At 41.0% G+C, this 62,644-nt stretch overlaps 5 protein-coding genes and 1 pseudogene across 8 annotated transcripts; 3 read left to right on the top strand and 3 right to left on the bottom strand.

Annotated features, from left to right (window-relative positions):
* The first annotated feature begins 3,135 nt into the window (after nt 1–3,135).
* dennd4a (DENN/MADD domain containing 4A) lies at nt 3,136–28,211 on the top strand. 2 transcript variants are annotated; one of them, XM_034085031.1, is made up of 30 exons: nt 3,136–3,328; nt 7,571–7,902; nt 8,101–8,347; nt 8,445–8,514; nt 8,662–8,831; nt 9,661–9,899; nt 10,008–10,074; nt 10,210–10,268; nt 10,367–10,511; nt 11,116–11,291; nt 11,664–11,764; nt 14,303–14,521; nt 14,975–15,120; nt 15,578–15,598; nt 17,128–17,261; nt 17,547–17,679; nt 18,030–18,236; nt 18,323–18,451; nt 18,556–18,700; nt 20,306–20,428; nt 21,365–21,475; nt 22,101–22,963; nt 23,045–23,261; nt 23,842–23,933; nt 24,027–24,202; nt 24,418–24,781; nt 25,283–25,400; nt 25,643–25,805; nt 25,892–25,956; nt 26,441–28,211. In XM_034085031.1, the coding sequence occupies exons 2-30, from the start codon at nt 7,592–7,594 to the stop codon at nt 26,575–26,577; spliced, it is 5,148 nt and encodes a 1,715-aa protein (XP_033940922.1). In that variant the 5' UTR covers nt 3,136–3,328; nt 7,571–7,591; the 3' UTR covers nt 26,578–28,211. The 2 variants fall into 2 exon arrangements, with proteins under 2 accessions (XP_033940922.1, XP_033940923.1); XM_034085032.1 differs by lacking the exon at nt 15,578–15,598.
* A 491-nt stretch (nt 28,212–28,702) lies between these two features.
* LOC117448487 (sodium/potassium/calcium exchanger 1-like) lies at nt 28,703–34,070 on the bottom strand. Its single transcript, XM_034085799.1, has 9 exons — nt 33,057–34,070; nt 32,247–32,306; nt 31,853–31,961; nt 30,804–30,884; nt 30,387–30,469; nt 29,924–30,196; nt 29,743–29,832; nt 29,106–29,272; nt 28,703–28,986 (listed from the first exon to the last, which is right to left on the bottom strand). The coding sequence occupies exons 1-9, from the start codon at nt 34,068–34,070 to the stop codon at nt 28,737–28,739; spliced, it is 2,127 nt and encodes a 708-aa protein (XP_033941690.1). The 3' UTR covers nt 28,703–28,736.
* A 1,579-nt stretch (nt 34,071–35,649) lies between these two features.
* Nucleotides 35,650–38,023, bottom strand: LOC117448486 (sodium/potassium/calcium exchanger 2-like; annotated as a pseudogene).
* Nucleotides 38,024–39,068: 1,045 nt separating this feature from the next.
* Nucleotides 39,069–44,104, top strand: ints14 (integrator complex subunit 14). Its single transcript, XM_034084585.2, has 12 exons — nt 39,069–39,140; nt 39,445–39,726; nt 39,877–39,984; nt 40,112–40,267; nt 40,758–40,876; nt 40,976–41,118; nt 41,203–41,295; nt 41,681–41,825; nt 41,952–42,085; nt 42,421–42,539; nt 43,102–43,167; nt 43,253–44,104. Exons 2-12 carry the CDS (start codon nt 39,505–39,507, stop codon nt 43,484–43,486), a joined length of 1,539 nt encoding a protein of 512 aa, XP_033940476.1. The 5' UTR covers nt 39,069–39,140; nt 39,445–39,504; the 3' UTR covers nt 43,487–44,104.
* Nucleotides 43,773–48,125, bottom strand: hacd3 (3-hydroxyacyl-CoA dehydratase 3). The gene is made up of 11 exons (XM_034084586.1): nt 47,943–48,125; nt 47,280–47,322; nt 47,118–47,191; nt 46,852–47,016; nt 46,219–46,267; nt 45,988–46,098; nt 45,742–45,869; nt 45,523–45,635; nt 44,736–44,842; nt 44,527–44,658; nt 43,773–44,422 (listed from the first exon to the last, which is right to left on the bottom strand). The coding sequence occupies exons 1-11, from the start codon at nt 48,018–48,020 to the stop codon at nt 44,346–44,348; spliced, it is 1,077 nt and encodes a 358-aa protein (XP_033940477.1). The 5' UTR covers nt 48,021–48,125; the 3' UTR covers nt 43,773–44,345.
* Nucleotides 48,126–48,210: 85 nt separating this feature from the next.
* Nucleotides 48,211–59,055, top strand: ppcdc (phosphopantothenoylcysteine decarboxylase). 3 transcript variants are annotated; one of them, XM_034084587.2, is made up of 5 exons: nt 48,211–48,446; nt 49,712–49,807; nt 50,255–50,383; nt 50,486–50,654; nt 58,239–59,055. In XM_034084587.2, the coding sequence occupies exons 1-5, from the start codon at nt 48,303–48,305 to the stop codon at nt 58,331–58,333; spliced, it is 633 nt and encodes a 210-aa protein (XP_033940478.1). In that variant the 5' UTR covers nt 48,211–48,302; the 3' UTR covers nt 58,334–59,055. The 3 variants fall into 3 exon arrangements, with proteins under 3 accessions (XP_033940478.1, XP_033940479.1, XP_033940480.1); XM_034084588.2 differs by lacking the exon at nt 49,712–49,807; XM_034084589.2 differs by lacking the exons at nt 49,712–49,807; nt 50,255–50,383.
* Nucleotides 59,056–62,644: the final 3,589 nt, after the last annotated feature.

Genomic DNA, 62,644 nt, shown 5'->3' with positions numbered 1-62,644 from the left:
GTTCATAGGACCCATTTGAGTCTGGTGTCTAAGTTGACTGGTCTACTCGTTTATTGTATTCCTTGTACTTATATTTGTGTTTTATGTTTAAGATTTCAGGACATGGAGAGTGGTTTCTTAGCCTGCTTGTTATGTGTTTCTTAACAGAGAGAGAGAGAAATAGAGAGAGGTTAACATGCCATTTTAGTTTTATGTATTCATGTATTTGTTTCTGTTCAAGAACCCAACTAGCGTTGTTGTAGTTATCCCATGTATACATTTTTGGTTGGTAGACCTCGGTGAGCTGGTCATTTCAAAAGTAGCCCACCGGCCCAAAAAGTGTGGGCACCCCTGGTGTAGACGTTCACCCTGAAGTCGTATCGCTGTTTTAACTGGTTCTGCATCTGCTAATTCCATGTTTTGGCCAGATTGTACTGTTAGGGCTGTACAAGGGCGTGGAATCAAATACACGATGCAGAGACAAACAAAGTATCAAAATAAAGTGTTTAAATGTAGACAGGTCATAACACACTGAATAAAGCAACAACACAAAAACTACTACACTAATCTAACTCTATGGACGATAAATCTATGGACAATGACAAAAGGATCTTACGCTGGAAGGCTTGGAACACACAAGACAATCTGGCAACGAGACAGGGGAAGACGACTAGACAGACAACACCAGGGGCCTATGCTACGAAACTGGTTCAACCTAACCTGGATATGTTTGAGTTAGCCGGTTGGCCTAATCCAAAACATACGCGCTCTCGCTAAACTGTACTACGACGCTGGTTATCAAGTGGATCGCTCAAACCAGCCGTGTCCTATCTAGTTAGGTGCGCGTTCACATGAAAGGGGTGGTATTCGGAGCATTCGACCAATCACAAACATGGAGAAGCGCACTGACAGCGCAGCGTCATACTTCCTGAATGAAAAGTGAACTTTAATACTAGTCAAAAATGAAGAAGTTAAACTTTAAACATCCATGACTTAAACACTTTATCCAGGATCAAAGCCTCAGAGCTGCACCTGCAAGGTGAATACAGCTGGCAAAAGAAAAAGTGTTTGAATGCGTACATTAACAGGTTTATGATATCACTGCCCCGTCTAAAACACGATCTGACTTCAATTACATTTGTCTCGAGTGTTTCGTCAACTTATGTGTTGCTTAAAATAATACTTCTGCATACAGTATGTGACACAGTGAGTGTTGCACGGCCAGATACGGCTCAGCTGACTCAGATAAGGAGAGATATGATACATTATGAAGTGATATGCCGCGGACTGTACTTAATGTACTCTGATCCGGTTACTTATGTTGTGGCCGATATTTAAGTAAGCTTTCTTAACGCTAATGTTATAATAGTCAGATTACTCTAAAGATGGAGGTGATATTCTATTCATGTTCACGTTCACACAGTCGGTGATTTTTGCCGGCCGTCTTTCCTGCGACGGCAGTTTTTCTGTATTTCCTTTCTCCTGTAATATGACTTGATCGCTTTAAACTCCGCACACTGAGCTCTGATTGGTCAGCAGGCGGTGCTTTCACTGAGTTGAGCTCTTAGCCTGCAACCTAACCTGGTCCCGACCAGGTTAGCTGCTTAGCATATATTACCATGGAGATCTAGCCTGCTAAAAAGAGAACCAGCTTCGGATGACCGGAAAGCCGGAGTTTTCCCTGAATTTAGCCGGCTAAGCGAAAATCCTGCTTCGCAGTATACCCCCCAGGTGAAGACAATTAGACAATCACAACCGTGGGAAAACAGACAAGGCAGGAAACGTACTTTAGACACATGAGGGTAGACAAGACTATCAAAATAAAACAGGAACCTATCTAAACACATAACATGAAACCTAAACTAGGGAACAATCTTAGCAGAGCCGTCTACGCACAACACTGCTGAAGAGCTATAGGCAATCTGCTTGAAGTATTCAGGTTTTTCATTCAAAAAAACATTAGATTCATATTTTTCCTTTTTCTTATTCAACAAAATCTTCTCAACTGAAAAGAGGCAACCAGTGCACAGTGTGATAGTAACATTAGATGTATTTAATCTTATATCCTGTTTTTTCATCCAAGCAATCTTTTACTTTCAAATGTACGTGACTCCCATGACAACAAACCTACAATGTCAAAACCCTGTTGGTTTGATTATCATAAAGATAATTACAACATCAAATATTACACAGCAAGACCTGCAATCGTCCTGTACACAAATATGGACAAGCGTACATTTCAACAGAACTGTATGTCTTGGGGATCACCACAGAAGGGCAGTAGAGGGCAATTCAATAGCCACATCAGGCACTCTCACTCCTCTGCATCAGTTCAGCCCGTCCAAAAATGAGATAGTGTGTCTGCTGACTGCAGTTACTGTCAGAAAAAGTTTAAGCATTTCTTCAAAGTTAACAAATAAAATTGTTTGTGTTTTTTTTATTTTCTGCACTTCTCACATGTTTAATAGATAGATGGAGATTAACCTGTTCACCTATTTCAGTAATGTTGAGTTCATTTCACTGTGATTCAGTCAAATGCCAGAAAACAGATAAAAAGCCAGGTAGATAACTCAGTAATCTTTTATGCAAACAACCCCAAAATGTGCGAATTCCAGTTTCTCAGGTGTAGGGATCTGATGTTTTATTTTTTGGGTGGAATTAAATTAAATATCTTTACATCAGCTGGAAAATAAAATAAATGACATACAAAACAATTACATTTAATTGACAGTTAATCAAATGAAGATAATATTCTTCCTTTGCTTTTTTATTTTTTTAAATAACATGCTATTTCTTGTGTTTGGGCAACAATGTCTAGAGGATGAGTTATATATTAATACAATAACCATAATCATATCAATAATAATAACAACAATAATGTGAAATAAACAACAGAAATAATCACAGTCCTAATAATAAAAATGATAGTCTTTGGTAACCATAATGATAATAATGAGGCTTTTAAGAGAACACTATAAATGTGTTTTCCTATTCCTCTTGTACGCATTCGTGCTGCTCATTATAAACTATTTTACATAAAACATTTCCTCACATCTCAGACGTTTGTTTTACTTTTGTCACAGCTGTCAGCTTTGTCATCAGTGACGTCAGTGGAGGTTGTAATCAGTCACGTGACCCGCGCAGGTCTGGATAAAGCGCAGCTCGGGACTACACAGGCTGTTCGCATTCATCCAGTCCTCTGTACATTTCATTTTTTGTAACGATAAAACATGAAGACAGTGATACAAATAGTCAAAGCAACCACTGAAGATTGATATTTCCTACAACAGAAACCTGGGGTTTGTTTCTGCGCAGGCTCATATTCGACTGATCATCTTTTAACCGCGATGTGAGTAGATTCTTCTTTTACTAAGAATAAAAACAAACGACGCCCGCACGCTTATGAAGGTATTTTTCACGATTGTGTCTTATATACTGTCATCTTGTTTGTGATTGTGTCTGTTAGCGGTTCAAACGAGGTCTTTGATTGATTATTTTCGTGTTGGAAGATTGACAACTGACCGACACAGTTAACATATTATATTATTGTGTCGTCTAGCAATAATACTATAATGCTTTATAATGAGCATTGCAGGCTTAATGTTATTTATTAGATGTAGTGTGCGTCAATTAATCACAAAGAAGTAATGGATGCTCTTTTTATTGCATTCTGTGTAGATGCTCCATAAGATGGCTTCTTGTGATGTGGACAGAGGAGAAACCCCCTCAGTAGTATTGTGGCCGCTTCAGTCAGTTGTGTTTTTTTAAAGGCACATTTGCTGGATTTGTGGTAGACCAGATATAAGCATTGCATAAAATGCAACGTTGCAAGCTTTTAATGCAGGGTTCTTTTGCATGTTTTCTAGCACCACATTGTGATATTTTCTCCTCCATCGTTCTGCTCTATTTATCCTGGGCGTGTGTGGTTTCCTCTTTGAGCAGCCAGGGTCTCCCCTGTCAAACATAAGGAATGCAAATGGCTGATGAGGGGTTTTCTTTATGGCTAAGAGGGAACAGATGCTGAGTGAAATGTGGTGGTGGTTCCCTCTCCAGATCAAATTGCCCCTCCTGCTGTTAGCACAACCCTTTAATCCCCGCAGAGCCTGAGTGTCCAGCAGCCTGCCTCTGTCCCTGGGGTCATCATTACAACAACAACAACAACAACAACAACAACAACAACAACACTGTGATGCTCAGTGCAGAAGCCAAAGGCCTTGATTTCACATCACAACATTGCATGCAGTGTAAAGAGAGGCTAAATCTAAATCTAAAAGATACATTTCAAAATCCTGCATGGCTATTTAGGGCAAAATGTAGAACAAATAAACCTTCATGTATGAAATATTCAAAGGTGTGGAAGTGGATGACAAAATTGAAACTTCTCCCATTGCTTATAGAATTTCATTTCATTCAAGAAAGCATTTTGAAATATTGTATCACTCTTTAATTTTTGAATAAATAACATATATTGTCAAATAACAGTTTTGTCAAAACTGACAGTTCTTTACAAACTGGTTTTGCGAACCAAAATAAACCATAATATTTCTGATTTTAGTCGAGTCCCTAATGTTTCCCTAGATCCTACGGTTTTATTTATATCCATCAATGGTACAACCAAGAGGTAGCAATATTTTTAAATGAAGCCCTTGGAATACATACAGACATGTAATGTTTTCAGAAAATCAAAGTGCTTGGCTCCTTCAGGGTGAAATTAAATGTTGGGAACATTATGGCTCAAGTGGTACAAAATATCATCAATCTGTCATAATCGCAAAACATCCTGATGGAGGTGACTCATAAAAACATTAGTGGAATGGAGAAGTTGGCCTGGTAGCTGCCAAGAAGAGGAAATCCGCCGGGTCCTTATTTGTGCTGCTTTCAAAGCAAACAAAAAACGGTTGTGAATGAAAAGATTGCAGTTTGTGGGGAGGCCTTGAGTGACTCACTTCCAGTCATGGACTAACATGGAATTTTCTACAATAATTGAGCAGGAAGAGAGTTTAAAATTATGTAGAAAAATGAAATATTGAGTGTTTGAGTCAGGTTTATTAATAGGCTTTTTTCACTGAAGCAGGTCTCAAAGGATTAAAGAAGACACATTTGTTTTAATCTAGCCTGATGGACTGAACAGTCGAAGGGATATAATACCGTGTACAAACAACACAATGACAGTTATAGGCTAACTTTCTATTGTAGTGCAGCCTGCAGAGCAATATGAAGCGCAGATACTAATGGACAACAGTTAACTCGATATAAATACAGACAGAAACTATTATTATAGTTGTTCAATTTTAGGTGTATATTTCGAACAGAATCATGGTGGTAGCGACCCGGTCTGTTAGACAACTTGCATGTTCCCGGCTCGTTTCAGCACTAGAGGGGAAACATTTTCACAATTTTAGTTCAGTTTTGATGTTGTTGCTATGACAAGGATTAGATATCATTTTGGGCATGCGAGTCCTGAGGGGGAGGAATAGATGCAGAGGATGTACTGTCGTCGTAGTTGGAGCTAGAGATTACATCTATATTTAATCCTGAACCTTCCAAGTATTAAACGACACATCCAGCATGCCATCGCTTTTATATTTAGCAGCATATGTGATACCTACGGAGAGGAGGTATTATAGACTGGCATAAGTAATGTGTCACTTAAAAGGAGGGAGCTACGGAAAAGGGAAATGTTTTCTTTGAGGTTGTTGGCAGTGAAAATATGCCAGTTGATTTTCATACTTTATCAAAACTGTTGTGTTTAACAGCATTTGCATCATGACTGAAAGCTTTTACAGTGACGATAGAAAGTTTGTGAATCTTTGAGTGACCTGAATAATACAAATCCTCAAAATGATACTTGCCAACTACATACATTCATCTATTTGGAATACTGATCCACATATATGAAGTCTGTGACGTGGTATATTTTCTTCACATCATCTGCTGTCAAAACGCTTCAATAGTAATTCGATATAATAGGAATTGACAGCATTTGTCTTCTTTTATAGCCACACCAAAATGGAACATTTAAAAAAAGGTGTCTTTTAATATTACTCTTCTCAGTAAAATTGCTTTAGTGCCACTTGTTTGTAAGTGCTAGAAAAAAGTTTAACTTTTAACTGGAGCAACATGAAAAAGTTATAAAAGAATACCTTTTTTAAATGAGCATCAATGGTATCACATCCTAAGTGTAAACATTCACAGAACTTTCAGTTTTTCAGAAACTAACATAGAAACTAAATTATAATTATAACAATAAAAAAAAGAGTGAATATGAGTAAAACTAGTTGTTTTATCCATAAGTGCAACTATATATTTCTATAAATATAGCATTTTCTGCAGTTTTGCTGAGTCATCAGTTATATCCCCAGGGCTCAACACTGCAGAGCACAAAATAACTCATCTGAACAGCTGTCAGCCAGTTAATCAGGGAAAACACTCGTAAACAAAACACTGCAACTTAATGGGCAACCTTATGATGATAATTCATGATTATGAAAGACAACTCTCTGATGTACTGAGCAAATGAGCAGGCTTATGAAACATGAAAATATGTCTCCAAATGTAGCAACTGGTTTCTGAATAGTGTTATGGTTCCTGGTAGGCTCAGATATGTGCATGCTACTATAGATTATCTTCCTTTTTTTCCATGTTTTCATGTTGGCATTGAGTTTTACGCCGTAAGCCTGTAAGCAGTGCTTAGCTTCCTGCTCCATCAATCGTCCAGTCAGGGAACAGCACACACATCCATTAGCTTTAAAGCCAAAGTCCTAAGTGGTTGAGATATGGTCACAGCTTCTCGTGTGCCAGGAGTCCTCGCAGTGACACATCCAGCGCACAGGAGGGGAATAACTTTATGCTAACTCCTTCACATCCCAGTGGGGCAATAACAGGCAGCTGTTTATCAGTGTGCTGGTGAGTGTGGAGCCCCTGCGGAGGGAGATAAAGCAGGCTCTTCAGCAAAAGCACAATAAGCCAGCACAGAGCAGAGAGCGCTTCCAGGCTTTGTGAGGAAGCTAGAATAACAAGCTGACTCACAGGCACTTCTTCTACTCCTTTCTTTTTCCCGACATTGTTGAGCGCAGAATATATGTCGTCTGATTATTACCTTGCTGAGAGCTCAGAACAACCTTTCGTTGCACTTCGATGCACCCCCTCTTCATTTACCAATGTTCAATTGTTCTGGTACTTTTCCCTTCTGCACACTTTTTTTTCCCTTTCTACACAGGCATGTGTTTTATTTTACATAATCAGTCATGGCATATAGCGAGGTCAGTGGTCTTAAGCCCACCCATATTTCTTTTTGAAATATGGTGTTTTTGCAGACAGGAATGCCCACTAAATGCTTCCAGATGCTCTCATTATACTGATGTTTCTTTAATATAGTATGCAATTGTTAAAGCGTATGTCTATTGTACATGCTGCATGGAATCTCGGTCTGTGTGTTGATTCAGGGAGACAATTAATACAGTATGCTCAGAGAGGTACTTTCCTGATGGTGAATGCATATTTTCTCTTTTGTTTTTAAGAAAGACCACAGCTAGCAGTATCATTCAAATGCATAACGGAAGCCCCCTCCTCACTGCCCTTCTCTTTTCAGCCCACAGTGTGGGAATGGTAAATGATGGAGGATAAGGGGCCTCGTGTAGCCGACTACTTTGTGGTTGCCGGTTTCACCGACTCATCCAAGCCTCTGGAGGACGAGCTCCACTTTGATGATGCCTATCCCAAGTCTGTGAAACCAAACGCCCCCATCACCGACGTAGCTGTGGTGATCCGCTCCCTGGGTGAAGAGGTGCCCCCGGGTTTCACCTGTGTTGAAAGCACCCCCTCAGGCCTCTCTGCAGAGCTCAATGCAGCCAGCCTCAGGGGCCCTCAGATATTCCTGTGCTTCAAACGAGGCAGAGATAAGCCCCCACTGACAGATCTTGGGTAAGTAGTAATCCTCAGTCACTGACCCTTTACTCAGCAAGCACCACTAATCGCTTCTTTGCCTTGGGTCACTTTAATCTGCTTTAAACACATCCTCTAGTTTGACATCTCTTCCATGAATACATTATCAGAGCACTCCACTGATATTTCTTTAAGATGTCTTGTTTCAAACTTACCCAACACGTCTTTCGGTTTCAGGATTCTTTATGAGTGGAAAGAGAAACTGAAACCTGGATGTCACATCGTCCAGACCACGCCCTCAGGTCGCCCCGCCAACATCAGCAGCTCCTCGTCACAGCGCATCTACATCACCTACCGCCGTGCAGCCAAGAGCCAGCCTCACACCTCACTGGCCGTCACTGATGTCTGCATCATCATCCCCGGCAAGGGGGAGACGCCCCCCCACACCTTCTGCAAGGTGGACAAGAACCTCAACAGCAGCATGGTTGGTTAACACACTGAAAACACAATAACATCTCCAGTGTGTCTTTATGAATAATGCAGGTTTTGATTGATCTGTAATGTCTTCTCTCCTATTCCAGTGGGGATCCTCAGTCTACCTTTGTTACAAGAAGTCTCTGGCTAAAGCGAACACAATCGCATACAAAGCAGGTAAAGATGTGTGCAGAATTTGTATTATGAGCTAAGTGCTTAAGAATTCTCAACGAGGGCATTTCATTCATGTATTCTGCCTGTAAATGAAAATACAATGGAGTTATGACAACTGTTTCATACAGTATTTTGTGTATTGGTGTCCAGGTCTGCTGTGTAGGTACCCTGAAGAGGACTATGAGTCCTTCCCACTGCCCGAGTCCGTGCCTATGTTCTGCCTGCCCATGGGGGCAATGGTCGAGTGTTGGCCAGCACACACCAAACACTCCCTGCCTGTTTTTTCCACATTTGTACTGACGGGTGCCTCTGGAGAAAAGGTAAAACAACCTCCTTACATTTGTGTTACCAATAATAATGTTCCTTTTCAGAATGACATATTTAGTTTTGCCTTTGCAAAACACACAAAAACATTCATACTGATTTTGACAAGGATCCACCACTCTGTTCAGAGACATGCGATTTTTATTTACATCATCATTCATTAATTAGATTTCTGCTTTTCAAAAACTAAATTGTCCCTTAATTGCATCATTTCAGCCAGCCTCTCCAACTTCCTCCCTGTGCGTTATAATCCCTCATGGATTAGTTTGTTGATGAACTGCAGTACTTTTTCGTAGAAAATCAGACAATTGTAATGAACTTCAGGCCTTGACTGGAATCAAAAATGGTCTACGGGTTGTGTTTCGAATACTAAAAGGCTGAAGTCTGTGAAAGCAATGCAGCATAAAATATTTTTTGCAGTTCATCTTTTGAATAATGGATAGCTCATGCACCACTTGGGCTGTCACATACGTTTTAAACGCTGACTGCCTCAGTGCTCACTGTTGTTCCCTGCAACCTCTAGTTTGCAGACGAGTCCCCTGATACTTTACGCCTGAAATCTTCTGTTTATTTATTTGGGAGGAACAACTTCCAAGGACGGATAAGAAAATGTAGCTGATTTATTATGATGAAAACTCTCTTGTGAAGCAGCCACAACAGCTTACCTGAATAAGTTATTTCAATGGACCTGTGACTGCTGTGGCTTGTTAATTTGTGAAGTTTGCATCAGGATGTTAGCAAGTCTTTTTGATCTGTGTTCTTGTGCTTGTTCTGGATACTTGTTATTCAGATGATCAGATTACATTGTGATCTTTTTGCTTGCAGGTGTACGGAGCGGCCATCCAGTTCTATGAGCCTTTCTCAGAGGAGGATCTGTCTGAGCGTCAGCGTTCGCAGCTCGGCATGGCAAGCTCTGATCTGGGGTCTGATGGGAGCCGGAGTGTTTACAGCAACAAGAGCATCTGTCTGCTCTCCCACTGGCCTTTCTTCCAGTCCTTCAGGAGCTTTCTCACTTTCCTCTACAGATACTCCATCTCTGGCCCACATGCCCTGCCTATTGAAAAGTAAGATTTGTTTTCATTCTCTTTGTTGATGTCTGTCAGTCCCTCTGCGTTCAAATGTCTTTGTCTTGCCCTTATTGCTTAGTTGAGTAATTTTTATTTTACTTGCAGGCACATCTCTCACTTCATGCAAAATGTGCCATTCCCCTCGATTCAGAGACCACGCATCCTCGTGCAGGTGAGCTCAAAATGTGAAATTGTCCTCAAATCTGAATGCTTGCATCATTTTGTTTGACTAAAATGTATTTAATCCCGCTGTAGTTGTGAGCTTAATCCCTTCCCGCTCTAACACTCTCCTGTGTGTCTTCCACAGCTGTCTCCACATGACAGTCTGATGCTGAGCCAACCTGTGTCCTCTCCACTGCCTCTCAGGTAAAGAAACATCACTAACATACCACATTATTACATCAACACATTCTATATCTGATGAATTTTTAATTTAAAACCATTTGTTTGATTTGTGTTTTTAGTGGTGGGAGTCTGTCCACATTACTGCTGAATCTGGGCCCGAAGAATGCAGCCACTCTGCTGGTGCTGGCCGTCACCGAGCACAAGATCCTGGTTCACTCCCTGCGCCCAGCTGTGCTCACAAGTGTTACAGAGGCCCTCGTGTCTGTAAGTCATTTCAAATCCAATCAAACTTTATTAGTATTGCACTTTTCATACACAAAGCTAACTCAAAGTGCTTCACAAACCAACCACAATTTATACAAAATTACTATCTCCCACTTCCTAGGTATAACCAGAGTAACACATAGCTTTTTGATTTAAAAATCACTTAATACAAACGCAGGACTGAAAAAATCAGGAACAAAATAATAATAGAAAACCCCAAAAATGTAATATAAATAATAAAAAGGAATAAAATAAGAATAATATATCAATCAAATACAATTCAGCGAAAAAACGAATTAAAAAGCTGGGTCTTGAGTTTGTCTTTGTTTTCACTTTGGGTCTGATGAAAAGGCCAGTACCAGAACACCTGAGGCTTCTTGAGGGCTCATAGGTCAAATCCGATAAAAAGCTATGCCCAAGACCATTAAGAGCTTTAAAACCAATAAAAAAAAAATGGTATTGATGCTGTAGCTCACAGGGAGCCATCACAGAGACTTTCAATGTATTATTTAAAGAAATCAGAAAGATTGATGAGGATCTCACAAAATCTCTTGTGTCTCGTGTATGAATCGATCATATTGTACATTTTGATAATCCTTTTCAGATGATCTTCCCCTTCCACTGGCCGTGCCCGTACATCCCTCTGTGCCCGCTGGCTCTGGCCGGTGTGCTAAGTTGTCCTTGCCCTTTCATTGTGGGTGTGGACTCTCGATACTTTGACCTTTATGTGCCCCCATCTGACATCAGCTGCGTGGATCTGGACACAAACACAATCTCCCAGTAAGTCCCCTCTACTGTAACTTCAACCTCTCTGTGATATATGTCCACCTTTAACTTTAAAACATCCAGCCAAAAATAATCTACCCATGGTTTAGGTTTTTATATGTCTGATGTTGAAAGGTCTTCCCAAGGTTATCTGTAACTGTCAGTGAGAGTGTCTTATGTAATGATATGAGCTGGAATGTGAAATGTTCTTTATACACAAAAGCACATTTGGGTTAATGCTGGTCTCCCACATCAATTTAAAAAGCTGTTTGCAAAAGATTACATTTTCAGTGCTGATGTCATTTAATCCGTCTCCCTCCTTATATCTTTTTACAATGTTTCTTGACTGTCCTCCCCTTTAATGAAAACCATATGCTGTGCTTTCAGAAAAGAAGACAAGAAGGCTTTAACGTGGAAAATCTTGCCCAGGAGAGCCTGTAAACATCTTCTGAATACCCTGAATAAGATCTATCAGCAGCTCACTGAGGGTGAGTCCAGTCTGATGCTGATGTGGCCTTTTATATTTGGATTGATGAATAATTGATCTTGAGTCTGTTGATCTAGCCTTTACAGACCATTTTACAGGAAACTCATTGGATGCTTACACTGCTATATGAAACCACAATGTTTAGTGCATCCCAGGAGATATAAAGTGTAATTTAGTCTTCATCTGCTCCTGCTCCACCTGCCTGATCGAGATGTACTTAGATTAGTCATTTACTGCAATTCCCAGAAATGCTTTCACCCCTATACTCAAATTTCAGCATATCAAGTGGCTAAATGTATTGGGGTCTATAAAAACAGAAATATCAGCCTCTTCCCTACAATGTATTTTCTCCTTTGTGATGGTTAAACATTGTTAAAATGAATTACCAGCCTAGGAAGAAGCTCTTTGATTGCAGCCTATTAACATTTATCTCTGATGTTTCCTGCTTTCGCACCGTGGTTTAGCTGAACTGAACAAATTATGAAAATTATCATACATCACGATACGTATAAAAAAAAATTAATTGCTTGCTAAAAGCTGTGTTGCTCTCTGGCATTGTTGTTCCACAATTTTGGTTCAGAGTGAATAATGTTTACAGACTCTTGGTCCCCAGAGGATGAATACTACTGACTTTTTAATAGATTGCCATGACATTTGGTACAGTCATTCAATACAGACTGTAATCTTTTGTGATCTCTAACCTATCTTCCAGTTCCATCATCTAAAATTGTATTTGTTTTTGCAAATACCTGCAAAGTGAATTGCATTGTCTCTGGCTGCAGTAGGGTGCTTTTTATGCTGATTATAGCTTCCTTTAGCACCACCAAATCTTCATTGTCTTCATTTATCACCTGAAATACATATCTTTTCGAGAATGATTGGCACAAAATAGAGTACAGCTTTTAGAATTAATTCCGATCTTTCTCTCGAGTCATCATGTTACAAGAAGTCTTTCAGTTTCTTGACAATCGTTTATCCGATCAACTTCACACTTCAGTGGGTGCATTTGAGACGACCCAAGGAAGTACAGTGTCGAGTGTGAAAGTGTCTCGAGCGGTTTCGAGAGAAAGAAGCAATCGGCCAAATGGGCACAGCACTCCTTATATTATATTTATTCGTTTGTCCAGTTCTTGGTCTTTAGGTAAATACCTGAAAAACTAATGACTTTACCCTTGCTCAGCTGTACTTCATTAGTAATATTGTCCTGCTTACACATTCAAATACAACGCTGAACATGATAAACAATAAACATGCTAAATCAAATCAAGTTTTATTTATATAGCACATTTATAAACGATTTTTGGTCGAGCCAAAGTGCTGTACATATAATAAAAATAGCCTACAGTAGAGACACTTTACAGCAAATACAACAGCACAGATTGTTCAGAATATCAGTATGAGAAAAACGACACCCTCTATCCTTAGACCCTCTCCCAGGACGGACAGACGTGCAATAGATGCCGTGTGTAAATCGAAGAGATAATACATTTTACAGCATATAGACCGAGTGTTAGGAAATGCATGTGTCTGTAATAAGAAGATGAATCCACGAGGATGTCATCAGGGAAGCAGCATGACGAGACCCAAGGCAGGACCGCAGAGACAGGTTCAGCCACGACCCGAAGTCCACGACTTAATCCAGAACTCAGGATAGAGGATCCAAGACACAGGACTACAGCAAGAGGATCAGCCTCGACTCTGAATCCCGGCGTAGATATAGATACAAAACAAGAAAAAAGATTTGGCTGGGTTAATCGGAACAAGAGAATACACAGACACAGACAGAGAGGGGAAAGGTCATTGGATAAAAGTTATTCTTGATAACCCTCTAGAAAGATCTCATGAACTTCCCCACTCAATCTATCAAGACCCGAGCAGTTCTATTAGATATAGGATAAGAAACAGAGATAGGGAGCACAACAACCTATCTCTTCGTCAGATGCACTCCCCCGCTCATCTAAGCGACTCTGTACCCCGTTACCCTTTACAAGGCCATAGACCAGCAGAGGGAAAATGGAGGGTGGGTAAGGGTAAGGATTTTTAAGAATAAACCGCAAGGGTCTAATGCGAAAAAAGATGAAATATAAGGTACTATATTTTAAGTAATCCTATCTACTATTCCTATATTTGAATAATGTATAAACTATTTTAAAAATACTTTATGAAATCCTATGTTATATTATAAATATTAAAATAAAGAACTAAATGAATAAATAAATAAATGAATAAATAGATAATTAAACAAAAGCCAAACATCATCAAGTTAGCATTGTAACAAATTACCTTGGCTTAGTTTATGCTGGTTGTCAGCATTATTTTTCACTATGACAAATGCATTTTAGAAGGTAAAATAAATAACTGTCATTTTGGCAAACTTATGTGAGTTATGTGCTCGTTTAAAAAAATAACACCCAACCTTTTTGATAACAACAATAACTTCTTAATATTTTGTGCTTCATTTTGATGGTTTTAAATTAGCATATTTGTTGTTGTTCATGTGCTCATGCGTTCTACATAATGTGTTGTCGTGTGCCCTCAGGCGGTCAGCTGAACCGTGAGGATGTGCATATGGAGCACACAGTGACTGACAGTGAGCTCAACGGGGGGAAGAGCCTCCACACTCTGGAGCTGGAGATCCAGGAGGCCTTCCTGCGTTTCATGGCGGCCATCCTGCGAGGCTACCGCTCCTGCCTGCTGCCCATCACACAAGCCCCCTCTGAAAAGACCACCGATGCCAGTTCCCTCTTCGACATACAAGGTACACTTCAGTTTTAACTGCAATACCTTACCTTATTCAATCACAAAAACACGCTGACAAGCTATTTTTGTCATGCCTATACGTGATTCAGGGCTGAAGCAGGACAGGGGGTTAAGGTCTGAGTGCTCCTTCATCTAAGTTTGGCCTAAATCACAGCTGAAATTGCTCTAGCGATTTAGCCGAAGCCTCAGTGGAAATTAGGCTTGGATGACAAACCGGGGAAACGGCCATGATTAGCAGCACAATGTCCCCTCACATCTGTGTGCTCTTATGCAAGCGGAGCAGCCGAGAACAAATTGTTTCATATCACAGTATTCATTTCCTGTAAATGTTGGTTAAGCCTGCATGTTGACCCCGCTAACGTTCCAAACCGGCTTGATGACTAAATGTACAATAATTTGTAATCTTATATCAATGCCCACATGTCATGACATAATGTCTTTTGTGCCACAGGTTTTCTCAAGAGCAGAGACCGCTCCCACCAAAGGTTTTACTCCCTCGTGACAAAGACTCAAATGTTCAGCCGTTTCATAGAGGAGTGCTCTTTCGTCAGTGATAAAGACGCCAGCCTGGCCTTCTTTGATGAGTGTGTTGATAAGGTGAGGAGCAAATCTTTACTATGGATTTGTTTGTGTCAGAGACAATTCATCAAAACAAGTAGGAACAAATTCCTCAATAACTATATATCGTCTGGCCTCCACCTGGTCCCATAGGAGACACAGCTGAGGCATTCAGAGGCAAGATTAATCACTTGCTGTCCTCTCAATTAGGATGTCTTAATTAAGGTCTTGGTTTAATTTTAAGGCCTTAATAAGTAAATAACAGGAACTAATCGAAATAAACAAATACATTTAAATTGTAATAAGCATATCCCTTGAGCCTGGTCTGAACATCAATGCTGAGCTTTTCTAATCTATAGTATCCTCAGCTACTTCAAGTTATTTTGTGTTTTCTTTTCTGCAATTTCTACTACTGCCCTCCTCTTCTTCTTTTCTGATGTTCTGCCTTTTGTCTTTTCTGCTGCTCTGTTTGTCATCATGGCCTATTGCCTGGTAGCTATACACCACTGGAGGCAAGGTAAGAGCTTGTCTTGAAGCTTTTATGTTTGTGAAATTCATTCTTTTTTCAAACAGTTTTCCCTTTTTAGCTGTAAGTGTTTTCCTTTGTTCTTGGCGCGTGACTCAGCCCAGAGTATTTTGTCTCTCTGTACTGAATAAACCAAAGTGAGGGGAAGGGAGTGGAGCTAAAAGTGCAGGAGACATCTTGGATGTGAGGATGTGCATTAGCTGTCAGTGTGTGTCAGCTATCTGCATTATTGAACTAGGTGCCATAATGAAGCACAGAGAGGTCATGCCGAACTGTTCAAGACTCTGATGTTAGGCTGACACAGTGGAATTAATCATTTGTGCTCGCCTTTCACTGAGATGACTATGCACTTAGAGTCTCTCTAAATTATAAGACAGAAGAATGACAGAGAAAGACGGAGGCGATTATCCTTAGCTGTCAAAATGTTTTTTTTGAAGAAATCCCAGAGGATGTTGTCCCGCTAATTGTTAGTGAGAGGGTTATTCATTTGAGGATTTGACAGCTTTGAACACAACCTGCCCACACATGTGTTGTAACACATACAAAAAGACAAAACATTGCACTATCCTCCAAAAAACATCTCTGTTCTTACAAACTTGTGCAATCAGGAAGTCGCGATTACATCCTGCACACAGTCCTGTTAAAGTGGTCATTGCGGTTGTTATTGAGAAGTGGAAGCATTGATTCATTCAGTGTCAATGCTGCTGAGGTTGACAAAGAGTGTGTGATTGAGAAAGACCTCTTGGGTGTAAGAGGAAGGGCACAGCAGAATCGAAGCGAGGGTCAAAGAGAGTTAGCTGACAGAATCATCCACTTGACTGAGTGGAACAAATCCTGTAACGCAGTAGCACTGGGTATTCAGCAGCTGACAAAATATTAACGTTTTTGTGACGCTCGTGTCCAAGATAAGCTGGTAATAGATTCCGATAAGCCGAGTTCGTGCACATCAGCATAGCAGGCTTTTTATGATCTCCCATAAAGCTTTCTGTCAAGATTTTCTCCTAAAAGAGAATGTGGCTATACCTTGTAATGCAACACAAAGGAGTGCTACTGTTGTCTTTTTGCTAAGTCAGACAGGAAGGCAAAGGTTTCTACATTTGTCTCCATATTATAGTAGATCTCTCAGTTCTGAGCTGAAGAAAATGTGGCAGTTTAATATGAAGCACTGCTGACAAAGTGGTACAATTGAATTGTTTCATGTCCCTAGAGAAACATGGCATTCATTTTGTCCAGGTCACTGCAGCCTGGATTCATTCAATCTTTTGGGAAACATATTATCAACCCCCAGACTTGGCAGTGCCCTTTAGATAAATGGAAATGGGGCACGAGCCATATTTCTGATGTAGATGGACTCATTACTGACATCTGTTTGTCCTCAGTGACCCTCACAACTGATCTGATCAGAGGGCCCAGACAGTATCAGATGCCCAAAAGCCCCCAGGCTGCATTGTGTTTCATGGAAAGCTGAGAAGACAAAACAGAGGGGAAAATTACAAATATGTTTTTCTCTCGAAACCCAGATGGACAGTGAGCGACCAGAGGAAACCAGACTGATGGAGCTAGATGAATCCCATCGTAGCGAGCACACGGTGTACGTCAACCCTCCGGAGCTGCCCCCACTACCACAGGGAGAGGAGCATCCTCTGTGCTATAGGTACCACAGATAAATCTCTTAAGATGGGCTGTTTCTTTTGTCTGACACGCACTTCTCATCGACCCTGGGTGCATACCGTAAAATGTCTCTGTTGTTGCAGAATTTGTTACTGCTTAAGGGATTTGTGATTATTTTGAGCCTCACTTTAGGATAGATATGTCAGTGTTCAAGCTCACAGGGTGTCAGACAAACTATTGTGCTTGTCACTCGGTTTGCCACTGTTCATGTTGGATTGTTCTCTATTTCAGTTTATGTGCCAATGAGTGATTTTATGTCTTTCTGCAGCTACTCTGGATTCCCTGTGCTGAACGCTGAGCTACTGGAGCCGCTGGACGGACCAAATCCTCCTTCAGCCGGCATGACCTCACGTCACAGCAGCCCAGCCAGCCCCACGGCCATCTTCAGGCGCTCTAAGCAGGTCAGCCATTAGAGTAGTGAGAGATTTAAAATAGATTCTGTCTTAGAGGTGAAGAAGGTTTTATTGATCTATAAACATAATTTCTAAAGACTAAAATGCTCCCTGTTTTCCCTGTCTTTTATTTTTTTGATATTTTAAAACACAACGTACCTTTTTATTGTTCAATCTGATACTTATTTGAGAGTATTTCTTTCTTTTTTTTAACGTTTGTTATTTTAAGATTTTAGCTCATTTTACTGCTGCATTCATTCTCCACAATCATGGCGACAAGAATCGTTAATGCAAAATGCCAATGGGGTTGCTAGAGGATGATAAATGATCCCGACATGTGATGTTTTTTTCTTTCTCAGGAGATCAAATCAGCTCAAAGGATGGCCAAAACCTATTCCTCAATGCCTCAGATGTGGTCCAAGTGTCTGCTGCGCCACTGCTATGGCCTCTGGTTCATCTGCCTCCCAGGCTTTGTTGACACCTGTCACTCAAAGGTGCGGGCTCTGCGTACAGCTTACGATGTGCTGAGGAAAATGCAGGACAAGAAGTTGCAGGCTCCAGATGAGGTGAGAAACTGTTTAAGACATCACACAACTATATACACATTAAGCATTGTATATGAAGTTTAATATCCTGGTGTCTTCTGTCCAAGGTGTGTTACCGTGTGCTACTGCAGCTGTGTGGGCAGCACAGCCAGCCAGTCCTCGCTGTCAAGGTGTTGTTTGAGATGAAGAAATCTGGAGTTCAACCCAACGCCATCACCTATGGGTACTACAACAAGGTGGGTGTATCTACTGTACATCCACATAAGGATGAAATACACCAACTGATCTGACTCTTAAGTCAGACAGATTCGTTTAAATAAAAACAAATTTTTTTTTCTAGGCGGTGTTGGAGAGCACATGGCCCTCCACCACCAGAGGAGGATACTTTCTGTGGGGAAAGCTGAGGAACGTGGTCCTAGGTGTGCTCCAGTTCAAGCGAGTGGGGAAAAAACAACAGACGCCGCACAGAGATCTTCAGCTTTCAGGTAGGAAAATGTATGACATGACACTGGGATGCATTAAATATATATATAAATATATATATATATATATATACACCCACAGTACTGATATCTGATATGTGGTACCCCCTTTCTTACGATTTATTCAGATAATTAAATGTTCCATTTTTAAGCAATTCTTTAACAAACATCTGTCGAATTATGCTCCATGCAGTCATTACTTAAAGGTGGGGTAGGTACGTTTGAGAAACCGGCTCGAGATATACTTTTTGTTATATTCCATGGAATGCTCTTAACATCCTGATAGCAATGAATACATTAAATGCTTTGACAAAAAATCCATAAAAAAATGTCATCTGTGGAAGCCGTGGTACTGTAAAAAGCACGACCAATCATTTTAGCCGGCCCGGCTAAAGTAACTGGATGACCTACCTGCCTGTCAGCCTTCCATCTGTGCACAAACTTATCTCGTGCCCTCATTGGTCATGTGCGCGTTCGTGTGTGTTGGAGGAGGGGCTCTGTAAGGAAGTGGCAGATTGTTTCCGGCTGTGTATTTTCAAATTCTAGCGCACTCAAGCTGGTTTCTCCAAAATTACCTACCCCACCTTTAAGTTATTAAAAACACACGGTTAGATATGAACTTTGATTTATTCATTTAAAATGTGCCAGTCATATATAAGTAAGATTAGAAATAATAAGAACACTCTTTTGTAAACAAATTAATCAATCACATACTGTATGGTATGTTATCAACCATAGCATGTTTCAGGCCTATTGCCCAATATGATAACATACATAATATATCATAAACTCCCACACTGACTGCCTTAAAACACCAAAACACACCAGTAGTCATTGGTCTACCTAAGACTTATCAGGTTTTAACTTTGTTTAAGATTACAAGTTCATGAATAATTACTTTCCAACTAGTACTGAAAGTATAGAATCTTTCTCACAAGATGTTTTTAATTATTAGAAATGAGTATGATCCGAGCAGTCGTTTCTTCTTTTCTGGTCTAATAAGAAGGTTTTTTCCACCTCCAGCACATACCATTCCCAGCCCCTGTTTTCTTTAATGACACTCATTAAACAGAGTGAAGAAGTTTTCCTCCCCAGCAGACACAGCACACAGGTCCATCTTTATTCTGGTCCCTAATTCCCAGTCCTACTCTCATTACCATAATGAATGATGTTGAAGGGGCTCTGATGAAAGCATCATGCTTTAAGCACATACTGCAACCTTGTTGTTTTTGTTCTTGAGAGTTCATTTGGAATTAATTCCCTTTTACATAGAGGATTGTATACAACGTTTAGAGTAGCATGGTCTTTTAGTTATTTCAAAAATAATTCTTTAGTGATTTTACAATTAGTGAACTGAAAATGTGCAGTATGTGATTTGTTCAACCTCCATTTGGCTCTCCTTTGAGTTGGGATATCTCCTTTGTAGTTCAATCCCAATTACAGCTATGTGGAATTCAAAGCACCTGTGTATCTTTGCATTTGGTGATAACGATTGCAGCACCATTCAGTGATTGTTTACACACAGCTCTTTACCAGCTGGGCTCAGGTCTCATAATCCTGTTGGTACGTCATGTGTTTTAATCATCCTTTTCTGTTATCTCCTTGCAGACGGCAGTGATCTTGACACAGTCAGTCATGGCAGTTTGGACAGTGCTAATGACTCTGCAGAGCGCACATCCATTGACACGGACTTCACTAAAATGGACTCCAGTGATGATGGATTTAGTACAGGTAAGAAACCAGAGTTTGCTTCCCTCGTTTTGAACTTTATCACTCTCATCTGTTAATTGTGTGACCATTGCTACTCGTGTCTCAGCTTCACTCTGGAAAAATATAATTTGATTGAATTCACCACCTTAGAAGTTATCAGAATTCATCAAATTGTCTACCTAAATGTCACTGTGCTAAATGTTAAAGGCTAATCAAATGTCATAAGTGATTGTGGCGACATAAGCACATCCATAACATCTTTACAGGTGCTGAGGAACAATAATATGCACAACATTTCTTATTATCATATTTTATGTGGAGGAATGGAAAACCATTTGTAGACAAAACATTCTCATGTCAAACATTGTAAAAAAAATCATAAATAAACATTGGGAACAAGCTAGCATGATGCAAGTTTGTCCTGTCTTTATGCAAAACATGTAAATCAGACTTTGACATTAAATGGATTGGTTCCTTTGGCAATACTTAGATTATTATTTTGTCCTTTGCCTCACATTCTGACTAATAGTTAAAGGCCAGTAAATGCAACAGGGTTTATGTCTGTCTATCAGTATGATAAAACAATAACAATACCATGGATGTGAATCTGGCTTACAACTAGTTTTGTATTTCTTAGCAGAAAACAACTGTATAAATGAGAAACTCTGTGAGGATAACACGCTTTGTACACCTTTATGCAGTTCGACCTTGTGAATATGATGACGTTTTTCAAAGAGTCCATTCCTCTCTTGCTGCTCCTGCTTTTCTATTCTGGGAGTGCTGTGTGATGTGAGCTGTATGGACTATGACTGCACTCTGTTGAAGAAAAACTCTCAGATCACTTGTCACATATAAAGCAATCCAAGAATAGCTTGTTTCTGATTCACTCTTCTAAAAGAGGAAACTTAGAAAGGAGAACAAATACAACAGGAGAGTAAAACCTCTTGTCTTTTCCAGGTGGACAGTCAGACCAAGGCTACGATTCACTATCCAAAGAGGAAGAGAGGATGTGCACCAGAGATAGTGACAACACACCATCGGTGGAAGACAAAGGACCGAGGCAGTCCAGTGAGTTATGGATCAGATTCTATCTCTAATCGTTGACACTTAGCCTCCATGTCTGCAGTAGTGAATCACAGCTTACTGGCAGCAAAACGAATTCTCTCCCTCTAAAAGCTGCACTCTCTAAAAGCTGGGGGATCATATGGCAGTGTGGGTGTAGTATATTCTCCACTCGTCCATTTGCTGTTATATTTAGATGTTCCTGAGAAAGACTGTTGATGGATGAATATGTTAAGTAAGCAGGTGATTGTTTGCATGACAGGTATTGTGTTGAATGCTGTGCCTAATTACAACTTGCCATGTTTGATGTATTCTCTGTTCAAGCTTTTGTGATCAATGGTCAACAAAAATCAGCAGAGTTACTTAATTGTTTGGGATGGAAATGGAATACAAGATATTTTAAGATTGACCACTGTCCTCTAAGGAACTAAGCAGCTGACATATACTCTTCTTCACTCAAATGCAGTAGCTTTATTCTTGCATGAACACCTGCACTACAGAAACTGAAGATTTTGAATTGATGCAAGCATTCAGATTTTAGAGGTGTGGATGGTTGTGCCAAATGCACACAGATATGTTTTCATTTTCTATCGCCTTAATAATTTGATTTCATTTTAATTTCACTCTTCAGTACCTGAGATTGAGGCTGCAGGCAGCAGCATCTCTCCTTCTACAAGAAACTGCAAGGCAACAGATATCAGAGCAGGTCTGCCAAAGAAAGAGAGGCCAAAATCTCTTGATTTGTCAGATGGACAAGGAAGTCTAAGGCTAACCGTCCCTCAACTAGGGTCAACAAAGCAGCATCACCTAGCTGCTGACAGACTGCACGGTGTAGAAGAAGAAGAGGCAGAGACTGATGATCAGAAACCCGGTGTGGAGAGAAGTGTCAGCTGCAGCGGTGCAGCGGAGAGGCCAGGAGGGTCAATGGAGAGGAGTGTCAGCTGCAGTGCTGGGACAGCGAGCAGAACAGGACTCCAGAAGGGCTTTGATCCCCTGTCACTGATGTCCTCCGATGCCGCAGAGTGCAATCAGGAGAATGGAGACACGCCCACGGCCCGACGCGACCTCGCCGAGGAGATTGAGATGTACATGAATAATGGCAATAGTCCCCTGAGCAGCCGCACCCCCAGCATGGACCTGCAGAACCCCTCGAGCCCTTTGTTTCGCTCCGCCTCGTCGCCTCACACCTCGCCTAGACCCTCCACCTTGCTGCGCTCCAACACGCACCTCCCGCTGCCTGTCAGGTCCAAAGAGAGGCTGAGGACGTCACCCTCTCTTCCCCTGGGTGTTTGTACCAAAGTCAGGGAGAGGCCTTCCTCCTTGGTGTCTCCGTCCTCACCTACTCCCTCCTCCTCCTCATCGTTCTCCATGGACTCTCTGTTCACCCCAACTCTTTACATCTTCAAGAGCAGCGTGTTATCAGCAGGGAAGGGCGTGGCTGAGAAGGCCAGTCGCTTCTACTCCCGTCTGTCCTCACAGACTTCATTGACACAGGTTGGTAGTGGAGAACCTTACGTTTACCAATGTATCTGCTGATGAAGCTACCCCTATTGATATTTCTCTTCTCCCATACAGGATGCAAACAGTGACCGGCTAAGTGTCTGCTCACTGACGTCAGGAGAGGCGGACTGCTCCTCACTGCTTGATCATGACTCCTGTCTGGACCCAGACGGCTTCACCTCCCCCCAGCACGGCAGCGTGTCCCGCCTCAGGAGGAGCCCGGTTGTAGGTCATGCCAACCTGGGCAGCCCGAGCACCCCTGACAGAGTGTTCAGACACAACTCCTTCTCAGGTTTGTTGCACCTCCTTTAATATATTGTTGGAATAATACTGCTATAGCTTTGGTTTAACGATGAATCTAAGATGTTTGCCTCAGACGAACAACACAATCCATCTTTATTAAGAGCAGTTGGCAGCCTTTACAAAAGCATCAACAATGTGAGAAGTCATAGCTTGTAGCCATGCTTGTTAAATTGCTTTAACGTTGCATTGGATCCCAGCAAAACACTTTTACGATCTAAATTTAGAGTTGTTCTCAATGGAGAGCGTCGGCTGCTCGGTTCAAACTAGGCCAGCAGCGGTGAGAGCTGATTCAGTGTGTAGGCTGCTCTGCACCCAGCCACAGGACCAATGCTAAAGATAAACACATGAACATGCACATGTGCATGCATACTTACCTAAACAAACCCATACACACCAATTTCAAATAAAGATTGCTAACCTGCAAAACAAAACAAAAGTCTGATTTGATTTGCCGCTTAGTTTAATTTCTCCACTTTTGCTGTATTTAATCCAGACATGCAGCTTTAATCGTAATTTGAATCTTGGCTCTGTCTTGTGTGTCTAATTGTAAAATCCTTCATTGTATCCAGGTGGTTTGGCACTTCCTTTTAAAACTCCTCACACTCCAGATTCCTCCCCCGACACCAGATGCTTCCAACCCACTCCCAACTACACCATAGAGGTAAATTACTCTCTTATATAAATCTCTCATCTGGACACTATCTCAGAGTCTCATGATTGAATGTTACATTGTCTCTTCTGCTTCTTAATCCAGGTGCTGATGTCCAGCTGTTCACTCTGTAAGACGTGTGACTGTCTGGTCTACGACGAGGAGATAATGGCCGGATGGACAGCAAATGACTCCAACCTGAACAGCACCTGTCCTTTCTGTGGCACAGCTTTCCTGCCTTTCCTCAATGTAGAAATCAAAGACCTGAGACCACACAGCAGGTACATTCTCACTTTACACTCACCAGTATACGCTATATATTCCCATAGTACTTAAATCAATTCACTGAATTTACTGCTAATATAAGGTTGGATGTATTTGATCTCATATGCTAGATTGTTTTATTTGTATTGGCTAGCTGACTTGAAATGTGCTGACACATGCACACACACTCAGACTTTAATCATTAATTCATATTCTCTGCGTCTCCTCTCAGGTCTTCTAAGGAGAGTAACCCTGTTACAGGGGAAGTCACTTCAGCGACTCTCAATCCCGAGACCAAAAAGTCTTCTTCAGACGATGCAGCTCAGTTCTCTAAAGGTCCCGGGCAAGAACAGGGGAGCAGCGAGAGGGCAGGGTTGCCCCCGGTGACGGTGCCCTACCTGAGTCCTCTGGTCCTGTGGAAAGAGCTGGAGAGCCTGCTGGTGAACGAGGGCGACCAGGCCATCTCCTCCCCGAGTGTTGTGGACCATCACCCCATCGTCTTCTGGAACCTGGTGTGGTACTTCAGGAGGCTGGAGCTGCCCAGTAACCTGCCCGCCCTCATCCTCGCCTCCCAGCACTGTAGCCACGGAGACCAGGTAGACACGCAGGCCTCTGTCATGCACACCCACATATAAATTGTGTGGATAGACCCACAAGTCAACATTTTAATAACTCAATGGTTTGACATTTGTTGTAAAATGCGCTCGGGAAGTTTGCCGTTCTCACTTTGTTGTCGAGTTAGATGTGCATATCGATAACACTCTTACATCTGTATGAAGTCCGACAAGAGATTGGAATCTATCTTCTTCTGTAATTCTCTCCACGAAAGTAAATTAGTGTATTTCCCGAATGTCAAACGACTACTTCAAACCTCTTTTCAAAGAAAGAAGAAAGTTCTTTAGTGACTCCTAGTGGTAGTAGACAGAACCAAGCAATGCATAAGAGCAGAACATTGACACAAGCCATTTTCTCTCAATTTTTTAAACAAATGAAAACGAAATTATTATCCATGACTAAACGTTTTTTGTGTATTCTTCCTGTTAGGGTTGTTACATACAGAGTATGTATTAATCGCTTAATATGTTTCACCCCTGCAGACTCCTCAGAGTGTTTCATATGAGGACAGTAAGCAGGTGCTTGTGAGGATAATGTGGGACAACCTGAAGTTGCACAAAGACAAAGTCCAACCCTGCTATGTCCTGTGGAACTCACATTGTAAGTTACAACATTTGTTTTGATGTCATTTATTTAATTATGTTTCAAAAGTTAAATCGGCTTTAGATTATATTCTGCTGGCAAGTTTGATCAAGGTCATATATTTACATGTAAATTAAATAATGCATGAAGTAACCAGGAAAACACGCATTATTCAGTTCAGGAAACCTATAAATCATTCCGACCTTATCAGTACTTTACTCTTAGAATCCTGAGTGATGGAGATCTCTTGATCTGTGCAGGTGCAAACTCCCTGGTTCGCTCTGGGCTGTGTGAAGAAGGGCAGCTCTTTACTGTGGAGCTCCTGCAGGGTTTTGTGAGGAGCATCAAGAAAAGTGATGTCTATCAGCCAATGAGCCAGATCATTCAGCTGCTTGGGCCAGAGCTGGGCTTCAAAAGACAGAGGTGAGGAAATAAAGGATTAAGCTTTCTGTGGATTACAGATTATGTGTATGCAAAGTGTAATGTTTTTCTTTTCTTTATACAAAAAGGAGCCTGTACCGAGACTTACTGTTCCTCGCTCTGGTGGCTTTGGGAAAGAACAACATTAATATCAGTAAGTTCAAAAGCATGATGTCCTGTTTTTAGCCATGTCAGCTGTCTGTCTGGCGCTCTGTCAACTACTTGAAATATCTCTTAAACTGTTATATGGATTGCTGTGAAATATGGAACAGCTAACCATTTAGCCCAGATAATCCTACTGAATGTAATGACCCCTGACTATTCTACTTGCCACCAGCAGGTCAAAGTTGTTATTATCTTGTGAAATATCTCATTTACCGGAAGGATTCATTTGTGCTTTTATCAGCAAATGTTATCCTGCAAACACGCTATACGTCAGCATGTTAGCATTGACCGTCTGAGCATGTTAGCATGCTAACGTTAGCATTGAACTTGCCTCTGCAACGGGTTTTGTGACGTACAGCCTCACAAAATCATTGTCACTGCTATAAACTACTCTTTGTTATTTTCGTGGTTTTCAAATATAGTTAAATCACATATGACGTCCACATTTTTAACAAACTATTACATCTTTGCAGATGCTTTTGACCGGGAGTACAAGTTGGCATATGATCGCCTCACCCCCAACCAGGTAAAACTGACACACAACTGTGACCGGCCCCCAGGAGCAGGAGTCATGGAGTGCAGGAAGACTTTTGGAGAGCCCAGTCTGTAAACTACTTCTCCTCTTATGTCCCATTATTATTTTCCTTCAACCTTTGGTCACTACTGTTTTATTTTTGGACTGCTCCTCAGACTCAGGGTCAGCTCACCTGACTTAGCACAATAGGAAAATGACTTGTAAAGCAACTGCCACGAGTTTATACTGTTAGAACTGAGAGACGTAGAGGGACGGCTTTGTGTTTGTAAATATTTTAAGAATCCACTGTATTTTCATTGTAACTATGGTGAAATGTTTGTACAGTTATTATACAATCTATTTTATGACTTTGTTTCTGTTAAAGCTGTGAGTATGTAAAATCAGGTGTATGTCACATTGAAATTCACAAGTGGTCCTGGTGACCTTGTTAAGACTGTTGTTGAGTGTGTGTATAATAAGCACTTGCTTTGAGTCATTTGTGTTTTACAAAGCACTTTGACAAGATGAGCTCTTGCCATTCATTCCCATTACGTAACGCTGTGACCCAGCAGCCTACGCTTAAGTGACTTTTTATTTGACAGCTGCAGGACTCACTGCACTGTTTAACATTTCCCTTATAGCCTATGCAGATAATGAAGGCAAAGACATTCCTCCTAATCTGCACCCTGTACACATAGCCATGCTCATATTCCTGAATACACTAAACTAGATGGTAACAAAAAAAACATTATTATTTCTGAATCAAGAAGGGAGTAGGCTATGTAATATTTGTAAATGCACAATGTTTGTTCATTTATCCTTTTTTGTAAAATGTACCAAAATAACCCAAAAAGGGAATAATACTTTTATGATTAATTAACATTTGTTAAGCAATACTTTTTTTAATGTAATGATGTATGAGATAATGTGACCACCAAGGATTTATTTCCTTAAAATGAATACAATCAAACTTATAATAGATGAATAAAAAGAGAACATATGGTTTTCTGTTGGTTTAATCAACACAATGTTTTTGATAAAGAAAATAATGTATTGACACAGTAATGGATCTTTAAAAATGTATCTGATTCTTGTATTTGGTACATTTCCTTTTGTTCTTCACTGTATAGTGTAGATGTCATTTTTACATATTTGGACAAAAGTGCACTGTTTAATGTGATATACGGAACAAAAAAGGACATTTTAAATCTCTTTGAACAGATGATGGTGCACTGAGAAGATTTAAAGATGTTAATGTCAGGACGACAGCTCTGACCTGCCCTACTTCAAAATCATTTCAGAAAAATGTGTGTGATGGTTCACCGTGTTACAACTGTCTTTCACTTTTAACTGACAAAAACCTGCCTAGATACCGCAGCTTATTACTGGACAAACCACAACGATTTATGATGATACGATGCTGGATTGAACATGGCTGTGTGCTTGGAATAAACACCAATATCACAACATGGACTGTACATTTCCATTTTAATCACCTTACAATCTGTGACAAAAAACAAACAAACACCGATGACCAAAACATTTGATGTGTACACGTTGTTTACACTATTTGTCAACAATGTTAATGACATATTATTTACCATTTGTAACACAGATAATAATTTGTATGATTTTTATATAAAAAAAGAAATCAAATTTCTTCCCTGGCTGGATCTATAGTTTGCTTTCATTTATAAATAAAACACATTTATTCTACAGATGTTCAGTTTGATCATTTCCAAAGTGTGTGTTGCTATGCCTGACCTTTGTTTTATAATGCATTAAAATGCATGACATAACAGTGAGTTCAAGCAAGCTCATTTTCTCTATAATGAATGTTATTAAACACATGTTGGTGCAAGTTTATGCACACAGAGAATAAAAAATGCACATTTAGAAACCATCAACTTGTGCATATATTCTAGATTTCTAATTACTTCCTGTAGATGCTGCTTTTTAAACAGTGAAACAAAACCATGTTGGTCTTCACTCTCTTCCACTTCCTACAATATATTACGTAATAGTAAAAGATGCAATTGTTACAAAAAGTGAGTATGTGACAAGTTCTAGGAAAGGTTGTAGTATGTGTTTAGTTGCCGTCATACCAGACACATTTTACTGGCATCAATGCAACTACAGTAGCTTTCTGCACAGTTTCTATAACTATTTAGATCCATGTTCATGAGATCCGTGTATGCAAGTTATTCCCTTTAGATCACAATAAACAGAATGCTCGTCAGCTTCTGCTCACACGTTCAGATGGAAACAGGGCAGACAATGATGCGATCCTCCAGCATCACACTAAGCACCAGGAAGACAAAGTAGAGCAGGAACATGATGAAACCCAGCCTCTTATTCAACTTCCAATTACAGGATGCAATTGAGATGATGACAAAGAGGAGCATGATGAAGAGCAGCACGATGGCACAGAAGAGCCCGTTGCTGCTGACAGCCATTGGAGCAAAACCGTGGAACGATGAGTAGAGGAGCCATGGCACTGGAAGACTTATGAAACAAAGTGACAGAGCGAGAAACACAGAAAAATAGGAGACCATGGAATTAATCATCTGAGTGTTCATGAGAACTTTTTTGTATGATCGTGACACGAGGATATTGCATCTCACCCCACTGTGATGTCGAAGATGTTGCTGCCCACCGAGCTGGACACAGCCATGTCCCCCAGGCCTTTACGCGCCACGATCACACTGGTGATGAGGTCAGGGATGGAGGTCCCTGCAGCCAGGATCGTCAGGCCCATAATCTCCTCTGAGATGCCGATGGTCTCACCCACCTACAGGGGCAAACTAGAGTTACATGTTCATAATACATGCATTATGTAATAGAAAAGCAAAATGGACATCTACATTCATAAAATGTTGTTTGCCATTATAAAAACAATGTTGATGCAGTTAATCACAAAATATCCTGATTCAAAATACCTTTTAAAAGATTAAATTAGTTCAATATATTATTTTTCATTGGCCCAAACTACTATAATGTGTGTACAGATGATGACATTTTGGTTGGTTATTACTTAATGCAAGTGTTATTATTATATTTTCATTAAAAAGATAGAAACTGGAGAAATGTGTTACATATTGCTTTCAAGTTGTTCATTATAAACACAGCAGATAAGTACAACACGTGGGTGTTATTATGTAATGAAATTCAAATGTATTAGATTTTGTTTGTATTACATAATAAGTTGTGTCCATTTTCACATTTCCTATTCAATCTCTAACCTAAACTCCAGTAGCTGACCTGATGGGCCCACCAAACCATGAAGTAGGAGAAAACGGCAATCCAGATGATAGAGCCCAGAAAAGTGGCGACAAAGAAATGTCTGGATTTCTGTTCAACAAAGTAAGAGATGTTATATCAAAACACAGTGTGGAGATATTAAAGATACAACAGCTTGTCTCAGAAATGCTTCTGTCTTTACCTGGTTGCGAACATCTGGAACTGTGAGCCACAGAGGGAAAATGATGGGCAGCAGGAAGAGGTAGGTGGCTTGTTTACGTCGTGTTTCAGGCCACTCTAAAGACAAAGGCTCATCTTCTTTCTCCTCTTCTTCTTCATCGCCCTCCTCCTCCTCATCTTCTTCTTCTTCTTCTTCTTCTTCTTCTTCTTCACTGGACTCTTTGCTATCTTCTTCACTGTCATCTTCCTCACTGTCAGAGCCTCCTGACCCATCCTCTCCTGTTGGCACATCCTCCTGACATGCATGAAGAAATCATGATGAACAGTCGAAGCAGAACAGAAATAAAAGAACAACCAAAAGAAGCCTAAGGTAAGAGACCTTTGCTTATAGTTGTTGCTACATACATTTTGACTCTTACATAGACAGGTATCAAAGACTGACTTCTGGGCTTTTTAAGTACCACAAGGAACCGGGTAGAGAGTACCTTCTTGTCCTCTGCGTGATCCTGCTTATCCGGTGCTGGGGCCGCCTCTCGCTCTTTGGTCGCCTCAGATTTATCTCCACCATCTGTGAAAGGAATCCCAAAAATGTTGTGCATTTCCCTGATGTCTCTTTAGCTTTCTGAAACACTTCCGATTCCAAGTCTTTAGGGCCAGTCATATGGAGAAATGCAGTGAATTTGCTGTTACATGATAAATGATGTTATCCTTGTGGCAACTGAATTAAATGAACTGTCTATGAATATGTATTTGGATGTTATCACACACTCCTTTAGGCCATTTGCTTAGTCTTTACCACCCTTTGTGTGTTTTTGTAAGGGTATATTGTACCTGTATGCAACTTGATATTCTATTTTTTTTTGTCTGACCATTTGTCTGACCATTACATCATTCCACATTACCTTCACGTTTGTCTTGAGTTTTGTTCTCTGTCGCCCCTCTAGCCACATTATTCAGCGTCTCAGCCTTATCCTTAAATTTCCCTGCAAAAAATCAGAAATAAACTGAAGATTATACGAGGAACAAATTCAATTTCACAGGACAATGCCCTAAGCCCTTAATAAGTTAAGCATTTAAAAAAACTGGCAGTAAAACATAATAACCTGCAACAGCATCAACATATTTTCTGCAGCACAGAGCAACGTCATGAGAGGACAAGTCCTACAATAAACAGCCATCATACGGTACAGAAAGTATGCTCTTACCATTTGTTTAAAATGGACAAGTATGTATTGTTTTTATTAATAATTTCAAGAATTTGCTGTCCCTTTACCACGGTCTCTCAGGCGATATACTCCCCCCTCAAGTAAGCATAATTTATAACAGAGGTCGATATTGATTACCATGCAGTACACGGTATCAGAACATACATTTTTATATAAACTTGATTTGATATAACATTTAAAGCATGTCTTATTTTGGAGTCAGGCTGATACATTGGCTTCTGGCTGTGATCCAGAGTTTGTGGCTCTTCAAAAGCTTATTATTGTGTTGGAGTGTTTGCTGCCTGGAGGCCTAAGAGGTATCAAACCAGGAGTCAGAGCCAACAAATGTGGGACACATATGCACATTGTTGTACGAGACACGACTAACTTCTCACGGAAAACCATTTGAAAAGCTGTTAAGGGTGAGTCTTTCCTCCCATTATTTGACCAGCCTTATATACAGATAAATGAGTAAATGACTAAAGGTGAATAACAATAATCTGTTGGCAGAGACAGCTGTGTTTTTTGAGTTTTTTTCCACTGTGGGCCCACACCAGATGCCACCATAGACCAAGGTATTTATCTGCTTAGTATACATCTTAATTAAGTGCTGTCTTCATTTGGGACACGCTAATCCATTTCCAATAACAAGGAGGAGGTAGTTGCCAACCACTCTATACAGGAGCCCTTCGAAAGGCACACAATGAGCAAAGATGAGGGCATCAGTGTGGGGATATGGCACTCACCCTTTCCTATAGGGTCCAATGTGTGGATCATGAGTTGAAAGACGGTGTTTCTCATGGTGCTGTTGTGTAAAGAAGCTGAGCTCCCCCCTCGCTGAAGGGATGGCTTCAACTGGGAAAAGAGAGGGCCGATGACACGGTAGCTTCTCATAATTGCAAACAATGAAACATCAATGATAGAGAATCGTGTTGTCGTGGATGCAATGCTTTTGTTTTTTTCTTAATAACATAATGAAGCAATTGAAGGAAGGCTTGTTTACTCCAAGTTACCATAAATGCAACTACAGAAACGTCAATAAGATGTAGGATAACATGTAGAATTGAACATTGCTAGTGTCTATGAGGATATGGTTATTTGTGTCTTTCTTTTTGGAGTTTATAATTAGTTTTTTTTTACCTTTAACAGATTCTTGTCCCTTTGAGCAGGAAGGGCATTATGTTCAGCATCGCCGTTTATCTGCATGGAACAATGTTTTTAACATAGGAGAGATTAACCAAAGTTTTTTTTAAATATATGTCAAAAACAACTTAGGGAGTCTTGTTTGTGTTATATGTCAGAATAAAAAGATAAAACTCTGTTTCATGAACAGGATTATGATTTTATGAAATCATTCCTCGTTCAATTACATGAAATACAAATAAAAACCCTCTAGGATGATTATGTATGATGTAATAAAGCATTTAAAATATATTAGATAATTACATTTGCTGGACATACAGCTCCATCAGTAGAACCGTGTGTGCTCATAATGTAGAGCTCCAGATCCTCAAAGGATTAGTTTATGTCATTGATCAGCTTTGGATCCACTAAAGCCTTTGCTAGAATCATTTCACTCTTTGACAAGATTTGCATACAACTCCACAGGTTGCAGTAGACATGTCACGAGTGATGAGTAATGTGACTTTCTGTTACCATAATAAACTACACTGAAACAGAATGATGAATGAGGGGAAAGGACACGTTTCAAATTTAAAAATGTTCTTATGTTTTCTGGACTAAACATATCACAAGATTTGCAAACGTGAAACTCATGACGAGATTTTTTTGTCTTCAATAGTTGGACATGTTGTTATTTGAAGCTCCATAGATTTGTTCTCAATTGCATACTGTGGTAATTAAAAAAGTATGTCACACAACAACATTGTTGTGTCAATTAAGGACATGAAAAACTCAAATTAAGATCAGAGTCATTTTCTGAGTGCTTACCTTTCCAGGTTCCCCTACAGCAATTCTCACAATGTTCTTGTTTTTGAAGAGTAGGGACTTGAAGGTTTGTTCAATTTGCACATTAAACTTCATGAAAATCACATAGACAGTGTAACAGGCCAGCAGCATCAAGCTCTCCCACCACATTATGACATTATCCAGGAAGAAGATGATGAGTAAGATAAGGCCGAATATGTAGAAGGATCCATCTCTGAAAAGTGGCCACCAGGTGAGATGAAGTATCTCCCGTGAAAACAAAGCACACATCCCGATCACAAACAAAATGTTGAACACAGCTGAACCAACGATTGTGCCGATACCCACATTGCTGTGGGCGATGAAGACTCCTATGAAGGAGGTGAACAGTTCGGGGGCAGAACCTCCAGCAGCCATGAAGGTGGCTCCTGCTACATCTTCAGAGATGGCTAAAGTCTCTGTGATCACCCCCAGCGCAGGAACAAAGAACTCATCACACACTATTGCAAGTGAAATGAACATGTACAACATCCCAAAAACGTGGAGGATCACCCAGCCTCGTCTACGGTCTTCAACAGAAAATAGATCTTCAGGGTAGTCTCCCTTCAAGTATGGAGCTTCACTAGGAAGAGTTGGAGTTGGTGAGGGTGTCTCCTGTGGAGGCTCAGGTGCCACAAAGATGCAATGCACCATAGTCCGTTTTGTAGTTGGTGATAGTGGAGGTTCAGTGGGGGTGAATGCTTCAAAATTTGAATTTATATCCGAATGTGCCACATGTATCTCTGGCGTTGTTTGATCTGTTGGCTCAAATGTATGTGTTGCAGTGAGAGGTTCCTCCGACCCCTGAGTCTCTACTGTGGCCTCATTGACCCCTTCTGTTGAACCTTCTCCAAAAAAATCCTCTCCAATCTGAGGCATTGGCAAAGGCTTGTACAGTCTGGCACTGATAGTCAGCTGGTAGAGTGTACAAAGAAAAACCCCAGAGAGGAGAAACAGGACCCGGCAGAGCTGTAGTCGCTTCCTCCTTGCACAAAACATTTCCCCTCCAAAGCAGTGGTGATACTGGCTATGGAGACACAACAACTCCAGCTCTCTCGCCAGCAGACCATGGGGCGACAGAATCTAAAACTCTGGTGGCGTGATTCATGGCATCCTCAATCCCTTGGCAGCCTGTTGTGTTTCGAAAGAGGCATCAGAGACAAAATGATTAGAAAGCAGGTTGCAAAGAATTAGGTTTCATTTGAAAACATTAGAACTATTCCAACAACCACCGGACTATTAAATCAATGTCTATCATAGTATTAGTGATAAGCTCATTTAGAAGCAGCTTTATCTGCATGTTGGTGTTTTTTTCCAAAACAGAATGAATAAAAGGAGAGAGGTGAAAACAAGACAATAAAATAACCATTCAAATAAATGTCCCGTAGAAAGGGGTTAATCTAATTTCTACACAAATCACACAGAGAAAAACGCAATGCATTTCATTTAAAGAGGCAGATTTACCACAGAACCAATGTCTTCCAGAGTCGAGGGTGAAACAATATCTAATGCCAGATTTCCCCTGATGGTTATTGTGGTGCAAACAAGTCCAAACTGATGCAAATGGCTGCAGTGCTATGTAGGACACTGGACGAGTCTTTACAATGGCTCAGCATAATACCTGAAGTCTTCTAAGAGGATTATATCCATTGTCTCACTCTTACTTTATCAAGAGCCTACCTCTGTAATATGTAATTTAAGGCAACATACACATTGCATTATCTGGCCATTGGTAGTAAAGATTGATATAACAGACTATAGGGATTTTTTCCGTGCTTTTATTAAAGAAAGAAAAACTACTAATCAAATCAAATCAAATACAATTGTAAGAGTAATGAAGTTGGAAAAAGCAGGCTGACGACATGGGCATATTTTATTTTAGTGATATATTATCTAAATTCTCTATTTATATTTCAGTATACGGTTATTTGTTTTTTTCATGCTTCTTTGATATAAAATATAAATGTAAAAATAGTCATACGAATTATATAGATCTAGTTTATATGTATTATAGTTTTTTTTTACTTTTGGAGCAATAAGGTATTTTAAATTCCCAAAAATATGTTTTCAATATCAATAAAATCATCGACATCATAGCAATCATTTCAACCATGAGGACATGGATGTGGTTATAGTCTTCAAATAGGACTCATTTAAACTCTCTACAGAACTGACCACACTTCATTCAAGTTTACATCACAGTTCTTGGGAAGAGGCAGTGTAGCAACGGGTTTGAAAAGAGAACAGAGATCAAAGTTCTGCATAATGACCTGGAAATATCTTTACTTCATTTATGCAACAGAACTTATCTGCAGCCTCGGGTCACAGGAAAAGCTGAGTCACATCTAGCATTATTGGCTAATCGGACATGTTGCAATGTTGGTGCATAAAAGAGATGCAGAAGTGTATGTGTTTGTAGCATACAAATTGCAGATTAAACTGTTACACTTGCCATCAGATTATAAATCCTACAAATGAAAGAGTCATTCATAAAAAATTGAAAGCATACACATATACATTTATATCATGAGCTTTTGTACAAACATAATTCAACAATGTGTAAGCCCTCTCTCATCCACTAAACAGGACAGACAATGATGTGATACTCCAGCATCAGGCTGAGCCCCCAAAAGGTAAAGTAGAGCAGCAACATGGTGAAACCCAGTATCTTATTCAACTTCCACTTACAGGAAGCAATATAGATAATGAAAAAGAAGAGCATGATGAAGTGCAGCACGAAGGAACAGAAGAGCCCGTTGCTGCTGACGGCCACTGGAGCAAAACCGTGGAAGGATGAGTACAGGAGCCATGGCACTGGAAGACTTGTGTAAAGAAAAAGACAAATAAACCTGTCGTCTGCATGTTAATCAGAGTTCATTTTAAAATTGTGAAACATCAGGTTATTGCATCTCACCCCACTCTGATGTTGAAGATGTTGCTGCCCACAGAGCTGGACACAGCCATGTCCCCCAGGCCTTTACCTGCCACAATCACACCGGTGATGACGTCAGGAAGGGTAACCCCTGCAGCCAGGATCGTCAGGCCCATAATCTCCTTTGGGATGCCGATGGTCTCACCCACCTAAAAGTGTAAACCAGCACATGAATACAATATACAAAACTGATCTCAGGGGCTCGAAAATACTCTTAAACTTGGTTTCAATACACAATCACTGTTTCAAGGGGAATTTGATCAGACTTTATGTTAATGTCAAAATCTGTTTTTCTGCTCTCAATTAACCTCTTTGTTGAAACCACAACTTGTCCCTTTAACTGCCATTTTACCTCATAGCTGTTGTCTTTAATTTATCTTGTAAAGTTCAATCTTGTATAACACTATAGTTGTTCATACATCTGTTTTTTGTACTTTTCTATTCATCTGTAGTTCTGTACTTATTTCTGTGTTGAAACCCGGATTTCTATCATCAAAAGGAAAGCTTTTCTTATGTGATCTTATCTTAGACTTTAAACTTTACTGACCTGATGAGACCACCAGACCATGAAGTAGGAGAAGATACCAATCCACAGAATAGAGGCCAGGAAGGTGAACAAAAATCATTTTCTGGATTTCTGAAAGACAAAAACACTTGTGGCATTTAGGAAACCAACAGCTGGTCTCAGAGATGTGTCTGGGTATTTACCTGGTTGCGAACATCTGGATCTGTGAGCCACAGAGGGAAGATGATGGGCAGCAGGAAGAGCTAGGTGATTTGTTTACATCGTGTGTCAGGCCACTTTAAAGACAGAGGTTTATCTTCTTTCTCCCGTTCTTCTTCTTTGTCATTTTGATTTTCTCTAAAGTGAATGCTGTCTTCCTTCTGTCCAACATCTTCAGAGCCCCCTGACCCATCGTATCCTGCTGCCACGTCCTCCTAGAAACAGGCATTGGATGTGATCATGCTGGACAATAGTTAATAAGGCATAAGAAATGAGAAGAATAGAAATGTGTATTTTCTCGTTTATTAATTTAGGAATGATGCACATTATAACAAACTGTTCTGTGCTTATTTTAAACTCAAATGGAGAAAACATTACATTTTTTCCATAGAAATTATAAACCAGTATTGTGAACCATTTTGGAAAGATTCTTAGATGTATAAAGTCCATGTTGATCAAATACCTGAACACTGTTACAAAAGAAAGGTTTTTCCCACACCTAAAAAAGAAAATACTAGATGTATTATATTGAGTCAGTGAAGAGTATTGGGACACAACTATATCAAATATATTTGAAGCAAGAACATGTCTCAATGATTGCTTACCTTTTCAGGTTCCTCCACAGAAGTTCTCACAATCTTCTTGTTTTTGAAGAGTATAGGGTATTGAAGGTCCGCTCTATTTGAACATTGAACTTGCATATGCATATCACTTAGACAGTGTAACTGGCCAGCAGCATCATGCTCTCCCACCACATAATGACATTATCCAGGAAGAAGATGATGAGTAAGATAAGGCCAAATATGTAGAATGATCCATCTCTGAAAAGTGGCCACCAGGAAGTACTTCCCGTGAAGCCAGAGCACACGATTGTGCCGAGGAAGCCAAAAAACGTAGGAGCGGATCTTCCAGCAGCCATGAAGGTGGCTCCTGCTACATCGTCAGAGATGGCCAACCTGTCTGTGATCACTCCAAGTGCAGGAACAAAGAACGCATCACACACACTATTGCAAGTGAAATGAACATGTACACCATCCCAAAAATATGGAGGATCAACCAGACTCGTCTTCGGTCTTCAATAGAAAACAGATCTTCAGGGTAGTCTCCCTTGAAGTGTGGAGATTCACCAGGAGATTGTGTGGTATTCAAATGATGAGCCACATGCTTCTCTGTTTCATCTGTGGGCTTTAATTCATGTGTTAATGTGAGGGATTCATTCAACCACTGAGTCTGTACTGTGGCCTCCTCGACCCTCTTTGTTGAACTTTCTCCAACATCCTCTCCAATCTGAGGCATTGACAAAGGCTCGTTCAGTCTGGCACTGATAGTCAGCTGGTAGAGTGTACAAAGAAAAAACCCAAGAGAGGAGAAACTGGGTCCATCTCAGCTGCAGTTCTTTTGTTTTTGCTAAACACAGGTTGATGTGGTTTTGGAGACATAAACCAAGAGGCCTGAATAGGCAACAGTCAAGTCCAGCTTTCTCACTAGCAGACCAGGGAGGTTCAGAATCCAAAACTTCAGTAGTGTCCTTCTTGTCCCATTCTGTAATCCAGCCTATTGTAATAATAGATAACATGACAATCAATCAGCAGGTGGAGCAAAACAAGTTTTTTTTGCAAGTATTCGATTATATTTAGATAATATATTGTTGCCTGCCATAATAAAGATATGAACATAAGCTATTCGTGTACTTGACAAAAGTCATTCTCCACCTGTCACAAACAATAACGCATTTTAACACCATTACTTTCACAAAGAAATTGGAACCACAATTGCAGGACGATGATAGTTATGGATTATGTATACCCCGAGTCTAAGAGAATTATGTTCACTGTCGTAATTTATAAAAAAAAAAACCTGGTCATTGGAGCCTGACAGACGTTTGCATGATTGTTTCTTTTTAATATTAAATGACCGTAGGCCTACAACACACAGTGAGAGTGAGAGCTGCCTTATGGACGATTCTCACTCACTAGTTTAATCATAGGATTCACCAACGTTTTAAATCCTAGGACTCTTACCAAATCATTAGATGCCAACAACTAAATGTGCATTTCTGGCATGGTACCATATTCCTCTTGGACGAGCTTTCACAATCCTCACTTTTACAACAAGCACAGTTTTTTTGGACAAAAACAATCTCATTTTCCAGCCCCCGCCCCTGGATGCTAAATCAAATGTATGTCTAACCTTGAATGTATTACCTGCATGAGGCGGTCAAATTCATAAAATAAATAATTATTGTATTTCCCTGTTAATGTCATGTTGTCTGTTATCTTCAGCATAGAACTATCTATAACAAATCTAAAATCACATAGGAACTATTTATTCTAGAGACTGCGGTCACCCGGACGGAAGTAGCGTTGCACCTTACAACACAAACAACACTGGATGGCGAGCGAAACGTTGAATGGCACGTATATATTAATATTGTTCTTGTATAAATCATTCTTTATATAGTGGAACGTATAGATAATCATCATCTCACGCTCGTTAAATATCAAGCAACATAGTTATTTCATTATGTTTCAAAATGCTAGCGTAAGTTAGCTGAACAACTAGCCAACATTAGCTAACAGTAATCTGCTGTGACATGTCTTCTGTTCAGCTTTCAACGTAGTTACTTGTCGTTGTTTGTTCAAATGCATTTCAGAGACAGATGCCGCATATTTTAATATAGCTAACTCCTGCATCTTTGTTTGTTTCTTTTCCTTCAGTGGGAGCACGTTGGAGGGTACTTTAATTCGAATCCTGGTGGTCTTTATAAGCAGTAAACCATGCCTACCGTGATCCTGATGGACGTGTCTCTGTCCATGACTCGGCCGGTGTCACTGGACGGCGGCGACGAGTTCCAGAGGAAGAACCTGGCTGTCCACGGACTAAATATGTTATTTGAACACATGGCCTCAAACTACCGCCTGGAGTTCACATCACTGATGGCCTTTTCTTCCCTCTGGGAGCTCTTGGTGCCTTTCACTAGAGATTACAATGCATTACAGGTACAATGATAACAATGTGCATCTAATGATGCCTGGTAATCGAAGCATATGTTGCTCTCCTGATTAACCACCTGCGTTTACCTCAGTGAAAACCAGTCTGACTTTGGAGTAGATTTAAGGATTTTCTAATAGATTTTTTTGTGAGTGCAGGAGGCTTTGGGCAACCTGGAGGACTATGACAAGACTTGTGTTGAATCAGCTCTTAATGGAGTTAGTAGCGTGGTGCAGCAGGAGTGGGGCAGTGCCTGTCCCTGTCAGGTAATGTTGTCTTTATACAAGATCATCACACATCCCTTTGATTTATAAAGCTGGTATTTATTTTCCAAAGTGATTTCAGCCATTTATTCTTACAGACGATTATGTTGATGTTTACTTTGTCCTGCAGGTGGTGCTAGTCACTGATGGATCTCTTGGTATTGGAAAGGGTTCCCTTCGTCAATCCCTCCAATCACTGAAGCATCGTGCGGATGACAAGAAGTTCCCCCTTCCTTTCCCATTCCCAACAAAAATGTTCATCATGTCTATAGCCAATACAGAGGAGGTACTGAGCGAGTCAACATTTACTTTTCTATTAGCTTGTATCCTGATCTGGACACAGTCAGTGTAAAATCATGTATTAAATCTGTATTTTACGTCAGCGGCTGGTTATAAACAACATGTTGTAGCCATCTACTTGGTTTTTATATCTTAGATGTTGTTGAATAAATCCTATAATGAGAGAATGGTTGGTTGGTTGGTTTGTTGCTGGAAAGAGTTACCAACATGTTTTGCAAGGTGATGTACTTAAAGCAGTGGTTTTAAATACTGATCTAATATTTGACTGTGGGGAACAGGTGTGAATTTTCCTCCACTACGTCTGAATTCAAACTTTAAATATTTTTATTTTAGCACATTCAGTTTTTGTGTCATTTCTGTCAAGTAGCAACCCTTCTCTCCAGTGTACTTTGAAACCATGTCAAATAAAAGCTAGTTAGTGCTTGCAATACATGTCCCAGCTGTTCAATGCCACCTCCTTTCTTGTGTAATTGCAGCTCCAGACGACTGATGCCATGAACAACTTGGAGGAGCTACTTCATCTGAGCGGAGGTGATGGACAGATCTTCACTATGGAGGGACCTCTTTGCATGAAGAGTGTACAGGCCATGTTTGGGTAAGATATCAAATGGGGAAATAGTCCAGAATTTGTTGAACGTCTTGTGTTATCTGTTTACTTCGGTGCCTTTGAACATGTTTCTTTGTTTGTCTTCAGGAGGCTGATTGATCACGCGTACTCTCCCTTCCATGCGGTCCTGCACTGTGGGAACCTGTCCTCAGACGTTCAGGTGTTCCCTCGGCCGGAGCCTATAGTGATGGATGAAGAGGTGGACCCCATGCCGCGCTCCATCAATCCAGGTACCTAGATCGTTCGTCTCAAACGTCAGTTCACGTTAATCCATGTTTTGCTATAACTCATCTTTGTTCTGTTTTCTGTTTCAGATTTGGAATTAGTGGGCTTCATTGAAATTGCTGATATATCCAGTCCCCCTGTTATTTCCAGACACTTGGTACTGCCTATTAATGTAAACAAAGGTTAGTGGTTTTTAGAAAAGATAAATTTATATTTCATGTCAGCTTTACGCTCATTAATTTTGGTGTAACTGATTTTAGCAAAAATATTCTCTGATTATCTCTGAGGAGTGGATGGTTTGAAACCAGCCCCCCCCCCCCCCCCCCCCCCGTTGTTTATTTCCCTACATCTAAACGTTGTTGCCCGCTTCAAGAAAACACAATTCACTGCAGTTAACGGTCATCCATGTCTTTTTGCAACCAGCAGCAGCAGGAAAAAAATCAGCGTTATTCTTTAAACCTTTGTCGGGTGAAGCCCGGCTTAAAACACGAACAATCATTGAGCTCTCAGAATGCCACATGTCAGGTTTCAGTATTTCCAATAAACTTTATACATTTTTGATTTCAGAGGTGGATGAAGTTGGCACAGGAGCCACCGATGAGCTTGAGGAGGAACCCTCTGCCAGTCAAATGGCAGGCAAAAATCCAAACTTCTGTGTACTCTTACATGGCAGCCTTAAAGTGGAGGGCATGGTGGCCCTCGTCCAGCTGGGGTGAGACTTTAACATATTTCAATTCTGTTGTGGTCAGAAATTAGTGCATTTAAATATTAAGGCACCTGCAGAATAAAAGGACTTTTTCATGAAGAAATGGCCTAAACCATGTTTGTTTTACTTCAGGCCGGAGTGGTACGGCATGCTTTACTCCCAAGCAGACAGCAAGAAGAAGTCGAACCTGATGATGTCTCTGTTTGAGCCTGGGTCGGAGCCTCTGCCTTGGCTGGGCAAGATCACACATTTGGGACCAATATCAGGTAACTCATTACCCCAGACCTGACAAACTGCAATTTATCACAACAACACAAAGGGTCTCTTAACCCTTAAGAGCATATTGTTCGAATACTATATGGTTTATTTTTCCTGAAGGCATAATTTAATATATAAGGTCATTTTAAGGATATCGTTTAACTCTGCATTACAACATAACCTATGACACACTAACCTTGAACAGGTAAATCCTTGTTTTTCTCCTAGAGACCAAAGGCCTCTGTGTTCATAATCAAGCAGTTAATAATTGAACAGTCTATATTTGGCTGGCATTCAATGTGTGGCTTCACTCTGATGTTTTCTGACCCTCGTTGTATTTCAGAGGCAGCTGAAAATCCCTATGGAGAGGATGACAGTAAAAGTCCTTTCCCTCTACAGCCTTCAGTCAAACGAAGCTATGCGCAGAATGTCACGGTGTGGATCAAGGCCAGTGGGCTACAGGTACTGGAAAATCACTGGAAACAAGCACTGTTGTTTTGTTAAAGTCTTTTATGATTAATGTCCACATGCCATATTTCAGAGAGACTGTTTTCCCTCAATACATTATAGCTAGGACCTTTTATAAATTAAAAGTATCATCATATTTTTATCAATTCTGCGCATTGAAGTAGACTTAACAGGCTCCTATGGAGTCTATAGGGCTCATAGGAAGGCCTGCCACTAACGATTATTGTCTATCAATGAATATGCCAATTATTTTCTCTATTAATCGTTCTATCAGATGAATCGTGATGTCATCTAGTCAGTCCCAAACCCAGAAGATATTGTAATTTAAAATATATTGACTTTAATATGAAATAAAACGGGGTATAGCTATGAATCTCCATATTTGGGAGGCTGAAAACAGTAAAAGCTCGTTTGTAAGATATACCACAAGAGCCTTTACCATGTGTTTGGTTTAAAGGAGTTGTTGAATGAGTGTTTCTGTAAAAATGAGTCAAAGAATATTTAAAGGTGCATTTCTGGTCATCATTGACTATTTATTGTTGTTTTCCTATTACAGACTGATGTGCAGAAGATCCTGAGGAATGCAAGGAAGCTGCCTGATAAAACTCAAACCTTCTACAAGGTAAATCTAGCTGAAAATGTCTCTTAACTTAGAACTTGATCTATATTTTCCAATAAATTAACGCTTTTCCATTTCAATGTGTCAGGAGCTGAACCGTCTGCGTAAGGCTGCGTTGGCGTTCGGTTTCTGGGAGCTCCTGAAGGGCGTGGCCGACCTGCTGGAGAGAGAGTGCACCCTGCTGCCCGACTCGGCCCACCCTGACGCTGCCTTCCAGCTGTCCCACGCCGCACAGCAGCTCAAACTGGCCAGCACCGGGGACTCCCAGTACGCTGCTTTTGATCACAATATTGCTCCCATGCACACTGACTTCTCCAGCTGAGCCTCGTCTGAAAGAGTGAAGAATTGACTGAAATCTAGCAACATCAGCCTGTGTGGACCAACGATGACACAGCGTCTGTTGTTGTGCTGAATGTTGTTGAAAGGACTCAAAGGGGCCGCTTCAGAAACCGTGTGGACCCAGGATGAGTCAGTGTGATAACGTGCACTCCTTCTTTGATACTGCCTGAAAATGGCTAAATGTACCTTGTGAAGGTTTTGTAAAATGTTAGCGTGTACATATTTTTTTACATGTTCCTTTGTAGGACCTTTTTCACAAATTGACTAGATTTAAATTTCCTTTTTATTCATTGTCAAGTAAACATGTCAAACTTGGCTTTCAAAATTCATATAATTGTCAAAATACTAATTCTACAAAGCAGGTTATTGAGCTAAAGGGACAAAAGCCCCTCTGTATTTGAGCAGTCACCAGTAATGTAATGGTCCCTGAGGTTTGTGGGATGTTTCAGAAATCTGGACTGATAACGAATACAGTATTTGTTGAGAACTTTGTACTTTCTTCATTCATACACACATTGTTATTATAAACGACATCAGGAGGACCACCACTGCATTAAGAAACACCAATATCAAAAGGAAAATAAATGGAATCACATGTGTATACTTTTTATGGCTTATTACATATTTTAACTAATCTACAAAACATTTTTTTTAAATACCAGAGGAATTCATCAGTAAATGAGACGTCAGTGCAATGATGAAATGTTGCATCATCTGTGGGTTGTTCAGGGTGAACACTAATTCAATTGTTTTAGTAAGAAAAACTGGATAAGGAAATCGTCTTCATAACGTTTGAAACCGTTTAACCAGGCAGGCAGCAGAGGTGTTGTTTGTTCTGAATCTCAATTAGCTTTCCTCTTTTTGGTACGGAAACGCCTCTTCCTCTGCTTGTAGAGATGACGGAAGTTGATAAGCAGTCCTAAAATAGAAACCCAAAAATTGATATTAGTACAAAAAAGCTGACATTAGAAGATAATATATGCTCAAATGTGTATATAGATAATGATGTATGTGCAAACTTACCAAGACACATGAGGACCAGATAGATGTACAGGACGAAAGAGAAGCTGATGGAAGTACCGAGGGATTTCGGCAGAGGAATGCTGAAGAGTTTGGTCTCATCAAAGATGGGAATGGATTGTATTACAGCAACAGCTGTAGGGATTTAGAGACACTTTAGTACTTGTATGTGATTATTTTGTATTGATACCAAGAGACGTAAACAAGCTCACCTTCTGCTAAAACACCTAATGGATACAGTGGTATCCAGATTGTGTACCGCAGCCATGTCAGAGTTTTCCACTCTGTGTTGAAGCAGCCCAGCATGTAAAATGGATACCTGGGAGATTAATGTTATTTGATGGAGGAAACAAGACGTGTAGTTCATCAACTGAGGTATCTTTATAACAATGTAGGCTAGATGATCCGCTTGCTGTTCTGTTGATTATTGTCACACCAACTTCTGCTGAGAAAACCTTAACCTCAAACCTTAGTCAGGTTGAGTCTGTGACTTTGCTGCAACAAGGGGATTTTTACTGCACTTGTTGAGTCGCCAGGTAATGCCACACAACAGCGTTTCCATGTGTTGTAGGACTGCAGCTATTTATTATTTTCACTATCAAATAATATTTCACGACTCAATCTGTCTGATCTATAAAGCATTGGAAAACAGTGTGAAATCATTATGAGCACAATATGAGGCCATTACATGTCTTGTTTTCTCCTAACAGTCAAAACACAAACATTTATTCAACTATAATTTAAGGACAAGAAAAGCAACCAATTCTCATATTTTAGAAACGGATACCATCAAATGTTTGTCCTTTGTATGACATACATTTACAACATTGTTTAAACTTATATATCTTATTGAAAACAAAATCCACAATTCAGCAAAAGGATTTATATATACTGGCTTCATACAAGAGATTGGTCTAGGACTTGAAAAGAAACATCAGCCTTTACCTAGTCCCATGAAGTGACTGTTCACCAACCATGACGATGCAGATGCTTACTTACCGCACAATCTCAATGGCACTCCACAGATAGAAGACGAAGAACACAACAGGCCGGTTGTGCATTTCTTCCAAACTACCAAAAATGATGAAGAGGACAAAATTCCTTCCAACCACCTAATAAGAGAACAAAACCCATACAAATAAGTACTTGCATTCTAAATGAATCAGCTCTTTGTAACACAAAGCCGGTTTCACTTCACATCAAACAAGCCTTGCACACCTGTATAAGACTTGGAATAACACCCGAGTGGACGACACCAAAAGCAGCGTTGAGGACTTCGACTGCAGCCAAGATCTGGCAGAAGAACATCACGTCCGATATGGTGTGAAATGTGTCGTAGAGAGAATCTGGAAAGAGAGAGTATTATTATAAATAATCATTCTTTCCATGGTATTTGTGAACAAATTGATCCCAGAAGAAAAACAGTAGCAAATGTAAAGCCACAGCAGTTTTAGTTTTTCTCACCTTGGCCAAAGATGAAGAGCCGCACGGTCATGTTGACAAAGATCCATGAAAAACCAAGAAACTGCACGAGGTTATAGACAAACAGAAAGGCTGTTTTCAGGCTGATAAACCCTGGAACATTTGAAAGAACAAAAAAGCATTGAAGCAACCAACATCAACTTGCTTGATTAAAGTTATATGAAAAAGACTACAGCGAAAAACCTCAAAGAACCATGGGAGATGTGCACTCACCTTCTTCCTCTTTATGCCTGGAAGCCTTCAGCCTGTTCTTTTTCTCCTCCTTTTTTAAGAAAAATAAAATTCAGGTTAATACGTTTTCAATCTTTGCTTTCTGTATCAATATTACTATCTTAATAATTTAGTCATTTGAATGATTGAGTATGTTATTTAACCATCTGTTAAATATACAGTATTACAATGTCCCTCTGATGCAATAACTTAAAGGTCCCCTATTATACTGTTTTTCATCAATATATTACAGGTCTCAGATATATACAAAACATGTCTCTACAGTGTTTGCCTCCAAACACCAAACAGATCATGCGTTGTAGGCATCCCATAAATCCCTCTGTTTCAGCCCTTTTTCAAAAGTGCTGATTCTCTGTCTTTCAGGGGGGGGGGGGTTACCTTGGTTGGTGATTGGCTAATGATTACACAAGCCAAAACATCTGTATGACATCACAAAGTGGCCAAAATCTAATCAGCTCATTTTCAGACAGGTTTTTATATAAATGGATCAGGACAAAAAGAGAGAATCTTTTTTCCTGAAACTTTCAGAATCTCTTTCGACAGAGTGGACACACGTTTATGTATAAAAGACATGAAAAAGTGGATTTTGCATAATAGGTGACCTTTAAATCTTACTTTTTCCCGGATCTCCATCTCAGCATCCGACTCGTCCAGCCAGCGGTCAAAGTCCGGAGCCAGGAACACCGGTTTGCGCTCCTTCAGCGTCAGTCTTTCCCACCAGCCGTGCTGCCCTTTCTTCACTGTGATGTTCACTTGGCGCTGCGTGGACCTGTGGATCACCTGCAGACAGATTCATTTATAGAGCACAGTCAGCAAAACTAGAAGGAATAAGAAGAAAGGAGCAGCAGATAACTAGGAGTGGTGTTTAAATAGAGACATACCTCTGGCTTTACTGGTGAAAGAAACTCCAAGCTAAACTCGTATTCATTTTGTCCTTTCGCACCATGGCCCTGGGCTACACACACAAAAAAGAAAAGAAATGTCACAAATCATTCATTTCCTAAAACATTTGCATTGTCAAATAAACATGAAATGTATGTTACCTTTAAACTGAAGGATGTTTTCATGGACATGCACATCTATATCCTGCAACAAGAAGCAGAGAGTCCGATGATTAGTTTATACTTCCTCTTAAATATTTAGATTGGAATTAAATAATGATATTACAACCTCAACACAACTGGATTCAGACAATAACACTGTTGAATTTGAAGTCAATGCTTCTTTAACACTAATCCATCAACAGTGGATTATTGAGTGCTATAGTAACATTTAATTACCAGCAACAACAATTTGTTGTTCCTTGTTTTAAGACACTCTGGAGGAAATGAGCTGTTTAACAGAATTAACACCCTGTGTCAGATCTTGTTTCCGTGTTCTGTGTAACACCCACAGTAACCTGCAGTGCTATCAGGACAAATAACTATGACCACAATGATGCCGCATTTGAAAAGGATAAATTAACTTATGCAACTGACTATAGTATACACACACATTTGATTAAATCCATGACAACATGCCTTAACAGAGGGCTTTGTTAATATAATATCTCGTAAACATGCCAAGTGTGCAGCTACCCAACGAGGGCAAGTACAGGAACCAGCACACTTCATTTGCCTAATTTAATACAATAAATGACAAGCCCTGACAGAAAGCATGTTCCTTGGTAAATCTACGTCCTGCATGATACTCTATTGTTAGCTCACCTGAGCGTCTGTCAGCTCCACTCGCAGGTAAATGTCTTCGTGGCGTTGAGCCCAGTAAACGAGGGGTGTGAGCGGCATTGTTCCGCTTTTTGTGTAGATTTTTTTTTTAAAGTGTCAGGCTAAACAATGATTAAACTGTCCTCGCTTCATGCTAGCCGTCAGCAAATACCCAGAATATTCTGTGAATGCGCGCGTTCGCCATCTGTCAACGTTACGACGTGCTCGTACACGATACGTCGGTTATGCTCTCCTCTGATTGGCTGGCAGAACTGGGTGAATATTTACGGAAGTAGCAACCCAGAAGTGGTTTACATGAGAAATACAGCACATTGCCCACCTTTTTCTTGGTAATATGCTAATATGCAGACAGAGGAGCATGATTCTGGTCTAAAGGCTGGTTTGTTGAAATCTTGTGGGACATGTCGTGTTCTTGTCGGTGTGACGGGAAGTGTTGCAGCCCTAAAACTGCCTGTGTTGGTATCACAGCTTCTTCAGCTCTCTGGGGTGAGCTGCTTCATTCATTTCAGTGTAGAGCCTTCTTTAAAGGACTGGATGAAAAGTGAAACAATGAAACTGCTTTAGAGTGAGCTGATGTCTTAAAACTGAAGGTTTATTTAAACTTGATAAAGGAGTACAGACTATGACAAATCAATCAGGACACAGAGGAAACTATCAGTTCTGCCCAACTCTCATTTTACCTAACCAAGTGTCTTTTAATAAACCAAACATTATATCTCAAGCCGAAACATAAAAGCGCCAAAACAAAACGCCATCTGAAGTGTAGTTTCTTTAAATGTTATTGAGAGTTTATGGCTCTGCTTTCAACATGGCATGATAAGGAGCTTGTAATCCTTATTCAAGCAACTGATCCTGATAGCTTAAGGGAGTTGGCAATTACCATACACAGGAATGTCCCAGGCTCCAAGCAAGGGATACACACAATCATTCAGAATATGATTGGGTCAAAGCTTAAGAGTTAAGGACTTGATACGTAATGCTATATCACTGTCTATAGTCTACCTATGTAACATATCCAACAACCATACTCCCATGCATCCTAACCGATCCTAACACATTGTTTCTCTACATGGTGGCATAGCCTCACCCTAACCACAAGATGGAGATGTTGCAGCTGTTAGCCAGCTACAACAACATGGTTATACTGTTGAACATCTCTCTTATTCAGCGACAGTATTGGTATTTTACTTTCACATCGAGCTGTTTTCCTTTAAATCTTCTCAAAGTACAGTTGAAATAAATGAACAAAGCAGTGGCTGCAGCATACTCGGCACCATTAGCAGAAGCTGCATTCATGAAAACCTCAACCTGAGTGTCAATGGGAAACTAAAACAAGAAGTAAAGGAGATGCCTGTATTACTCTTTAACGTGTTTTGCAACAATGCTGAACAAGGCATCCTTAATATTTGTAATGAGCTTGAGAGACAGAAACTCAAACCCTAGGAGTTACACTAAGCAATGAATGTATTTTGATTTGATAATATTGTATGATTAAATTAAATGGCTCTGAGAAGTCAAAACCACATGCCAATGTGTTATTGTGCAACTCTGACGACACACTTCTGAGAAAGGTGTTCATGTATAGGCCTACTAAAGTGCAAGATCCATAAATGTTCTCTAAGACAAAGATCAGTTACTCGCCCCTTCTATGTGTCTTTAATTATTTTTTCCATCTTGTCAATAGCCTAAAGCAATAGAAAAGTGTGCTTTTAAAAACCCTGTGACTGTCACTGTCTTGTTTTATGCTGAAGGTGGACATAAGAGTAGTCACTACCGAACATGCCAAGCACTTCTACAATCCTGCAGAGGTCTCAGTAAAAGTCTACGATGACAAGGATGAGTGGGAGGTAAAAACTAACCTGTCAAATGTCGTAGTTAAGCCATTATGAACTGGCAGCCTGCAGCAGTTTCTCAAGCTTGGTGCTACTGATAAGCTGACAAGATTGTGTAAGATTCCTTCAATTTAGATTTTAATAACTGATGTATTCATTTCAGAAGTTGAGTCCGTGTGACACATCTTTGAACAATTGGAAAACTGTCAATGTCAAGCTCCCTTCATGTTCTTGAAATTAAAATATAAAATATCACAACGAGTGAATTAAAGTGTGGCGTAAATTATCCAGACATTGCGTGACAGCTATCAAATGGCTGAGGTCAGGAGAATGTTGAGACATAAAAACGTGGTCAAGAGCCAGGAAGATTGAGAAACTCTGGTCTAAAGTGTCAAGCTATCTAGAAAGGAAGTGAGGAAGTGTTTATTTTGCTGTGTTGCTGACGGCATGTCTCTGTTCTAGCTGTGGACTCAGAGGTCTGACCCTGTGTTGCACATTGAGCTAAGGCGCTGGGCAGACCTTTTTGTCATTGCCCCCCTTGATGCCAACACTCTTGGAAAAATTGCGAATGGAATTTGTGACAATCTCCTGGTGAGAACATGAACACATTATCTGACTCCCTACAAAGTGTTCTTAATAATAATAAGTATTATGATTTACTTGAACAAGTTGATTGGTCTTTGTCATTGGCAGACATGTGTGGTGAGAGCCTGGGACACCAGTCGTCCTCTCCTCTTCTGCCCTGCCATGAATACAGCCATGTGGCAGCATCCCATCACAGCCCAGCAGGTATCCAGGCTCACAGAGTTTGGATATGTGGAAATCCCCTGCATTGCTAAGAAGCTAGTATGTGGAGATGAAGGTGGGTTTTCAGTATAATACAAACGCTAAATATATTAAATGTGTACATGACATCACACCTTACCTTGTTGGATTGACCAAATCCATATAAATACATTGGAGAGACAACCAGTAGAAAAAAAATATATATCATACTCTACAAGGCATTGTGTTCTTATCAATTTAGTTTTACAATTACTTGGTTGAAATGCAGGTAAAAAAATAAACAATAATAATGATAAATAATTATTACCCGAAATGACAAATAAGTTGTCCTCAATGGCAGTAATTATTGTCATCACACCCAGAGGTAAATATATATTTTTGCACGAGAAAGGGGTAATTTAGGTTAGGTTGTAGAAAGGTTCTAAGAAATTCCAGAAAAATGTTTTGGCAATTCAGCACTCACAACAGGAAAGAATGAAACCGAGAGGAATCAATAAAACACAAACACAGATATAGTTGATCAATTATTATTTCGTTGTACAACAATCAATAATAATGAGGAAACATTACCTTTGCTCTCAAGCAGTGATAGTAATGCTCCGACGAGCACAAGAATCACACAGCATTGGCTGCTGTGGCAGCAGGTGATGTACTTCCCATTATTGTTTGTTTGTTGCAACAAGTAAATAATAATTACTGATCAGCTATATCTGTGTTTGTGTTTTATTGATTCCTCTCTGTTTCATTCTATCCTGTTCTGCTATGCGGGATCTCCACAACAACCTCTTTAGGAGTAATTCATATCTTGTCAGGATATGAACCACCTAACTAACAAACTAACTGTGTTTTAATCTGAGTAGCGCCTCTTTGTACTTCATCTGACCTTGGCGTCAGCTCACTTAAAATGAATAATTAGCAAAGAGACGTTGGGCCTCTTGGCTCTGGAAACTGTAATTCAATAATATACCTAGTTATATTGTCTGATATAACAAGATCTTCTTCCACCAGTGGTTGAACTTCTCACCAAATGTCGTTGCCCGGTACATTAAGACATCTCTGTTGCGTGAGTCCAGCTGCAGCTAAGCACACATCTTATTTCAGACAAAAATGTTCAACCTGAGAGGACAGTGACGTGGCTTTCTGTTTAGTGTTCATCTGGTCGGTTTTAAAGAGAAATGTAAGAAGACAATTTATAAATGCCCTACCTACTTATTTGTCAACATGTGTTAGTATAAAGGAAAGGTGCAGCGGAAGACTAATTGTCAAGAATATTGCTTGGGGAAAGTACACCTTAGTGCAAGTGGTTCTTCAAGCTTATCAGCTGGCTGCAAATCGTTTTTAATGTCTTATGTACCTCCTATGCGTTGTCAACTATCTGTGGTTTTGTGAGGGGTGCCCAACCTTTTTTGAACCGAGAGCTACTTTTAAAGTTGCCAGTCTGCCAAGATCTACCAGTCCAAATAGAGAGGCGTATCTAAAACTGACAGCCTACTACCGGGTAAATACACACTTCTACTTGTATAAAAATGACCTTTAATACTTCATAAAATAGTGCAGATCCTTTATTTTACCTCTTTCTAATCTACACACATACAAGTATTTAACTGAAGTTACACAACAGTGTTGTTGATACAGAGTTGGAGTTTATTCACACGTCACATACTACAGTAATGTTTTCAAGACACATTGAACAGTGCTGCCACATATGACACAGGAAAAAAAGAAAAGACGCTGAACCCTTTCTTTGTCATTATATAAAAATAATGTTGCTACAAAAGTATAAATTAGGCATACTATTAAGACAACTCAGATCTGAAGCTACACCGGAATCTGCTGCCAAAGTGCAATAAGAAAGACAAAATTAATAGAATCAAACCCTTTTTTCGTTGCATTTTAGTAGAGTATAAAAATAAATGCCTTTAAAATAGGATGCAAGCAACACTAGTTCTCATTCATAACACTCCGTTCGATGTCTCACTATGGGATGCGCCTCATCGCGGAGCAAACAGAAGCATCAATCTCATTACGCCAATCCTGATTGGCTGGTGATCTTGACGTCAGCGTCAGGGAATTCACCCCCTATAAGTAGCTTGCGCCACGACGCATGCGTCATTCAAACACCTCTTCTCGCTTCAGAGCACATCTCTACAGTAGCCGGGCAAGCTTCACTGTCCACAGACTGAACCCAAATACCCATTTCGGTCGACGGGCGCTCGCCGGCTACTCCTTCTGCTTCGCATGAAGACGGTAGTACTAACGCAGTTAGTATTAAAATCGACCTCGCCCTTCTCTACGAGAAAGTAAGGTAGGTCTGATTTTTTAAGCTAGCAGCACACCTGTTACTAGCTCGCTCCCTCTCTATCGACACCACGGTAGCGAGGAAGTTTTTATTTTCTCTTCTCCACGGAGGAAGAAAGGATTAAAAGAGCATACTGTCACACCAGTCAGTATTCTCCGGGAATAAAAGACCCACACCGTCCTTTTCTCCGGATTAAGGACAAGGTGGTAACATCTTTTTCTCCTATCCTACCTGTCGAGAGCGGGCCCTCTCCATGCCACGAGGCGAACAAGATGGACGCCCCTCTCCCTCACACCAGAGGAGTCAGGGACTCGGTGGGTCGACTCTGCGGCTGCGGGTTGAAGATCTCGGGCACAGACACACACCAGGTCTGTTCGTCCTGCCTCGGGCTGGAACACGCCCGAGGCGCTATCGACAACCCCGGCTCGTGCGGACATTGTGTCCGCTTCACCGTAAAGAGCCTCCGCCGACGGTTAGCACGACAAGCTAGCCTGTCGGAACAGGACCCCCCCATGTCCACGGACCCGCCGGCCGGCAGTCAAGACACGGGGGCGTCCGCCACAGAGAGTAAACCCCTCCGTGTCAGTCTGGGGCTCATTATCTGCGATGGCTACAGAACCGGAATCCCGCACCCTGGCAGGCCGGGACCCGGTGACGGCAAGACACCCAGCTTTACCAAGCTGGGGCTCTCGGTTAGACCTCACCATGGTCTCACCCGCGGAGGATGTCCTCGAGCTGGACTACGAGGAGGACGAAGAAGAGGACGCCTTGGCGTTCCTCCTGTCCGAGTCGGATGAACAGGAAGAGGACACCTTCATGTCACCGGCTCAGGCTGCAAAGCCTGGAGCGAGGGCTGCTCTCCCGGGCGATAGCACACCAGCTTCGCCCGGTCTGAGCATGGACCTGCAGGCCGTGTGTAAATGCGCTGCGGCCAGACTCAACGTCCCGTGGCCTGAAATGGCCAAGGAGACCTCCAGGTCCCGCTACGAGGGAAAACATCTTCCCCAGGCAGCGGGGGAAAATAGGCAACTCCTTCCGGTTAGAGATGTCCCGATCCGATCACGTGATCGGGGATCGGAGCCGATCACGTGATTTTCAAAAGATCGGAATCGGGAGAAAAAGATCGGGGATCGGGATCTTTTTTTATAAAATATTTTTGTATTAATATGTAAATGTTACAAAACAAAAATGACCATGTTCACGTCTTAAAGTCATCCTGAGGCCTTAGTTTTGGTTTAAAATGACACAACATCATGTATGTGTTGCTTCTTTTGGGCTTGTTTTCAGACCTGGTTGCTTATTTCTCTCAAATCTGGCAACAGAGTGGGCGCAGTGTCTAATAGCAGTAAGCTAACGAGAGGCTACTTCAGCTGGTGACTCGGGAGTCGGGACAGAGAAAATGTCAGGAGTTTGGAAGTATTATAAAATTGAAAGCGAAGGCAGTGTAACAACCAGATGCAATGTTTGCAAGGCGGAGGTTCCGCGTGGTGGAAAGAACAGAGCTACGTTCAACACGACCAATCTAATACGCCACCTGAGAAACAAACACAAACAACAACACGACGAGTACACAGCGGCCACTCAGGTAACGGCACTGAAACAACCGACAATTTCAGAGACTTCTAAAAGGAAAGAGAAACTTCCCCAGAACAGTGAAAAGGCCAAACAATAACAGCCAAGATAGCTGAATTCATCGCGTTGGATGACCAGCCGTTATCTGTTCCTTTTTTTCTCTTAATGCATTGCATAAAGATCGGATCGGGAAAAATCGGTATCGGCAGATTGTCAAAATCAAATGATCGGAATCGGATCGGGAGCAAAAAAAGGTGATCGGGACATCCCTACTTCCGGTCTTCCCGGAGATGTTGGATGAGGTGTCGGTCTCGTGGAGAGACCGGCCCTTCAGCAACAAGGTCCCAATCCAGGGTGCCTCCTCCCTAGACTGTGATGGAATGGAGAAGCTCGGCCTGCTCCGCATACCGCCCATGGAACCGCTGGTAGCGGCCCACCTCCTACCGAAGGTGGGCCCATCACCAAGCAGGAACCCCACGCTGCCAGCAAAGTCGGACCATTTTCAGTCGACAATGACTGAAAAGTCCTACAAAGCTGCAGCGTTGTCCGCCAGGGCCCTGAATGTGTCATCGCTGCTAACCGCTTACCAAGCGGAGCTCTGCGAGGACCTGTCGGGTAACCCGGGGCAGCCACTCTGGACGAGATGGCAGCGGTCACGGACATTTGTCTCCATGTCCAACGCTGCGCCGTCCAGGCCACGGGCAAGGTAATGGGGATCATGGTGGTGCAGGAAAGAGCGAGATGGCTCAACCTCACCAACCTCCCAGACCGGGAAAAGGAGGATGTGCTGGATATGCCCATCGTTCCCGAGGGAATTTTCGGCTCCGCTCTCGCCTCCATGCAAAGGAGGTGTGAGACGAAGAAGAAGGAGGACGAGGCACTCCACCTCTGCCTCCCTCGAAGGGTCCAGCCGCTGCTTTCGCAGCAGCAGTCCTTCGCAGCAGCAGTCCTTCGCCAAAGCTGCCTCGAACTCTGCTCTGTTTAAAGCACCGAAGACGCAGAGGTCGCAGCCCGCCCCGAGTCCCCAGCCCAGGCTGGAGACAAGGTCAAGCTGGCCTAGAAAATCTCCGGTTCCGGCTGCAGCTCAGGCTCAGCCAACCCAGAATTTCGGCCAGCAGTCGAGGAAGAAGAAGCGAGCGGCGTGACAGCCCCTCCTTCTCCCCTCTGTGACAGAGCTGGAAGTTCATTCCCCAGCTCTGAATGTGTTCCCGCCGCCTCGAGAGAAGCCTAAACACCATCCTCAAGTCCGCACAAACACATGTCACACATTGGTTGATTCTTTTGTTATAAAACATTTGCCGCTGACGCATCCAGGCTTCAGGCCGAGGGCGCAGCTCAAAAAAATGAAAAGAAAATCAATAAAACCAATAAACAGCCCGTCAATTGTTCCCCTTCTGAGAGCAGCTACGGCATCTCTCAAAAGGCGGATTACTGGCGGGTCTGTGAAGGCACCACCGCCACGCGCATGCGCAGTGCCGGCTGGGGCTTTAAGGGCACCACCGTCACGCGCATGCGCAGTGCCGGCTGGGGTTGTGAAGGCACCACCGTAACGCGCATGCGCAGTGTCGGTGGGTATTGTCGAAAAGGGGCACCACTGTGTTCAGACACTAGAGGGCCCCATAACACAACAAATAGACACTCAGAGAGGAGGAGATGTGACATCTCCACTGGCTCTAAGGAGCATGCAGTGGAAGATGCTCACATCATCTGCTTGGGTTTTCAAGACGGTAACACAGGGCTACAGACTCCAATTCGCTGTCACCCCTCCTCGCTTCTCGGGCATTCTGCACTCGCAGGCCCGAGGAGAGTCAGCCCTCATTCTGGAGAAAGAGATTCTCTCACTCCTAGAAAAGAGGGCTATATCTATTGTACCCGCCGAGCAGAGTCAGGGTGGCTTCTATTCCAAGTACTTCCTCGTTCCCAAACGGGGAGGGAACGGAATTCGGCCAATACTTGATTTAAGGGCTCTGAACAAATATCTAAAAAGATATAAGTTCAGAATGCTCACTCGCACATCTCTGCTGCGGCTCGTGCGACAAAATGACTGGTTAACATCAGTCGACCTGAAAGATGCGTATTTTCACATCCCAGTATATTACCCACACAGGAAATATCTGAGATTCGCATTTCAGGGGATCTGTTATGAATACAGAGTACTCCCCTTTGGTCTGTCTCTCAGTCCAAGGGTGTTTGTACGATGTACGGAAGCCGCGATAGCCCCGTTGAGACAACAGGGTATTCGCCTGGCGACCTACCTGGACGACTGGCTGCTTCTCGCACAGTCGGAGCAGGAGGCTGTTACGCAGACATATGTCCTCGTAAAGCACCTGCTCAACCTGGGTTTCATAATAAATACAGAGAAGAGCATGTTGTGCCCCGCGCAGACTATACTCTTCCTGAGTTTACGCCTGAACTCGGTGCCCTTTTCAGCTCGCTTGTCAGCGGAAAGAGTGAAAGCTTTCAGAGCTTGTTTTGCTCTTTTCCAGCTGCACAAACATGTTCTCTTCAGATCATCCCTGCGATTGCTGGGGCTCATGGCGTCAGCCATCCTGGTCGTACGACTGGGACGCTTACACATGAGGGAGTTTCAGCGCTGGGTGGTCGCCCTAAAACTAAACCCATGAGTGATGGTTACTGTGAAATGCGTAATGGCACTGCGCCACTGGCTGCACCCTACTTTTCTAGTACGAGGTGTGCCCATGGGTGCTGTCCTTTCACAGAAAGTGGTCACCACGGACGCATGTCTGACAGGTTGGGGAGGTATTTATGAAGGTCGCCCGGTGAGGGGTCTCTGGAGCAGAGACCTCCAGCGGGCGCACATAAATTACCTGGAGCTTTTAGCGGTGTTTCTCACCCTAAGACGCTTTCTGCCTTTCCTCAGGGGACATCACGTCCTCGTGAGGACAGACAATACGACCACAATATCGTATATTAACCGCCAAGGGGGTTTGCGTTCTCTCCAGTTACACACACTGGCGCGCAAACTTATCCTATGGAGTGGTAGACGTCTCCTCTCTCTGAGAGCGACACACGTACCGGGAGTGATGAACCTCGGGGCAGATCTACTGTACAGAGGTACACCACTTTATGCAGACTGGACTCTAGTGAGCCAGCTGTGGGTGCGTTACGGCAGAGCCGCGGTGGATCTGTTCGCATCAAAAGACAACGCTCAGTGTCAGCTGTCATGCTGGCCAATCACAAAGCTTTGATGCGTTCAAGTGCATTATTCTGGCACAGGAAGATTATTTTATCGGACATTAACGATAAAACAGTTGTTGTTCTATTTTTAGACACTTCTCGCGAGGAATCTCGATCGACTGGTTGGGCACCCCTGACACAATGACAATGGCTCTAATGACTTAGTCTCACTTAATTGGTTGTAATCATCAAGGAATCTTGGTAAGCTACTCCATCAACTAAAGGTTCATCTTCTTCTTCGTGACCTTTTTGCACTCATACACACCAAGTGCGGAAGCTGTTCGGAAAAACGAACAAAACGCACACAAAACATAAAAAATAACTATCAACCGATAACCAAATTAAAAATGAAGATTATGAACTTTGATATAAAAACATTTTTAATCAGCAATCAGTATCAAATATAACTCTTTCTACAGTGTACCATCACATCCATAGACTAATAGATATCTGAAAATCCTTTGCTTAGAATTAGTTTCAGAAGCAGGGTAAGTTTGTAATACCAGCATAATATGTCTCTGCACAACACCATGTGTTCCTCTTCTGTGCGGAATGTGTTTGTGTAACTCTGTTTCTGTTACTCTGTTGCAGGTAAAGGAGCCATGGCAGAGGTATCCACTATTGTCAGTGTTGTCAAACAATATCTTCCGATACCAGATGAGTCATCTCAGAAAACATCCATGTAACATCTTATTGTAAAATTAGGGTTGCACTATTACAAGACAAATATCAAATAATCCTGTTGGCTTGTCTTCAATACAGACATGATAAACTGCTTTCATCTATTTTACCTCTTCTAGTTGGGAATGTGCAGGTTTGTACTTACCTTCACTGACAACTACCTGTGTTTTGTTGCATGGCCTGAACATGTAAATGTTCTTAAACCCATTAACACACAAACACTTAAACACATATAAGTACAACTATTTGTTATTATCTTCCATTACTCAGCAAGTGCAACCTTTGCAGCATGATGAGCCAGAGTAGCAAGAAAGACTTGTGTGGGAGTGTGATTTTATCAATGGCTATTAAAATTTGTTTTAGTGCAGATTATTTTACATGAAGCGTCTATTCATTATTAAATGATACAGCCATTTCTGCTGTGACGCAATAATCCCAATGTTTGATAGTAAATTTCTGTGGTTCACAAAGCAATATTTCATTAGTGACATTTAATCAAGCTCATGTAAATAAATGGGAAAATATAGTTCATGGTATAACACTTCCTCCACACAGGTATAGGCACATCATTTTGTACAAATACGATCAAATAATATTCGGTCTTTAAAAAAGTAATGGTGATTTATGGGCTTGTCATCGACACACTGTTGTGTCTTTGACAACACAGATGGAAAAATACTGTCAGTGTCAAAGGTGAATGACATTTGGATTAAAAACTGAAATTCAACCACGTTTGTGAACGTTTTATTTCCTTGATTTTTCTTAATAGCAAAATGCCTCTGTTAAGGTAAAAGGGTTTCTTGTTATTTTTTTGTGAGATTTGGTTTCATCAGCAAATTGTGGAATTTCAAACATTTTGTCAGTGGAGATATCAGATGTTTACTGTATAGACCAGTGGTTCCCAAAGTGTGGGGCATGACAGGGGGGCCGAGAGACCAGAAGGAAAAATGGTTGTAAAAAAAAAAAAAAAAGATTTAAAAAAAAAAATCATAATTTAAAATATTATTGATTCGAAAATAATATGATACAGTACTATTATGTCTGGGTCTCTGTGTTTCATTAAAGCTCGGCTCTGTGTGTGTGTGTGAAACGAGCCATTTTGTGTGCGTGCATGAGCGCGAGAGAGAGAGCGCACCGGTACCGGAGATCGTTGTTGTTAGCTTCTGGTGCTAGCGAGCTACGCTAACGGATATAAGGAGTTTTTTCAACAACAAAGTGGAGGAGAGTCCTCTCCTGTCAGACTGAGAGACTCAGTGAGCTAAAGGACTCTCTCAGTGTTATCTCAGTGGGTCTCAAACGTCTTGGTCACCATTAATGTAAACAATTATTTCCGAGGCACACGTTTATATGATCATTATAGTTATAAAAAAACGAGAATAAATGAAAAACAGGTATGAAAAGTAAGTATATGACAGTAAAAAAAGAATAACGTTTAAAAGAGTGATTTGTAAAATATCCATAAAGAAAAAGGAAATCTGTTTACAGTTCTGTTTCATATGGGTGTTGAGAGAGGTATCCATAGATCTCTTCATTTTGCTCTCAAAGTGCACCAGATTGATGCATTTAACTTCAATATTTAAAAATAAATCTTCCCGGGGGAGCTTGCCCCCGGACCCCCCAATGTAAGGTCCATACACCACCTATAAAAATAGGACTTTACCCCTGCTTACACCTATATGCCGTGAGCTGATTATCGAGCCTTCATTGTAACAGTTGCGGGTACGTTGTGTATTTGCGTGGGGATTGTTGCAGTAGAAAATTCCACTGTAGTGACCGGTACATTAATGGGAAACCCTAAATGTTTGAGCACCCTCTATGAAACGTCAAGCTACCCCACAGCACCCCCAAAACAAATCTCTGGCGCCGCCACTGAGCCTGACTTGTGTTGGGGGGGCCCAACTTTTTTTTTTCTCCAAAGGTGGGGCCTGACAGAAAACGTTTGGGAACCACTGATACAACAGATGTGTACTTGAGCAAACGGTCATTAGGGTCATCCATTTATTAAGTGCGCACAACGCTCTCCTTATTTGAGTATTTAGAAGATGTCATGGCTCCTGAGGGGTTAATTATGTGAGATAAGCAGCGGAAACGTTCCCGGCAGACTGGCTTTACTGCATACATAACATCAACGTGTCAACTGAGGAATGGATGTTCTATCTAGAGTCAATGACCATTGGCTACTAGTCGTGTCTTTTTTTGGTAAACATACTTTTATTTTATTTGTGCTGACACTATTCCAGTTTAATATTTGGTGTATAGGTGTTTATGATGATATAAAGAAGGATATTTATATGGGTTGTACGGCTTTTTCACCATGACTTTTCACCATGACTCTAAGCGCCAAAGGTCAAAAGGGAAGAAACCCCATGGTTAACATAGCGTTAGACCTGTTTATCTCTTGAAAGCCCTCCATCTCCTAACACAGCAGTCTGAATTGTGTCAAGAGAAGCCAGACCAGAATGTCAAACCAAACCAGACAAGGCTTTGTTTATGTTACTGAGTGGAAGCAGATGTTTTGAACAACTATCTTACTTGTAATAAACTGAAAGGAACTCATCCTTGTAGGTGGAAATCTTGGAGGTATATCTCGTCTGGAGTCATTGTTGCAATTGCAAAACAGATTCAGATTGATTACAAAATAAATCAGCAGCGTATAAAGTTCATTTTTACATCCGACTTCTATCGTTTTACAGCACTATTGAAGAACATGGAAGTCTTCCTGTTCACATGCATCACCAGGGTATCATCATTTGTATCTCTTTGTCATCGAACTGTGAACATGGACTTTTTTTAAATTAAGAAGGTTAACCTTTCCATTAATATCAACATATTACCTGGTAATGCTTTATTTGCATATGTTTTCGAGGTGATGGTAGTTCTATTTTATCATAGTTAATGTTTGTTCTCATCAAATCCAAAGGCAGGCAGGGGAAATTTGGTTTGCAAATAGCCCGGGGCTTTTAAACTGATGAGCTGTCGAGGTTTCAGCACATGGCGGCATGTGAATGGCTCTCTAGATGAAAAACATCCTCCCCTGAACCGTAACCTGTCCTGCTGCTATTGGCTGTTGTATGTTTCTGTTAATGATTCCAAAGGAGCATTACATCAGCCATCCCGGCAAGGGGAGTGTTGCTGAGACTTTGACAGCTCTGTGGAGGGTACAGCCTGCAGGTGCACCTTATAAAATAACATGCATGTTCTCATAACTACGGACATAACACAATTGTCTTATCGTCTGCCACTTCAACACCTGTTTATCAAAATATAAACAAGAACTTGCTGAACAGACTTTCAATAATATTATTGCATTCTCAGCCTATCAAACCTTGTTGTTTTGAGATTTAGAAAAAATGCATGATAAAACTGTGAATCGCACAAATTCTAATACAAATACTGAAGGCTGACCTAGAAAATGACAAAGCACTAAGTGTATGAGACTCATTCAGCAACATACCAACTTCATTTTCACCAGTGATTTATGAGCAATACTAGTTTGTCATTCAGCACTTGTTTGTTATTCAATTTGGTTAAATAATGACCTAAGTTGCTCAACAATGACTTATTAGAATTATACTCATTCCAATATCAACTATCAAAGGAATAGCTAAACATTTTGAAAGCCATTGTTGTTACCTTGGGTAGTTGAGATCAAGTTACCTGAGAACAAGAAGCATTTGAAGTCAACACAACCCCAGTGCTAGAACTACTAATCGTAGATACAAATTAGAACTAAAATCAAAAACCAGAGAATAAGCAACATCAGATAGTAATCTTTTAATATCTATAGAAGAATGAAAGAATATACAAAGAAGCAAGGTGCCTGAAACTGGTTCTGCATAGGGTAGTGGGTTCAGAAAGGACACAGAAGGGTCAGCTTCAACCTGATCTCACCAGAATGCGTGACTCCACCACGACTCCTTAACACCACAATGCGTGGTGGAGTCACGAACTTTGTTACATTTGCGTGTCGGCACCACGCAAACAACCCCAATGTAAAGTGAATGAGGCTCCTTTGTCGTGGTGCACACACGCATTTCTACAACGTGCATTGTGTGTAATGCAACTGTTAATTTTATTAAATTAGTTTGTTTTTAAGGAAGGCCAGAGCTTCAGCTGTGTCAACTAGATTGTTCCCTTTAGTTAACGTTATTTAAAAGATAATGATCATGTCTTGTATTACGAGCGTCCATTCCCATTGGATAACGGAGAATTTTACACCCGGAAGTAAGTAGCCTATTCTCCTTACTGTCGATTGATTTTACAGTGATATCTGCACTACTCATCGACTAAAAAACACCAAATTGTCCTTGTTAATT

The sequence above is a fragment of the Pseudochaenichthys georgianus genome, chromosome 6, assembly GCF_902827115.2.
Source record: "Pseudochaenichthys georgianus chromosome 6, fPseGeo1.2, whole genome shotgun sequence".
NCBI classification, from domain to species: Eukaryota; Metazoa; Chordata; class Actinopteri; order Perciformes; family Channichthyidae; genus Pseudochaenichthys; species Pseudochaenichthys georgianus.
Note: the sequence above shows the minus strand (reverse complement) of the source record. Positions and strands in the feature narration are given on the sequence as shown.

Bases quoted from the DNA above. Each gene is read 5' to 3' on its own strand.
- ppcdc (XM_034084587.2), top strand. From the start codon at position 48,303: ATGCAGACAGAGGAGCATGATTCTGGTCTAAAGGCTGGTTTGTTGAAA. The intron at 48,447-49,711 runs GTGAGCTGCTTC...TTTATGCTGAAG, and splicing joins AGCTTCTTCAGCTCTCTGGG to GTGGACATAAGAGTAGTCAC. The intron at 49,808-50,254 runs GTAAAAACTAAC...TCTCTGTTCTAG, and splicing joins ATGACAAGGATGAGTGGGAG to CTGTGGACTCAGAGGTCTGA.
- ints14 (XM_034084585.2), top strand. From the start codon at position 39,505: ATGCCTACCGTGATCCTGATGGACGTGTCTCTGTCCATGACTCGGCCG. The intron at 40,268-40,757 runs GTACTGAGCGAG...GTGTAATTGCAG, and splicing joins CTATAGCCAATACAGAGGAG to CTCCAGACGACTGATGCCAT. The intron at 43,168-43,252 runs GTAAATCTAGCT...TCAATGTGTCAG, and splicing joins AAACTCAAACCTTCTACAAG to GAGCTGAACCGTCTGCGTAA.
- LOC117448487 (XM_034085799.1), bottom strand. From the start codon at position 34,070: ATGTTTTGTGCAAGGAGGAAGCGACTACAGCTCTGCCGGGTCCTGTTT. The intron at 31,962-32,246 runs GTAAAAAAAAAC...CTCTTTTCCCAG, and splicing joins GGGACAAGAATCTGTTAAAG to TTGAAGCCATCCCTTCAGCG. The intron at 29,833-29,923 runs GTAAAGACAGAA...TTTGTTGAACAG, and splicing joins TTCCAGATGTTCGCAACCAG to AAATCCAGACATTTCTTTGT.
- hacd3 (XM_034084586.1), bottom strand. From the start codon at position 48,020: ATGCCGCTCACACCCCTCGTTTACTGGGCTCAACGCCACGAAGACATT. The intron at 46,099-46,218 runs GTGAGTGCACAT...CAAATGTTCCAG, and splicing joins CAGGCATAAAGAGGAAGAAG to GGTTTATCAGCCTGAAAACA. The intron at 45,870-45,987 runs GTGAGAAAAACT...CTCTCTTTCCAG, and splicing joins GCTCTTCATCTTTGGCCAAG to ATTCTCTCTACGACACATTT.
- dennd4a (XM_034085031.1), top strand. From the start codon at position 7,592: ATGATGGAGGATAAGGGGCCTCGTGTAGCCGACTACTTTGTGGTTGCC. The intron at 18,237-18,322 runs GTGAGAAACTGT...CTTCTGTCCAAG, and splicing joins AGTTGCAGGCTCCAGATGAG to GTGTGTTACCGTGTGCTACT. The intron at 23,934-24,026 runs GTAAATTACTCT...TTCTTAATCCAG, and splicing joins CTCCCAACTACACCATAGAG to GTGCTGATGTCCAGCTGTTC.